The following is a 72089-nucleotide window of genomic DNA, read 5'->3' on the forward strand; positions in this document are numbered from 1 at the left end:
GTCATTTAATGTCATTTAATGAGTTTAATATTTTAATATACAAATACCTAATATGTATTTGACTTTGCACTCTTTTTTTAGTAAAGAATTAGCTCCTTTTTACTCTTTAGGAAAACGTAATCGAAATGTTTTCAAAAAGGCTTTGACTAATAGCTTAAATTAAAATATATCCAATCAAATATATATACTTCTAACCTTATTAAGTATAAGAAAGAGATTCATGTTTCAAATTTAATAATTTTATTTCTATGACTCTATTTTATTTTTTGGAAAGCATTCTCTTATGTTGCTGGAAAATAAAATCTCTTCTGCATAAAAATAATAATTATGTATTATGGGTAATATATAGTTATAATATTAAATCTATTTTTTTTCTCTCCTCAGATATTGTCAGCTGACATGGCATAAAGAGAAAAAATAATTTTACGATTATAATATTGTTTTTTTTGGCAAGAGATAATTCTCTTATGTAACATGAGAAAAATAAAATCCTTTAATTTTTATATGTAAATATATTTAATCATATACATGCACATTATAGTAGTAGCGTAAAAAATTAAAATTTGAAGATGTATCATTTTCTTTCGCGATTTGAATCTTTCTCTGAGGATATGTTTGGATGAGCTTTTGAAAAATGAATTTTTTATGAGTTATTTGTTTCAAAAGCCAAAGTTATTTTGCATTTAGATATAATATTTGAAAAGTGTTTTTAAGTAAAAATGTCATTTGAATATTATTTTTTTGGAAATATTCCATCGGTTCATCGCTTCGCGATTAGTCCGATTCGGGGCGGGTCCATGATTAAGGCTTTAAACCCCTCCCAAAGGTGGTACTGGGGAGAATGTCATTTGAATGTTAAAATAAAAGAAACATTTTTACATATAAAATTAGTGTTGTGTCATTTCCTCTTTGACACACTCATTCGAAGAATAAACAAATAGCAATGGCTTTCCTAACCCCTGGAATTCTGTTGAAAATGTTGCAAGCAATGAATTTCTTACTTGTTCAAAAGTTAAAAGTTTTAACTTTTCAAAAAAGCAAGATTTTGATTTTTTAGCTAGCTTATGCTTTTATTAAAAGCTCACATAAAAAAATAAAAACACTCTTCTTATTTCTTTTAAAAAAAGAAACTTTTAGTGGAAAAGAAGCTCATCCAAACAAGTACTGAAACTTATACAAAACAGATACATAAAATTTAGCACCAAACAAGCCTTAAGACTCCTTTTTTCCCACACTTGCTTTTGTTTGAATTTGTTTTTTCAACTTTTCTAACAACCTTAGAAATTTTCCATTTTGTATTATCAACTTTGTGATAAGTATAATGTTGGACAAGTGGCTTCAATACTCAAGAGGAAGAGTGAGTTGAGTTTTTACAAAATCTTTTCGCAAAGTGACTCCTTTGATATTTTAAAGATTATTTCTCCTATAAAGTGATTTAATAATGAAAAGTCTAAGTGTGAGAGCAAGTGTAGTGATCAATAAAGCAAGCAAGTAATTCCAAAAAATAAAGCAAGCAAACAAACAGATAAACACAATCTAAAATGCAATTTCTATATTAAAGTAAGGAGTTTAAGGTTAGAGAAAATGCAAACTAGATGTATCCTGATTCGGTCACCACCACTGTGACCTACGTCTAGACTGAAGCCGCTCGATCAAATCTTTTCACTAACTATCAAGCTTGAGGGTGCTTGACAAATCACTACAACCTTTCAAGACTTCGGGCTCTTGATGCCTTACAATTTTTCACTCCAAATTTTCTTAAGAATTTGGTGACCTTTCTAGTGTATAAGGTTCACTCCCCTAACTATTCAAGAAATCAAATGGAGGTGTTTAATAATGGCTAAGTACTCTCAAAGTACAAATAATACAAGTTGAAGAACTATGAGTGTTGACACTCTCACAAGAATAAAGCTCAAAGATGATTTTTGATCAAGATGATTGAAAGTAAGCAAATGATGTGACTTAAAGCAAGAATGATGACCAAGAAGAGTTGTCCAATCAATGGAATAGTGGTCACTATTTATACAGGGCCCCATGACCCTTTGCACACTCATTTTCGCAAAATTAGCTGTTTATAGCTGTTATTTTCATCCTCTAGTGCAATAGGAATCGATTTCCAATGAGTGGGAATCGATTCCCAACCTTTCAGATGAGTAGGAATCGATTCTTGCTCACAAGGAATCGATTCCCAACATTTTAGAAGAGTTGAAAATACGTTCAAAAATATTCTAAAACCTTTTCAAATATGTTTTTGTAAATGCGTAATGCTATAAGTCCTTTGTGTAATCAAATGATAATTTAATGCATGTATTTTAACAAAAATACGTTTGAGCTTATTCATGCAAGAAGTCAGTTACCCTCACAATCAATTCTAAGTCCTAAAGTATATTATTTGATAATTCTTGGACTTAGATTCTTCTCTTGAAGCTTGAATCTTGAAGGACTTCATGATCGTTAGTTGTTTGTTTCTTTTTTATTGTTGCAACTTGAAGCCTTCCTTCCATGCTTTGTTTGTTATCATCCAAATCCTAGACTTTATGTTCTGCATTGGTTCCACATATAAGACTTTAAATTTTATTCTAATATTTAAAATAAGGGTTCGCTTTTTGTGTAGTTACTGCAGATAAGTTATCTGCAGTACGCCTAATACGACGTTGTTTTGGGACAGAAATCATGGTATTTTTGTAATTTTAATTTATTTCAGGATTATTATAGTCTTTATAATTATAATTATTTAATTTTTCAATCCTAAAACGACGTTGTTTTGGGAATAAATGCAGATAACTTATCTGCAGTAACTGCAGAAATATTATTCTGTTAAAATAATTATCTAAATGTTGACACTTCAATTTACATAATGTAGAATCATTTAATACTTAAAAACTTTAAGGAAGATTTTTAGTAAGAGAGAAACTAGCAGATTTTAACATTATAATATAGTTTAAATAAATGCTTATTTCATTGCTAAATATTAACTTCCTGTTCCCACAAGTCAACATATTACTACTTCAATTCTGTAAATATTAATGGCACTATTCTATTAATACTTATATAAATATATTCTTTCTATTGATGAAAAAAACTTCTGCCAATCTAACACTTCTATAAATATTGATAGAATAAAGAATATATAGCCAAAATATTAATATTAATAGAATAATACCATTGACATTACACAAGTATTATTGTATTAATAGAAAAATCTTATCAATGCATAGATAGAATATATAATAGAAATAAAATAAAATAAAATAATTAATATTAATAAAATTATACTATTAAAATTTATAGAAGTATTAATAGATTAATGTTTTAATGCATTATTTCCATTGTATATTCTTTCTATAATAATTTTTTTGATTAATTTATTAACACTTCTAAATATTAATATTAATTGAATAATACTATTAATATTTAAAGAAGTATTAACAAATTAATATTTTAGTTGTACATTATTTCTAGTGTGTTCTTTTTATTAATAGAAAAAAGTTAAAGAAATTTTTTCGCCCCATGCTCCAATCAGCTTAAACCCATGCCTGTCTAATTGAATTCATGTTGACCTTTTAGTCTTTTTTTTGGCTGGCAAGGTTCAATGATACAGGTGAAAGGAGTTGACCTTTTGTGTTTCTCTTATATATATTATCTCATAGCAATAATTACCCCCTTTAATGATGTTAAACCTTCCGCGGTTACAATGTACAAACACAATTAATAACATAGTAAAGTCATTGTTGTGACGATGCAATATGAAAATAAATTCAGTGGTTTGGTGTTATTTTTATATTTTTTTTGGAAATATTCCTAAGGTCATTGCTTCGCAACTAATTCGATTCGGGGCAGGAATAGGATTAAGACTTTAAACCTCTCTCAAAAAGTGTTCTAACTGCGGTACATTTAATCAATAGAACCCCCACTCCTCTTCTCCAAGGAAAAACACCATATGAATGTCTTTTCAACCGCACACCCAGCTATGATCATATTCGCATATTCGGATGTCTTTGCCATGCTCATCCACGTCCCAAACCGTTGGACAAGTTTGCAACTCGATCAACTTGGTGTCTGTTCCTGGGATATCCTTTTGGCAAAAAGGGTTGGAGGCTTTATAACCTTGAAACACATACTGTTTTTGTATCCAAAGACGTGGTATTTGAAGAGAACACCTTTCCTTTTGCACCAACCACAGTCATTCCTACCACTGATATTCCTCACGACCCAAACCCCCATAACCCCATATCACCCGAACCAACCCTTGCTCCACAAAGCCCATCCTTTGATTCCCAAGTTGTTACCAACCCTGTCCCTTTAATTGAAGACACTCTCCCTGTTGAACAGGCTCAGCCCGAATCTGCCCCTACTATCTCCAATGAGCTTTCTATCCGACAAGAACAGCCCCCAGAAGTCACACATCCATCTGCACCTTTGGGACGTGGTCACCGTTCTCGCCGTCCTCCATCATATCTCCAAGATTTCGAATGCTCCAAAGTCATCGCACATAATCCACTAGCTTCTTCTACTTCTTCCAGTCCTTCCTCAGGTATGGCTTATCCTATTGCTAACTTTGTTTCTTGTTCTAGATTCTCTCCCAAACATCAACAATTCCTTGCTGCCATTTCTTCTGGTGTTGAACCAAAAACATTCAAGGATGCTGTAACTGATGAAAGGTGGCGTGTAGCAATGCGAAAAGAAATAGATGCCCTTGAACAAAATCACACGTGGGAACTCACTTCTTTGCCACCAGGAAAACGTGCCATTCCATGCAAGTGGGTATACCGCATTAAGTACAACTCAAATGGTACAGTGGAGAGATTCAAAGCACGGTTGGTCATTGCCGGTAACAATCAAATAGCTGGAGAAGAATACTTCGATACATATGCCCCTGTAGCCAAAATAGTGAGTGTCCGAACACTTCTTGCGGTAGCTGCTGCCAAATCATGGCACCTATACCAGTTGGATGTTACGAATGCCTTTCTACACGGAGACCTTACCGAAGAAGTTTACATGCGCGTTCCACAAGGTTTCAATCATCACAAACCACATCAAGTATGTCGCTTACGTAAATCTCTCTACGGTTTGCGGCAGTCCCCTCGCAATTGGTTTGCTAAGTTGCGGTCTTCCATTGAATCATATGGCTTCATCCAATCCAAGGCAGATTACACCCTATTCACCTTACACAAAGATGGCCACTTTGTTGCTCTTCTCATCTACGTTGATGACATTATTCTAACGGGCGACAATGATGCCTTATGCACCGATGTCAAGGTCTTTCTCCAGTCATGCTTTCACATCAAGGATTTGGGGATTCTTAAATATTTTCTTGGCATCGAAATAGCTCACGGTCCATCAGGTCTTTTTCTGAGCCAACGAAAGTACGCTCTCGACATATTGGAAGACGCTGGTCTCCTTGCGTGCAAACCATGTGTCTTCCCTCTCGAAACAAATCATAAGCTTGCAGTTACAGAAAGTCCTCCATTCTCGGATCCCGCACGTTACAGAAGACTCATAGGACGTTTGGTTTACTTGACAATTACTAGACCTGAGTTAAGTTACTCCGTCCATGTTCTTTCCCAGTTCATGCAAAATCCTACTATTGCTCAATATGATGCTGTCATCCGCATTTTAAGGTACATCAAAACTGATCCTGGCCAAGGTTTACTCCTTCGATCCGACAATGATCTCCTTCTTCGTGGATATTCTGATTCGGATTGGGCTAGCTGTCCACTCACCCGTCGATCAGTTACTGGTTATTTTATCATGTTGGGTACTTCTCCTATCTCTTGGAAAACAAAGAAGCAACCCACAGTGTCTCGCTCCTCCGCTGAAGCTGAGTATCGTTCAATGGCAGCAGCTACAGCTGAGTTGTTATGGATCAAATCGTTTCTGGACTCGCTTGATGTTCCACATTCACACCCTATGCAATTGCACTGTGATAACCAATCTGCCATGCAAATAGCTGCTAATCCAGTTTTCCACGAACGTACCAAACATATAGAGATTGATTGTCATTTTGTACGCGATCATGTTCTCAGCAATACAATCACTACTACCTACGTTCGTACAGATCAGCAACTCGCAGACATATTTACCAAACCGCTTGGCATGAAGCAATTCAGTTTTCTTCGCAGCAAGTTGGGCATTTCGTCACTTCATGCTCCAACTTGAGGGGGCGTGTTAGGAGAAGATCACCTTTGATTTTATCCTTTAGCAACTAAGTCCTAGTTTTTAGCAAGAATAGTTTGTTATTATTCCATGTATAGTTTGTTGAACAGTATACTTTATTCTAGTTGATCCTCCTTGATTCTGTATAACCGACTTGTGTATATATTGGCTATCAGCCATTTCATTAAATATAACAACATATTCAAATCCTCTTAGTTTTCTATAAAAAGGTTGTTTTTATATTAGATCATCACATCAATATGACTTTAGTTTATCAATGATTTAGTTAGCTGGCTTCCTCAAATTAAGTTTGTTGCGGTGTATAACAAAAATTTGAATAAAGAATCTATGATTTGAATATTAATATTTATAGAAGTATTAATGAATTAAAAGAAAAAAAAAACACTAACTAAGCGTTGGGTTTTTCTTTTTGTGAAATTTTTATTCCAATTAGTTCATAGCTTCGCGTGACTAGTCCGATTCGAGGTGAGTACGAGAGTTAAAGTTTAAAATCCCTTCCAAAAATAGCTAATCATTGGGTTCTTAATTATAATAGGATGTTGTTAGTTGTTACCCTATTTATTATAGCCAACGTTATTTTAAGATATCATGCCCGACGCTCGAGGGTAACAATTAACAAGTCATCCTCCTAGCTAGCATAAAATGCAATGCAAAGCTTAACACCAATCAAAATCAGTTATCAGCTGAGATCTTACAAAGTGGTAACATTTGAAGCATTAATTCATCAAAAGTTTGCATAAGCAGCAAATTGAATGGACATGGAGGGAGAGACGAAAACGTGGCAGGAGACAGCAGAAAAAAACTTGAAAGAGCGAAAGCCATCATGGACAAAGCTCCGGCGTGTAGACTCTCTCGATTTGGAAGCTGAAAAAGTTTCCAATAATGCAAACCACTCCTCCAAGGTCTATTATATTTTATCTTTTCCAATAATTGATTATATAAAATGATCATAAATTACACTATGCATGCATGTACTTTTTTTAAAATAAAAAATATGCAACCATTATACGTACGTACCTATCGATGTAATTATATAAGTTTGTAACATTTAATTTCTGAATGATGATAATTAACAGCTGGATTGGAAGATAACTCTGGCTTTAGCATTTCAAAGCATAGGGATTGTGTATGGTGATATTGGCACATCTCCACTTTATGTGTTCGCAAGCACTTTCACCCAAGGCATTAGCAACACAGATGACATTCTCGGGGTCTTGTCTCTTATAGTCTACACCATTATACTCCTCCCCATGCTTAAATATGTCTTCATCGTACTACAGGCTAATGACAATGGCAACGGTAAGATATATATATATATATATATCGAAGATGTTATTCTCCATCTGCAGGAATGTGAAAAGTAATTCCTGTAGAGAGAGATTGATATTTGAGTTTTTTAATTTTCTTTTTTTAATCATAAATGATGGGACCCACAGACGTCTGCTGGAAAATAGTCTTGTCAACTACAACATAAGAAAATCCATCCCCTGTATATATATATATATATATATATAGATCATATGCTTTGTTTTTGGTGTCGAATTTGTCCTTAACCTATTAATGAAAATAAAAGAATAACTTAAGATTGTTTTGTACCAAATGGTGATAGTTCAGTTGACGCTAGGGAACTAAGCAAGTGGTGTGAGAATATGTATTTGATTCTCCAGTATTATCTTTGGGAGCCGTTAAAAGCCTTAATCTTGGAGCCCGCCCCGAATCAGATTAATTACAAAACAATGAACCGATTATAATATCTTAAAAATAATAATAATAATAATAATAATAATAAGATTGTTTTGTTTTGCATATGAATTAGGTGGAGCGTTTGCACTCTATTCGTTGATATGTAGGCACGCGAAGGTGAGTTTGATTCCAAATCAACAACCAGAGGACAAGGAGCTCTCCCATTACAGACTTCAAAAACCATCTAGCAAGTTGGAAAGAACCCAAAAGATAAAGCATTGGCTTGAAAAAAGTCATTTTGCAAGGGTTATGCTTTTATTTGTAACCATCTTGGGAACCGCCATGGTTATTGGAGACGGCATTCTTACTCCAGCAATTTCGGGTTAATCATTACTCACCTTTTTCTTTTATTTTTTAATATGTTTGCATTATATTGATATAATATAAGGGAAATATTACTCTCCTTTTGCATAAGATTACTTCTCTCCTACTCTCTCACTTCGATTTCCGCACCTCACTTTTTTCTTTTTTTTCTTTTTTCTTGTAATGGTGGGACCCACCCATTTTATCTCTACAACATAAGATACCTATCTTATGTTGAAGGAGAATAATAAAACCCATAATATAAATGAAGAATGTTATATTTACAAATTTTTTATTTGCAAACTCTTACAAACTACACTAAGTATGACCGGTCATACTTCAATCAAGAATGTATGACCGGTCATACTTAGTATAAATTATTAAAAAAAAAATTGTAAACAGATCATTGCTCAATATAAATAGCTTGAACTCAACCGATGAAATGATTCTTTTAGATGATATCAAACCCAACTTTCTAGTACAATTATATAACTAAGAAAAACATGGGAACAGTGACCATTGTGTCACTGTTCACCAACTTTTTTACCTAAATACTACGCGAACAATATTATTTTCTAATCTGCCACGCGACAAGTTCGCTTCTGACACAAGCGACCTTGGTTTGCTGACGTGTTAGCTTTCTGGTGGTGTCAGAGTTCGCTTCTGACACAGGCGACCTCGGTTCTAACAATATTTTAATCAAGTTCGCCTACATGGTAGGCGAACTTCATTTTTTTTGAATTTTTTTTTTTAAATTTAATACTTGTTATCCACTAAAAATGTGACACGTCAGCAAACCGAGGTCGCTTGTGTCAGAAGCGAACTTGCCCCCGTGACAGATTAGGAAATAACACTGTTCGCGTGGCATTTAGGTAAAAAAGTTGGTGAACAGTGGCATTTTGGTCAGTATCCCAAAAACATGTGCAATATCAACACTTTAAAAGGATGTATTAGAGAAATATAATATAAAATCATTAAGGTCTTATCAGTTAACCGCTTGAGTGGTTGGGTTGAGATGGTTACTTTAATGTTTGCTAAATTGAATTAGGGGAATTGTATGCAACACATAAAAAAATGGATATGACCCATTTATTTTATTTTTTTCTCTTATCTTTAATGAATCCAATCCATTTTTTTGTGTTTTGTATGAAAAAAATTATTTGTCTCGTGTAACATAATAGAAACAATATTCCCATTGAATATAAAATAAAATGAAACCACACAACGACTGTCAGAACAACCTCTGAATCACCGTGCATAAGACTAGTCTTACAAATTGGATAATAATTAAAATAATACAAAGGAAAATAATTACTTTTTGCACAAAAGAATATGATAGGAAAATATTTATAATTACATTGACCATTTTGAACTTGGATGTGGAGTTGACATAAACAATTGTTCAAATGTATATGCAGTTCTTTCTGCGGTGAGCGGGGTCGGTGGCTCGTTAGGTCAAGGTACTTAATTTAACACGCCTTCACTATTTGTTTTTTAATTTTTTTTTTTTTTTATGTTTATCATAATTCATCATAATATTTGTTATAGTATGTTAATATATATAGTCTTTGCTTATTTTTCAGATGCTGTTGTGGGAATCTCTATTGTGATTTTACTCTTCCTTTTTGCCGTGCAACGGTATGGTACTGACAAAGTGGGATTTTTATTCGCTCCAATTGTCATGATGTGGTTTTTATTGAACGCTGGAATTGGTCTCTACAATTTATTCACACATGATATTGGAGTATTACGTGCTTTTAATCCAATACATATAATTGATTACTTCAAACGGAATGGTAAACAAGGATGGACATCACTCGGTGGAGTCTTTCTATGCATCACAGGTGAGTCGAATTTAGTCATTTATGCTTTTTAATCTTTTTAATTAAGCTGTATATATCATTTTTTTAATTCTAACTAACACATATTATATACATTATCATAGGATCTGAGGCCATGTTTGCTGACTTGGGTCACTTCAATGTGCGAGCCATTCAAGTAAGTAAATAAATATATACTAAAAGGTTAAAGATTGATGCACATAATTTCATTTTATTTCTTATACAAGGATTAGATTTTGTACATAACTCACAAGATTTGTGATAATCTCTTCTGTAAAAATTATAAGTAATCTAAAAGAAACATGCTCATGAAGAAAAAAAAAAGTTGGTGTTTATCTATCAAAATATATAAAGGGTAATAGAAGCATCATGTCACAGGATATAAATGTTGCATCATGTCACTGACACAATATTTGTGGGGCCCACTGATATTTTTTTTTTAAAAAAAAAAAACAACTTAATAAAAAAATATGTATGTGTCTGCAGGAATAAAAATGGGATTCTTGTAACATGACTGCCGCAAAGCCCATATATAAAACTATATATTTGGAAATATATATAATTAAACTGATATTGTAATGCTTGTTGCAGATTAGCTTCTCTTCTATTACATTTCCTGCACTATTGGCTGCATATAGTGGACAAGCAGCATATCTACGAAAGTTTCCTGGGAATGTGTCCAACACTTTCTATGCATGTATACCTGGTAAATTGATTAATTTTTAATGATCCGTTGATACACATTTGAAAGTTTTTATCATTTAATTAATCAAAGGTTTAATTGATGTTTAATTTTTTCTTTTTCTTTTTCCCTATAATTGTGAATAACATGTAGGAAAGTTATATTGGCCAACATTTGTTGTGGCTGTTGGTGCTGCCATCATAGCAAGCCAGGCAATGATTTCAGGAGCATTTTCCATTATATCACAGGCTCAAAGTATGGGTTGTTTCCCAAGGGTTAAGATTGTGCATACTTCCCCAAAGCATGCTGGTCAGGTGTATATTCCTGAGGTCAACTACATGTTCATGATTGCATGTATTGTGATCACTGCTGCCTTCAGAACCACAGAAAAAATTAGTTATGCATATGGTAATTATACTTTTAATTAAAACTCTCTCTCTCTCTCTCTCTCTCTCTCTCAAAAAAAAATCTATATGTAAGCTACAAAATTGTAAGCTTTAATATTGTACTTGAGAAGCATGACAAGTGACCAAGTATGGTATGTTTGATGCAGGGATTGCGGTAGTTTGTGATATGTTTATCACAACATGCCTGGTTTCCCTTATAATGTTGATTATATGGAAGAAAAGCATGTGGCTGGTTGCTTTGTTCTTTTTGCCATTCGGTTTTGTTGAGTTTGGTTATTTATCAGCACAACTAACCAAATTCACAGACGGAGGTTATCTTCCTGTATTGTCTGCTATCTTCTTGACCATGGTCATGGGAATCTGGCATCATGTTCAAAAGGAAAGATACATGTTTGAACTCAAGAACAAGGTTTCCACTGATTATTTAAGAACACTAGCCAACAACCCAAATGTTAATCGTGTACCGGGAATTGTACTTTTGTATTCTGAGCTTGTACAAGGCATTCCTCCTATATTCCCACACTTCATTGCCAACATACCATCCATCCATTCAGTTGTTGTGTTTGTTTCCATTAAGGCAATTCCTATTAGTAGAGTTATATTGGAAGAGAGGTTCCTGTTTCGGCAAGTGGAGCCAAGAGAATACAGAATATTTCGTTGTGTTGTGAGGTATGGTTACAAAGATAGAATTGAGGATCCTCTGGTGTTTGAGTCCCAGTTAGTGCATCACCTTAAGGAATTTATTGGACAAGAAAGTTTTATGGTTAAGGGGACAAAAACAACTGAAAATGTTCCTACCTGTGACAATGACAGTGAGAATATGGACGAAGTTGATATAGTTGTGTCTCGTGATTCATCAGAGGGTGTGTCCAAGTCATCCACTTTCTCTCACCCACCCATTGAGGGTGTTGAAAAGGAGATAGAATTTGTATACAATGCAATGGAGAAAGGTGTAGTGTATCTGCTAGGAGAAGCAGAGATAGTGGCAGACCCAAAATCATCCTTCTTCAATAAGATTATTGTCAACTATGCATATAGCTTCCTTAGAAACAACTTTAGGCAAGGGGATACATCAATGTCAGTACCAAGGAAAAGACTTCTTAGGGTCGGTATGACTTACGAAATTTGACAAGGATATGAGATGCAGATATTATACTAACTAGTTTGTTGCGGTTTATAACTAACTAGTTTTGATACGAGTACTTCAACCCAAAACTTTAAAGTTTGTATATCTCAAATGCATTCTTACATACAAGAGTCGTTTGGACTTGAAGCATGGATATGATACAAGTCCATTTTTAGTTTGTCTGATGCTTTTTTTAATTTCATCTGAAAGTAGGGGATCGAACTCGTGAACTCTTGTCAATTAAACTCTTAGTCACCCTAATAAATGTCAATTCAACCCAAAATCTTAAAAGTTGGTGAGATTTAATTAATTATTTTGTATATTTTATATTTCTATGACAAATCTGTAGTTATATTCAAATGTTATGTAGTATAGCAATATTCTCCCGAGTCCAAATGAATGCCTATCTAATCCTCTGTGGGAACCAATGTAAGCGCACGAGTGAGTTGCAAATGCGCAATCACCAATGACAATGAGGTTATATACCGATCGAGGATTCCTATTGATTGGGAAATTATCCCCACTCCATCCTTCAATTTCTGGAGAAAAAGATTATAAGCAAACTATTTTCTTCTTAAAAAAAATTATTTTTTATAAAAAATTAAAAAAATGAAAACATGTGTGCTTTCTGTAAAACTATTTGTGTCTCATGTGTAACGTGTGTCAATCGGTTTAATTAAATAATAAAAGAGGCTTTATGGTAATTGACGTTTCGCATTAATGGTAATTGACGTTTTGACGTTTTGCATTATGGTAACGTTTTACATTAATGGTAATTGACGTTTTGACGTTTCGCATTAATGGGAAGTTACAGGGAGTTATTTGAAACTCCGTAACTGGTGACATGGTTCAGTTATATAAAGAGAAAAATGGTGAGTCTCTGATTATGATAATCTCTCAGAATTCTCTCCTTCATGGTCTGCCCATAAAAGTTGTATCAGATCCCTGTCATAGACGATACAAGGAAAGCAGAGGGTAAAGACTCTGAGAAACAATCTTCCATCATCAAAGTTCTTCATCAGAGTTCTTCCGCACTAATGGAGAAAGGTACGCTCTTATGTGAAAATCATGAATTCTAAAGATCCTGTATCATGTTCTTGACTATTACTGTTGAACATGAATCATGAATTACTGATTAAATCGTTTACATGTGGTATCAGAGCATGTGTTTAAGAATTTGAGTTTTTCCATAAATAATTATGAATGAATTTCTGATTCATGAAAAGTTAGGGTTTTTGAAAATAAAATTCACGATCATCATTGAAAATTTCCGATCATCATGCTTAAAGGTAATTCTCGATAGCCATTCGGTTTTCAATTTGGTTTCATGAATCACTGACATTTGTGTCCACATTTGATTTTGAAAAGAATCGTGAGTTTTGAAGGAAAAATTCAAATTGACTTTGTATTCACAAAAGGACAAAGTTGGAAAGATTTCCATTCGGTTTGTATTTGAAAATAATGCATATTGTATGCAAAGAGATTGAATCGGCTTGTATTATCAACTTGTCAGATTGAATCGGCTTGTATTATCAACTTGTCAATAATCGATATATATGCATACAGTATTGTTGCTCATTAATTTTAAAAGTCAATCGGTGGGTTTCATTAAAGTATAATAAGAAGACCTATAATAGTTTTAGCTACTGATTGAATCGGCTTTTAGGTACTGTATGAATATTTTATTTTTATTTTTTCCTTCTAAACCGTGAATGTGAATGATTATATGATGTGGTTGGATTAAAATTGAATATGAAAATTTAATCCTATTATTGTTTATGAAATATTAAAGTTTTGGAAATTAAATTATGATAGATTTGTTAGTCACCAAAGTGGCCAAATCTTGAAGAGTTATTTTAATTTCAAATATTATGAATTTTATTTCAATTACCATGACTGTGATGCTATGAATAGTATGATATAATTATTATAGTTATGGTATATTGAAGTTCATTATTGTAGAACAGTTGGGGATCAACCCAAAGGTTGATTATTTGTTTTATAAAATGAACATGGATGTTGGTATTGTTGGCATATTTCCTCACATTTGGACATCCAAAGATGACAAATAATTATGATAGGGGTATGCATCATTGCCAAATTATGTGAAATTTATATAGCATCATTATAGTTAATGTTGTATGTTAATGGATCCCCAAAGGCGAACATTAATATGCATTGAAGTTAGTATAGTTGAATCTATACATTGAAGTTAGTATAGTTGAATCTGTGAAGTATGTCAGTATGTGACATGTATGACTCAAAGCATTAAGTCAGCTCTTCCACAAACTGAAAGTATCATCGAAATGATGAACTTGTGGAAGAGCGCTCCCAAACCGCTGATAAGTCTCTTGTTGGGACACTTATGAGTACACTGACCACCATGAAGTTTGATGGTTCGCGTACTATGCATGAGCATGTTATTGAAATGACAAGCATTGCGGCAAAATTAAAATCATTGAGCATGTTATTAAAATTATTCTGTCAATTATGTAAAGCATCAAGAAGCCGAAAAGTATAAAGGTAAGATGCATGAGAAGAAAGGAGGAGGAGGAGGACCCCTTAAAGTGAATGACGCCTCTTCTTCTAAAATCCACAAGGCCAAATGAAAAGTTTGTCTTTATGGGCAATAGAGTGAAAGTTCCGGTGGAAGCTGTTGGGACTTACCGTTTAATTCTCGATAGTGGATTTCATTTGGATTTACGTGAAACTCTTTATGTACCTAGTATATCTAGGAATTTAGTTTCAATTTCCAAACTTGATGTTGCTGGATACTCTTTTAAATTTGGTAGTGGTAGTTTCAGTTTGTACAAGCACAATCATTTGATTGGTAATGGTACTTTATGTGATGGATTATATAAATTATGTCTTGATAATCTTTATGCTGAAACACTTATGACTCTGCATCATAATGTTGGTACTAAACGTACCTTAATTAATGAGTGTTCCGCTTACTTGTGGCACAAACGTTTGGGACATATTTCCAAAGAAAGGATGAAAAGATTGGTAAATAATGAAATCCTTCCAGATTTAGACTTTACTGATTTGAATGTCCGTGTGGATTGTATTAAAGGAAAACAAACAAAACACACAAAGAAAGGAGCCACAAGGAGCACTCAGCTTCTTGAAATTATACACACTGATGTATGTGGTCCATTTGATGTTAATGCCTTCAATAAAGAAAAATATTTTATCACTTTCATTGATGATTATTCACGTTATGGTTATGTCTATTTGTTGCATGATAAGTCTCAAGCTGCAAATGCTTTGGAGATTTATATTAATGAAGTTGAAAGGCAATTAGACAGAAAGGTGAAGATTGTCAGGTCTGATAGGGGTGGTGAATATTATGGAAGGTATGATGAAAGTGGACAACATCCGGGCCCATTTGCTAAATTTCTGGAAAAGCGTGGTATTTGTGCTCAATACACAATGCCCGGTTCACCGCAACAGAATGGTGTATCAGAAAGGCGTAATAGGACCTTACTGGATATGGTTAGGAGTATGTTAAGTAATTCTTCTTTACCTGTTTCATTGTGGACTTATGCTCTAAAAACTGCCATGTACCTATTGAATAGGGTTCCTAGTAAGTCAGTTCCAAAGACTCCTTTTGAACTTTGGACTGGAAGGAAACCTAGTATAAGACACCTGCATGTTTGGGGTTGTCAGGCAGAGATTAGATATTATAATCCGCAAGAAAAGAAACTAGATGCAAGGACAATCAGTGGTTATTTCATTGGTTATCCAGAAAAATCGAAAGGGTATAGATTTTACTGTCCTTATCATACTACAAGGATTATTGAATCTGGAAATGCAAGGTTCATTGAGAATGGTGAAGTTAGTGGGAGTAACACCACGTAAAGTGGATATTCATGAAGTGAGAGTACAAGTTACATTACCTTGTAGCTCTAGTAAAGTTATTGTTCCTTATGCTATTGAACCAATCAATAATAATGAAGGACAAGTTAATGATCCCACTACTTATGAAGAGATCATTGTTGATGAACCGAATGAACCCATAGTAGAAGAACCACAACAAATAACATTAAGAAGATCTCAAAGAGAAAGGAGACCTGCTATTTCTAATGATTATGTGGTATATCTACAAGAGTCTGAATTTGACATGGGTATTCAGGATGATCCAGTAACGTTTTCACAAGCCATGAATGGAGAAAATGGTGATAAATGGTTAGATGCCATGAAAGATGAGTTGAAATCTATGGAACAGAATAAGGTCTGGGATCTTGTTGAGTTACCAGAAGGGTGCAAGAGAGTTGGTTGTAAATGGGTCTTTAAGACCAAACGTGACCCTCATGGTAACTTGGAACGTTACAAGGCCAGACTAGTTGCAAAGGGATTCACTCAGAAAGATGGCATTGACTATAAAGAAACTTTTTCACCAGTTTCAAAGAATGATTCGTTAAGAATTATTATGGCATTGGTGGCTCATTATGATCTAGAGTTACACCAAATGGATGTGAAAACCGCCTTTCTAAATGGAGATTTAGATGAAGATGTGTACATGGACCAACCAATGGGGTTCATAGAAAAGGGTAAAGAGCACATGGTGTGCAAACTTAAGAAGTCAATATACGGACTTAAACAAGCTTCACGACAATGGTACCTTAAGTTCAATGATACCGTTGTTTCCTTTGGATTTAAAGAAAACATCGTTGATCGATGTATATATCTGAAGATCAGTGGGAGCAAGTTCATCTTATTGGTTCTGTATGTTGATGATATTTTGCTTGCAACTAACGATCTTGGTCTTTTAACTGAGACTAAGAAGTTTCTCTCTAGTAACTTTGAAATGAAAGATATGGGTGAGGCAGCTTATGTGATAGGAATAGAAATATTCCGTGATAGATCACAAGGACTGTTAGGTTTGTCTCAGAAAGCATATATTAATAAAGTTCTAGAGAGATTCAGAATGGAAAACTGCTCATCTTCTCCAGTTCCAATTCAGAAAGGAGATAAGTTTAGTCTCTTACAATGTCCTAAAAGTGAATTGGAACGAAAAGAAATGGAAGCAATTCCGTATGCATCATTAGTTGGGAGCTTAATGTATGCTCAGACTTGTACGAGACCAGATATTAGCTTTGCAGTTGGGATGTTGGGTAGATACCAAAGTAATCCCGGTATGGATCACTGGAAAGCAGCAAAGAAAATTCTGAGATATTTGCAAGGAACTAAAGGTCACATGCTTACTTATAGAAGGTCTAGCAACCTTGAAGTTATTGGATACACAGATTCGGATTTTGCAGGATGCGTAGACACAAGAAAATCTACATGTGGTTACCTGTATTTTTTAGCTGAAGGAGCTATATCATGGAAAAGTGCAAAGCAGACTGTAATAGCTGCGTCCACTATGGAAGCTGAATTTGTGGCATGCTTTGAAGCCACGATTCAGGCTAAATGGCTACGGAACTTTATTTCAGGGCTTGGATTGGTCGACAATATTGCAAAGCCGCTGAAAATTTATTGTGATAATTCCGCAGCTGTCTTCTTTTCTAAAAACGACAAATATTCCAAAGGTGCTAAACATATGGAATTAAAGTACCTTGCCGTTAAAGAAGAGGTTCAGAAACAAAGAGTGTCTATAGAGCATATTAGCACCGATCTTATGATAGCTGATCCCTTGACGAAGGGATTACCGCCCAAGACATTTACTGGTCATGTATGTAGAATGGGCATTATGTCAGCTAATGAATGATAAAAAATTATAGTTATATATTAAAGTATTGACACTCTGAGCTCATTGATGAATATATGTTTCTGATATTGTCTTGTTTTTTCAATTTATGTATGCATGCAAGTATATGTGATGATATTGAAAATATTTGTGGTCCGTTATGAAGACATTATTGTTGGACATAATGTGTACTTCCTATTAAAGTATCATGTTAGGAAGAAGAGTCAATATAGTAGTACATGGAAGGGACTATGCCGACTTGATAGCATACAACCGCCATGACTCATGTTGATTTTATTTCTAATAATGAATTATGATGACGTCAATGTATGGAACCTTTAGCCTAGTAAATGCGCATTATAGTGAATTTTAATTAAATCATGAAGGGACACCTTATGACATGAGCCAAGTGGGAGAATGTAAAACTATTTGTGTCTCATGTGTAACGTGTGTCAATCGGTTTAATTAAATAATAAAAGAGGCTTTATGGTAATTGACGTTTCGCATTAATGGTAATTGACGTTTTGACGTTTTGCATTATGGTAACGTTTTACATTAATGGTAATTGACGTTTTGACGTTTCGCATTAATGGGAAGTTACAGGGAGTTATTTGAAACTCCGTAACTGGTGACATGGTTCAGTTATATAAAGAGAAAAATGGTGAGTCTCTGATTATGATAATCTCTCAGAATTCTCTCCTTCATGGTCTGCCCATAAAAGTTGTATCAGATCCCTGTCATAGACGATACAAGGAAAGCAGAGGGTAAAGACTCTGAGAAACAATCTTCCATCATCAAAGTTCTTCATCAGAGTTCTTCCGCACTAATGGAGAAAGGTACGCTCTTATGTGAAAATCATGAATTCTAAAGATCCTGTATCATGTTCTTGACTATTACTGTTGAACATGAATCATGAATTACTGATTAAATCGCTTACACTTTCTTCTTGCAGCTCATTGTACATTTTGGCATTTTTTTTTTCAGTCAATATTTATTGGTTTGCATTGACTTTTTTTTTTTTTTATAAATCGAGTGTTGCTATCTCTCTTGAGCAACACTCACAAGATAGTCTTCCGTGCACCATGAGCAGGTGCCCCTTTCATTTCATTGGGAGTGGAAATTTGGACAAAAAAATTTATTTTCTCTTTCCTCTATATATAATTCTTGTTTTTGTTTTGAAATATTTACTGTTCCAAAAATTAAATTTTGTTTTATTTTATTTGTTAGATTAAAAAATTTGAACTTATTAGGAGAATGAGAAGAGTTGGAGTAAAGAATGAAAGAATTTGGAAGTGAAAATGAGAGAGTTTGGATGTTCAAGGAGAAAAGGATAGATAAAGTCAAAAAGCATATATTATAAGCAAACTATTTTCTTCTTAAAAAAAATATTATTATTTTCTTTTTTAAAAGATGGAAACATGTGTACTCTCTTCTTCCAACTAGATTCATTAGAATTGCGTTTTGGCAGTGATCACAAAAGAGGTATTGTGGTTTGGTAACGTTATGCAATAAAATATTATTGGCATCAAATGAATCATAAATTTCGCAGTGTTGTTCAGTTTGAGATACTGGGCTAACGCAGGTGGTCTCTGATTGATGCTTGCTCTGGAACTTTTTTATAAGTGTTGATAGCAACAGTTGAACAAAAAGAAAGAGTGTATCTATGCTCAACTCTGCAAGAGCTTTAAAGGATGATCTAATTATGATGAGATGCTATAGTTTGAGAGATAAGAGTATTTGTTTGAGAAGTATAAAACCCCACGTCGCCCTCATTTTCTAGTGGAATTAAGTATATAAAGAACCAATTCAACTCAATCCTTTGGATGAGGCAACATGGACATTGGATAGACCCACCTACCTGTACTAAGAAAGTACACAATACTAAATTAATTATCAATTAAATAGGGGACAGTGAAGATCGAACTCATGACCACTTGATCACGAAGGCTCTAATATGATGTAAAGAACTATTTCAACCTAAAACCTTAAGGTACTGAGTGAGGCAACATTAATAATTTTATATCTCTCTAACACATCCCCTCATGCAAAAGTCTTTCGATTTAAACCATGAATATTACACATAGGGGTGTAAGTGGGTCGGGCCGGCCTACAGGAGCCTACGACCTATATTATATCAGGCCAGACTCGATTTATTACAAATAGTCAAATAGAACAAGTCCTAGCTTTTAAAAAGGCTCTAATATGATGTAAAGAACTATTTCAACCTAAAACCTTAAGGTATTGAGTGCGGCAACATTAATAATTTTATATCTCTCTAACACATCCCCTCATGCAAAAGTCTTTCGATTTAAACCATGAATATTACATATAGGGGTGTAAGTGGGTCGGGTCGGCCTACAAGAGCCTACGACCTATATTATATCAGGTCAGACTCGATTTATTACATATAGTCAAATAGAACAAGTCCTAACTTTTAAAAAAATCTATTTAGAAAGTAAGTCATATGCTTTCTTTTACATGTCGGGCCTATAAACTTACAGGTTGACCTATATCATATTATTTATTTTAAATAAAATAAAATAATATTATTCATAGTAGTACCAAATGGTGATAATTTAGTTAGTGCATGTGAACTTAGTAGGTGGTGGAAGGACTTAGATTCGATCCCCCACCAATACTATCTTTGGGAGTGACATAAGATTTGTACCAATCTCCACAGTAGCATCAAAATCAATATTTAGTGCCGGAGGAAGAGTTATTGATGCTTATCATTTTAACTTGGCTGAATATATGATCCAAGCTTTAGCATATGGTAGAGATTGGCTACGTAATAAGTATCGCTTGAAGAAAAAACAAAAGGTATAAAAAAGGTTTGTTTTTAATCCTTTTTTTTTCTTTCTATTCTTTAATATTTTTTTCTACATCTACAAATTGTTTGCCAACTTATGTAATATTGGAATTGTATTTGCAGAGAAGACAAGATGATGAAATTTTTTTGGCTACTACAAGCATCATGGTGCATTTGTTGGATTCATGTAGTTATTTTAATTTACATAGTATGGATTGATTTGTTAGATCTGATGAAATATATGTTATTTAGTTTGGACATTTTGCTTCTGAAAGTAACTTAAATGCAGATTGTGATAAGTTGTTGTTGTTGTTGTTATTCATGGTTTTATTTGAACGTTGAAATTGTGGTTTTTGTTTTAACAATAAAATTTGAGTATTTTGTGAAGTTGATTCATGTTCTGCTTGGAAGTTAAAAATTAATAGGCTAACGGGTCATGTCAGGCTATTTATTTTTTATAAATGGGTCAGGTCAAGCTAATTGTTAGACTCATACTATGTTATTGGACCAGGTCAAATTGAAATTTTTTGGTGTAGGTTTGGGCTTTTCAGGACAAAACTCGACCAAGTCCAACCCACTTTCACCCCTAAATTACTTAGACCCAATTTTTGATTTACCTTGTGCTTACTTAATTCCACCACAAAGTGGAGGTGGTGAGGATCGAACTCGTGACCTCATGTATACTGAAACTCTGATACCATGTAAACAATCAATTCAACTCAAAACTTAAGTTGTTGGATGAAGGTTATTTTAATGATTTATATTATTCTAACAAAAAAGGCACGACAACTGTTGTTTAAACAAAAAACTTAGGGCGCCAGGGGAGGATTCTATGAGTTGCGTGTGGAGAGTGTGTGCAACAAATATGGTGGTGCCATATGGCAATCGTGCATCCCCTATGTGCAACAAATTATGCATCCATCATGATTGCATTATTTGGCTTTTCGACCCATGTAATGCAAAATCAAAAACATATTACTTGTTTAATTCTTTAGGCAAACTATTTATCAATCTAATGCAAGTGAAATATTTATGGAAAGTGTGCATATTCAAGTTGCACATATCATCCCATGCACGACTTGTATAAAAGACAAAACACATCTGCCATGTGTTGTGTGCTCTGTAAGACGTGCATGAGGGATGTGTGCAACTTGAACACACATTGTCAGGATGCGCATATTGTATTATGCTAACTTTTGCACAAGTCGTGCAAGACTTAAACGCGAACACTCCTGATGCACATTTTACTCGCATGAAATTGATAAATAGTCTGCTAAAAGAATTAAACTAGTATTAAAGGGGGACAGTTCAAGTAATACATATTTGATTACGCTTAAATAAGATCTTGGGTTCAAGTAATTGTGAATGCAAAAAGTTCGGGAAAAAAATTAATTTAATGCTTTTTAATAAATTAATATACATTTATGGCAGTTTTGAAATAATTACACATTTATTGCACAATATCACGCCCAATTGGGGCGTCACCAATCACGCCTAAATTGGACGTCAATCAAGAGGCAATCACCCCTAATTTAGGCGTCACACCAATCACGCCTAAATTGGGCGTCACTCAAGAGGCAATCACGCCTAATTTAGACGTCACTCATCAGGTGTTGACATGTGTCACATTCTTTTTCCAAAAGAAAAAAAATTAACAATTTAATCGTAAAACTTCTGAAGGCCATAACTTTTGACTCGGGTATCCAAATCAGGTAATTCTTTTTTTGATTCCACATAACTTTTCGAGATCTACACAATGACATCTCATTTGAAATATTTTATTTCTCACAAAAACAATTTAAATTTGCAAGAATGATATTATAAGAGCGGTTAAACCAAAAAGTATCTGAGTTTGGTTTGTGATTTAAATTAAGAATAACAATTATTATTAATTAGGAAAACAAAATAAAGATTTGATTTGGATCTAAACTCAAAAATCAATTTGAAAAACTGTATTAATAAAAGAAATTATTAAATAAATATTCTAAATCTCTAAGGAAAAAAGATTTTATTTTTGAAAAACATTCCTAAGCCATTATTAATTTCAGACCACGAATCAAATCACAAATGAAATTTTTATTTATTTTTTAATTTAAATCATAAATCAAATCTTTATTTATTTTTTATATTAAATCACAAACCCAGAACTTAGAGGCTTCTGAAATTAACCGGTCTTATAATATCATTCTTGCAAATTTAAAATATGTTTGTGAGAAATAAAATATATCAAATGAGATGTCATTGCGTAGATCTCCAAAAGTTATGTGGAATCAAAAAAAGAATTACCTGATGTAGATACCCGAGTCAAAAGTTATTGCCTTCAAAAGTTTTACGATTAAATTGTTATTTTATTTTTTTTGGAAAAAGAATGTGACACGTGTCAACACCTGATGAGTGACGCCTAAATTAGGCATGATTGCCTCTTGAGTGACACCCAATTTAGGCGTGATTGGTGTGACGCCTAAATTAGGCGTGATTGCCTCTTGATTGACGCTCAATTTAGGCGTGATTGGTGACGCCCAAATTGGGCGTGATATTGTGCAATAAATATGTAATTATTTCCAAAACTGCCATGAATGCGTAATTAATTTATTAAAAAATATTAAATTAATTTTTTTGTCCAAAAAGTTCCCTTAAGAAAGAGCTAGCCCCACCACGATATGGATGTTTCCGACTCAAACATGATTATTTCTTGTAAAGGATAATTGTGGTTTATTTAAAAAAAAAATTAAACTGGCAATATGTTAAACAAAAATTTAAATTATTTCCTCAAGAATTAAAAAATTATTATTAAATTATTGCATAATTTTAGAAAATAATCTTAAACCTACATTAATTGGGTAATTTATCTTAAATTTACATTAAATATGTCATTACAAAATTATTGACCTGCATACCTTAAATGAAAAAAAAAAACTTTTTTTTTCTTTTTCTTTTTCTTTTTCTGAAATAAGAGTCTCTCTACAGTACACTCTACTCACTATCTATTTTGCTTTTCCATAAAAACGACGTGGCGTTTGCCAATATTTTCACTCATCATTTTCATTACAACTTTACAAGCGAAGGGGAACATAACATACATAACTTCTGTCCCCGACTCTTCTCTGGTCCATTTCATCGATCGGCTCGGCTCGGCTGGACCCTCGAAGCCGCCAATCGCTGCGGCAGCTCCGGCCACCGTCTCATCTCCATCCTTCTTCTTCAGGTTTCTTTCTTTATCTCTTTCATCATTCATTTCCCCTTTTTCCCTTCATTTTACTCCAACCAAAAATCTTCGTTAGTTTTTATTTTTTCATTTTTTTTTTAAAGAAAAAAACCTAATGTCTCTGTTGTTTACCTAGGGCCAAATTCGATGATTTGAGCGCGGTAGATCTGAATGATGTAAATTAGGTTTCCTCGCCATTTTTGTTTTTGATCATGATTTGTCAGATCTAGCTAGTAAATCATGAAATAAATGACGAGACATTAGCTAGATTGGCGATGTGAGCTGCTGTATCGTATATGCATGAGTTCTCCTATGAATTTCGTTTAGTTTGAGCAGTAATCATCTCTTTGTTGTACGATGCGCGTTTTTTCAAGTTTTCAAAGACGGCTTGTTTATATTATTTCTTCTGTAATGTTCTGCGATTTGAAGAATGGCATTTGAACTGTGGAATTCTATCCTAAAAAAAAAATAAAAAATAAAAAATAAAATGTTTAAAGCTGGAAATGTTTTTTTTTGCTGATGGTGACAGATCTAACTAGGCTAAAAACTGGTTATCATGATTTGGTATTCCTTAATTATTAGTTATGTTTTTAGTACCTCAGTTAATTATTGATTGAAGGAGAGGAAAAGAATGTTTGTGTTTTGTGTTTTTAATTTTTTTTATCTGGGTCCAGACTCTTACTGACGTTGAGTTGTCACTGTCTTTTGGTTGCTATTGCAGTGTGTTTTGGTTTAGTTGCAAAGTTTTAGACTCTGAGAGGGAGATTGTGAACTTAGAAAGATGGTGAAGTTGACTATGATTGCTCGTGTTACTGATGGTCTTCCACTAGCTGAAGGACTGGATGATGGTCGTGATCTCAAAGATGCCGAATTTTACAAACAGCAAGTCAAGGCTTTGTTTAAGAATCTCTCAAGAGGGCATAATGAGGCATCAAGGATGTCGGTTGAGACTGGCCCTTATGTTTTCCAGTATCCTTTTCGTAAATATTCCATAATATGTCTGTGGTAGTCACGTAAGAATTGCTTGATTATCCTACTTGTTCTGCTATTATATTGTAAGGTACATCTAGTATTGAGTGTGGTGATAATCTTGAGCAATACTAATTGTATGAAAGATATAATGATGTCAGACAAATTAATGAGTGATTGCTAATTTATTAGAACTGTGGAGATGTCTATAGTTTGATGTTATTTTATGTGTTGTTGTCTTCCTGTTAGTGCTGGGCATCACATCCTCAGATTTGAGATGCTTGCCCGGGCATTCCTTTGTTCGTTAACATGTTTTTTTGTATCATTATATCTACAAATCTTTGGGTATTGGGCACTAGATGAAGCTATGGTCTGTTTTCTTTGTTTTGATAGATATCTCATTTGTGTATTGAATCAAAATTCAGATGGTGGAGCTTTTATATATGGTATGCATGTGAAAAATGGGATCCTATCCTGTTGCTACATAACCTTGCTTCTGAAGCAAGTTGATTAGTTACTTGTCTTCATCTGTCTTTGAATTTTGAGATCTATTATATGTTTGCATTAACTTTATTCGGAAGAGTCTCATAGCCTAAAATGACCTTGACAGAACCTTAGTTATATTATAGAAGGACGAGTCTGTTATTTGACAATGTGTGATCGTGCATACCCTAAGAAACTAGCCTTTCAATATCTTGAAGAGCTCAGGAATGAGTTTGAGCGTGTTAATGGGTCTCAAATTGAAACTGCTGCCAGACCTTATGCCTTCATTAAGTTTGGTATATATCAATTCTGATACAGCCATATATCATTTATCATTTCTAGTATTTTTCTCCTTTTCCACTGGTGTTTAATCTACCTTTTTTTTCCTTTTAAATGTTTAAAAGACACATTTATACAGAAGACAAAGAAACTTTACCAGGATACCCATACTCAGCGCAATATTGCTAAGTTGAATGATGAACTCTATGAAGTCCACCAGATAATGACTCGAAATGTGCAGGATGTTCTTGGTGTTGGTGAACAGTTGGACCGTAAGATATTCCTTGTATTTTCTGAATAATTTTAGTTTTAGCATTTTCTCTGCTGATTGCTTGGGATGCAGTATTAGTTACAACCTCCTTAATTTGAATATAATATGAAATTTGAGGCCTCTACTTTGTATACATCCACTGTAGTTGGGTTTGCTGATTGCCATCTTTCTTTAATAAATTCATTTATTTATTAAAAAAAAAAAAATGAATCATGGGTTTGGTGCTGTAATATGGCTCCCTCCCCGGTCCCCCTGCTAACATTTATTTTGTATTTCAGATTGATTGGCATACATTTGTCTGCTTACTTGGTTGGTCTTAGTAGTAAACTAAGCTTAGTTCAGGTTAATATCAATTGACTTGTCAGACTTTTGGCGTGAAAAGAGATAAAGATGCCATAGTTAACAATGTCCAACATCCTGTCCTTTCTAAACTTGTCTATGACATAAGTTTTTCTGATAGAAATCTTTATTAGTGCCTGTTTGGATCCTCTTATTTTTAAGCTAGAAGCTACTTATAAGCATAAGCTAGGCCAAACAGGTTTTGAAAAAAGCTCTTATAACGAAAAGCTCTTTTTTTTATAATGAAGAAAAAAGCTGAAAATTAAAAGCTCCTAGGAGGAGCTTTTTTTTAAGCTCTTATCTGTTTTTCTTGAATTGTGTGCTTTTTTTTAAAATGAAGAGTGATAAAGATAGAGAGAGAAATAATTTTCTTGAAATATGTGCTTTTAACTAATTTTTAAGCTAAATTTTTTATGTAATTTCCAAACAGCTTTTAACTTTTTTTTTTAAGCTCTTTTTTTTAGCTTTAGCTTATAAGTAGCTTCTAGCTTAAAAATAAGAGGATCCAAACAGGCTCTTAGTATCTCACAAATTGCAGATATGATCTCCAGTTAAGGGATAATTACCATTATAGGCTAAAGATTTCTTTGCCTTTTGATAATTTGGGAAAGGCTGCTGTTGTGAAAAGGCAATCATAGTGTGTCCTGGTTAATGTTAAATAGAAGGAAAATAAGATGATTCTCAAATAGGATGTTGGTTTTATCTAGATAAATTAACTTCAAATGTTTTGATCTCCTGTTCCTAGTTTCTTAACCTGGACAAGAGGTTATGTTTAAAGATTTCTCTGAGAAACTTCTGCTAAATTTTTATAGTTCCACACTTTCACCTCCACTACCTGATAGATGATCTCCTCTTATTTCCACTTCTCATGCAGCTTCAATTTCTTTTTGTATGTTTTGGTATGTTTGCTGTTACTTTCTTATGGAGTATGGAATTTATGTTCTATATTTGATTTCAAATTATAACATGCAGAGGTCAGCCAAATGTCCAGTCGTTTATCATCAGAATCTCGCATATATGCTGATAAGGCTAGAGATTTAAATCGACAGGTTAGTCATTTTCAGTTTTACTGCATCATGCATCTAATGATTTTGGTAATATAGCATTTTTTCCATTCTGGACTTTGATGCATGTTAATTTGGTTCTGACCTCTGGAACTGTCCTGCTGCAGTTGAAAATTGCTTTTAGCTAGGAATTGATTTTATAGTTTGGATAGAAGCATGCAATGTGCGGATTTTGTCTTTGAGCTATTATAATCTATGCATTTTCTATTGACTTTTACCTAGATATCACTACACGGATTTGAAACATGTCACTTTCTTTGCTTTTTGGATATACCTCTTTCCATTAGCTGGGAATATAAAGAAGAGAAATTGTTCTATTCATAAATCTGGTGCTGTGTTTCTGTTAGTTTAAAATGTTCCACCCTTATATAACCTTTTTTTATGTGCTAGTTTCAGTTTGTGTATCATGTGGTTAATTTGTAGCATTTGGTTGTCAGATAGAATTTATAACGATGGGCTATCATCAAATGACATACATTTGATCAGTTTATGGTCTTTTTATTTTTAAAAATTCATGAACATGGCATGGACTGCCTATGCCGACAGATAATGTATAGGTTAATATATTTAGTTTCTCCGAGGTTTCTATGTGCAGGTTAGCAATATTTCTTATCACAATTACTTGGGTAATCTGTTGTGCCAACCCTATAGCCTGTTTACCATTTTTCTTAAATTACAATGGTATTTTCCAGTGTGTTTGTATACTTTAATACAGAGAATGTTCTATTATTGTTGGATGTCAATGATAAGTTGATGGAGCTGATATAACCCTGCCTAGTGTTAAAAAGTGATGAGTTCCTTTGAAGCATCTGCCTTACATTTCGGTTCTAGTTATATTCAGCATTGCGGATATATAATTTAAAATCAAATATTTCCTGTAGGCTCTGATTCGGAAGTGGGCCCCTGTTGCTATTGTTTTCGGAGTTGTCTTCGTACTTTACTGGCTCAAAAATAAACTTTGGTGATCGAGCTCTATATGACATTTTAAACCTGGATTGTGCTGCTGAGGCTTCTTGCTTTTCTCCCATGACTATCCAGATTTGCATGGACTGGTGGCGAACCCTATAAGCATGAGATGATGTCTACCTTTTGTGGACAACTGGTTTAGAAAAAAACACTATCCTCTGTTACCTCTGAGCATGGCTGGATCAGGCTTTCTGGAATAGTAACCTTTTTACCTTTATATTAAGGAGCCACAAGATATGAGAAAACTTGATGTCCTTGGGGATGCATATAGACTTTTCTTCTTACTAATTACCAATTATTTTCAGGATTATTGCGTTAATGAGTTAAATATACTACCCCTTCGATTTTATTGTTTCCATTTGAGCAGCTGAATTAGAATTGCGTTTTACATTGTTGTTAGTAATAGTATAATGAGTGCTGTTGAATGCCTGTCCTTAGAAAGTTAGACTGGTGAACCTTCCTTATTTTTTTTCATTTTTACATTTTACTTGATCCTTACAAATGCTATGACGAAAATCTGCTGGATCCTACATCTAGCTTTTTAAAGGTGGTACTGTTACTGTTGCATTCGAAAGAGCAAGGTAATTTATAGTTTCTCTGTACTATGTTGATACAGAACTGTTATTTTAGGCTTTGTTTGGGAGTTTGGTGTGGAGGGGAAGGAAGGGGATACAAGGGAGGGGAAGGAAAGGAAAGAAATTGAAGGGTATTCTCTTTCTTTGTTTGGGAGTTAAAAAAATGATAAAGGAGAAAAATTGATGGTTAAAGCGATATTATTACTATTTTACCTTTTTTTAAATTAATATAATTATTATATTTTACAAATTAAATAAAATTTAAAATCTCTAACAAAATTATGTATGTACTTTTCACAGCACCAAAAAAGATCATATTTTTGATGAAATTTTTACGTTGCAAACGATGAAATTTCATCACAATTATTTTTTTCGTCGAAAAACGACGGAATTTTTCAATCGAGGAAAATTTTGACAAAAATAAATTTTCTATCGAAATTTTCAACAAAATTTAGTTTTCATCAAATGTTTTAAACGAAAAAAGAATTCTATAAAATTTTTTGACAACATTTTTCGTCCAAAATTTTGATGGAAATGTGTTCTGACGAAAATTTTGACAGAAATTGTTTTGTTAGAAATTTTGAGAGAAATGTTTTATTCGAAACTTTCGACGAAATTTAGATTTTGTAAAAAAGTTTGACATAATATTTTTCGTCAAAATTTTTTACGGAAATATTCTCTGTCAAAATTTTTGACAGAAATGCGTTCCGTTGAAAATTTTGATTGAAATATTTTTTATCAAAAATTTTGACGGAAATATTTTTCGTTGAAAATTTTCGATGGAAATGTATTTCGTTAAAAATTTCAACTGAAATTTTTTTTGCCAAAATGTTTAACGAAAATATTTCCGTTGAAATTTTTTGGCGGAATTTAAATTCTGTTAAGAATTTTGATGAAATTTTTTTTCGTCAACAATTTTCGATAGAAATGTGTTTCGTTGAAAATTTTGATGGAAATATTTTGCGTCAAATATTTCAATGAATATGTTTTTTGTGAAATATTTTGGCACAATTTAGATTCCGTAAAGAATTTTGACAAAAAAAAATTTCGTCAAATTTTTTTACAGATATATTTTTAGTCACAAATTTTGATGGAAATATTTTCCGTAAAATTTTTTGACGTAATTGTTTTACGTCAAAACTTTTCGATGAAAATGTGTTTCATCAAAATTTTGGACGGAAATATTTTCGTTAAAAGTTTCGACGGAATTTAGATTCTATCAATAATTTTGACTGAATATTTTTTTTCCGTACAAAATTTAGTAATTTACGTTCGTGAGTATGGCAAAATCTGGTCCGTCTCTAATTTTTTCTTTAGTTTTGACGGAAATATTTTTCGTCAATAAATTCTGTCGGTATTTGAGACTTTTCTAATAATATCGCATTTAAAAATGATTCACAATTATGTAGTTTTAACATTGGGTTTTATATTTCTCATTCAAAGAATTGAATTCTATGTTGTAGAGACAAAAAAACATGTGGGACCCGTATGTAAGAAAAAATTATGTGTAGGACTCACGTTGGCACGGAAATCGAAGGGTGTGTAGGAAAATTCAAATTCTCATGTTAAATGAGAATTATAAAACCTTTAACATTTTAATGCTAAGGGTAAATAAGTAATTTTAAATATTTTTCCCTTCAAATCCTCCAAATTGGGAGAACTTTAATTGTAAGAAGAATGAGGGTTTTGGAGGGTTTAGTAAAAATTCTCAAACTCTTCCCCTCCTTTTTTTAAAACTCACAAACAAGGGAAGGGCTTACTAAAACCCTCTATTTCCTTTCTCTCCTAAAACCAACTCCCAAACAAAGCCTTAAGGAATTATTGTTCGTGTATAGTTAATCAACCATTTGTTATCATTAAAGATGCACATAGTATTTTTTTTTAATTAAAAAATGTTTAATTTTTGTTATGATAATTAGATAAGATTTTCAAATTGAAGTGGTTTTATTTCTTAGAAGATAAAAAAGGTGAACTTTTGAAAAAAAAAGTATTTTGATATTTTTTCAAGAGTGAGTATATTATAACTATAAAAAAATTTCACAACTAACTTACTACCCATCACATCACCATTGGATCAAAGAGAGAGAATATTAAAAAGTGTTTGAAGAGAGAGAAAATGTTAATCTAACGGTGATTAGATAGGTAGTAAGTTGGTAGTGAAAAATTTTAGTAATGAGAATATTCTCCTCTTTATTTCAAAGCTTATGTAAATACACTTGTTTAAAATAAAGTGTAAAAGAAAAAAAAAATCCATCTTTATGGATGAATGTTTTGCGCTGATCTTGCGAATGAGAAATAATAGGAGCTTTGCGTACATTGTGTCGAACAGTATTGTCCGCCGAAGGACACATGGATTGTCATGGCTACAATTGGTCACAACTTTAATCTCAACATTAAACTTTTCTATAAGCTTTTTAGCTATAGTCAAAAATCATCTTTCGAATCTATGCACGCGTTGTAACAGTGGTAACGCTAGGAGTGTTAATGGGTTGAGCTGAATCAAGTTTTGATCTTAAAATGTTAAGTTTGTATTTAAATGTGTCAGTCTGAACAAGTCTGTTATCCGTTATGAATATAATTATCGGCATGTGGCCTGACTTATTTACAAAAAATAAAAGTCTGGTTTAACTTGTTTAAAAAAAAAGACAACAAAAATTTATCCAAACAGAATATACAATCAACAACACTAGTAATTCCATAGATATTCATAAATTTAATGTACATCTAAACAACATAACATAGAACAAAATTATTCAAAAAATCTGTTTAACCAATAAAATGGGATGAAATAGATTGAGGAGAGACAGAGGACTACTAAAAGTAGTATAAGAAATATAAAATAAAAATTAATATACTAGGCAAGTCTGGGCAGCTCTAAGGCCGAGCTTTTGAATTGGAGTCTAATGCCTTTTTATTAAACGAGCTTTTATACAAGTCCAAGCCTAATTCTAACAATTAATTTTAGACATGTAAATTCAAGCCTTCACGAGCCGAACAAAGACCCTAAACGACCTTGGTTCGTTTACTAGGTAACATATTGGAGTAGATATGTACGAGTCTTGAACAAATTTGAACATAATCTTTTATGTTAAAATGCATATAAAATGTTAGGACATCTGATATGCGACTAAGATTATTGTTTTTAAAACTAGAAAAATTTAAAGGTTTAGAATTTTAGTCAAAAATTTTCGTTTGAGATTTTTTTTAAACAAAAAATTATTAATACTTTTAGTTCGATTATCTATTATTATATTATCCAATTTAAATACAATATAAGCATTAATTTAATCAATCAATTAAATCAAATCAAATATAATACAAAAGTTTTCCTATTTAATTCCTAGTTGGTTTTTAAATTATTTGAATTATTCTTGGACATATTCTGATTTCTCATATCACATGAGTTTATTTAAACAAAGATGTTATGCAAAAAAAAATTAACCATTCACTTATAGATTAACAGTTATTATTGCTAAATTTTTTATACAATGATAGTGCTGAGTTTTGAACTAATGAACTCATGCAGGTTACTCAAATTCATCATCACTGCACCAATTCTAGTGGCTTGCGGTTATTAATTAAAATGATCATTTTTTCCCTCTGTTTTATAAATGAATTAATCATTAATAATTTTTAACGACAAATTAATTAAGAATAATTAATTACCTTCTTCTTTTATCTATTTTACGTGCTCGTAATAATTATGAGTTCTTTAAAAAAATTGGACATCGAAGACAAAGAATGAAGAAGAGGAAAGAGTAATTTTTTACTTTCCCTTTGATTTTTCGTTAAAATTATGGAATCAGTAAATACTCTTTTAGGTCCCTAATAAAAAATATGGTTGCCATTTTAGTTCTTTACCAAAAAAAATTAGTTAGTTGGTCCCGATGAAATTCAAAGTGGACCCATTTTAGTCTATTTGAGGGATTAATATGGGTTTTTTTTGAATTTGTGAGGGACCACGATTTCAACTAAATGGGTCCATTTTGAATTTGTTAGGGACTTCGAGACTATTTTTTTTCGTAAGGAACTAAAATGGGAACCTGTTTTTTGTTAGGGACCAAAAATGATATTTACTCTTACGGAATATGGATGGACCAAGGACCTGTTTGGATGAGCTTTTTTTTCTCCTGAAGTTGCTTTTTTTTTTGTTGAAAAAAAGCACTTTTCTTTTTTAGTTCGTTTGGATGTCTGCTTTTAAAAAAAGCAGAAGTCACAAAAAAAATTAAAAACCTACTTTTTTCTGAAACTAAAAATTTTAACTTCTAAAAAAAACAGAAATCAAAAGTCAAATATTTTTTTTCAAAATCTAAATATTTTTATAAAAATATAAATAGCTTTAACTTTTGTAAAAAAGACTTCTAAAATAAAGAAGAGATAAAAGTAAGTGCAAACAAACAGGCTCCAAGTCATCTGGGCCTACCCAAAATGAAAGTACATTATAATTTCATAAAAAACAAAGGGTACATTAGCAAATTTCATATTCTCTTCGGACATTCGCCATTTAAGTAAGAAAAGTGTGTGAGAAATTTGAACCTGATTTTGCAACGGTCATAAACTCATGAAGTTACCATCTTTTTTGACACACACATATATATATGAAACTCTCAACTGAATCATTCAGGAACCATAGCTTGCCCATCAATGGAGATCTTAGATTCAAGGTTGGAACTGCACGAAATTAACACCAGCGAATCTGAAGGATCCGACCCGGGTTCGGACTGGGTCGATTCGGAAGAAGACTCCGATTACGACATGCTTGATGAAACCCATAGCAAGTTCTCAAACCTCACACTCAGGAAAAAGGCAAAAGCGTGGTAATCTTATGATCCCATTTGACCCCATTATTCAAAATGGAATTTTTAAGCCTTATTTCGTGGTAATTTGGTGTTTGCAGCAATGTTGAAGGTAAGGGTCTGGAAACGACTGCAGATTCTTTCGAGGAGAAGTTTGAAAAAGTTCAGAAAACAATCGATGGTTAGTCCCTTTTTCCAGATTCTTGTTCTTTTTGAGTTTCAGAGTGAAGAGGAAAATGAAAGGTGGAAGCTTTTGCTGCTTTTTGAGGAGTTAATAGGGATATGGAGCTGCTTAACTAACAAAACATGATGTGGGTTTATGTTGGTTTTAAAAAGTTTCATATCTGACTCTCATTGTTTTGGTTGGCAGAGGGAACACTAGAGAAATTGAGAGTGGATGAATGCAAGTTGTATTTGAGGAAGAATTGTCTGAGGCTAACTGGAAACAAGGACACACTCATCCAGCGCATAAAGGAGCATCTAGAGTAATTATTTATTTATTTTATGAACAAGAAGTAGTTATATAGGAAAACTGTATGGTTTATCTGATTTTGTGTGATTTTCAGGATTATAAATGGTGGAGGGGAGAAAAAGTACCCGCCTTCTAGCTTTGTATTGAATTGCAAAGGTGAGTACTGAGTACTTATCAATTTTTAAATATGTTGATCTAAATGTAGCATTTCTGAAAATTTAAATATGTTGATCTAAATGTAGCATTTCTGAAAATTATAACCACCAAGTATCTGGATCAACTTGTAAGAGGTTGTTAGCTTAAACAGTAGTCTCGAGTTCTAGTCCCTAAGAAGGCAGCTGTGTTAAAACTTGATAGTTGATAGGGACAGATTTCCCACCCATATGGTCTTATCCACCCAGCTTGAGTCGGATTAGTCCAGTATTCATGAACAGATGGATAATATCAAATATCTATATATACATACTTGTTATAGGTCAATGATATTTGTTTAAAAGAAATAGTCCAAATGCTACTAACAAAGATAATATTCAGAGTCCAGTGTCCCACTTCCATAACACTTTTTTCAAAATATCTGTTTAGCCATTCACCGATATCTCCAAAAAAAAAAAAAAAAAAAACCACTCCCCGTTAAACCCGACTAGAGAGTGTGGGGTGGAGAAAATCCTTTTACGCAGTCTTATCCTTGCATAATTGCAAAGAGGCTGTTTCCTGGATTCGAACTCATAACCTTTCAGTCATGAAAAAGCAGTTTTACCACTGCTCCAGTCTGCCCTCTTTCCCCGATATCTCCAATATTAAGGAAATTAAATATATTTTCTTTTGACTTGTTTATATCATTTACAGTTCTGATTTCCATAATCCGTTTTAACAATTTTTATAATATATTGTATCCTCTAGAAGTGTAATCACAATCGCTTATGTTTGTTGGTAACTTGGTTGTGTCTCTCAAATTCTGTAGGCCTTGAATTTTTTTTATAATCTCAGGCTTCAGAATCTGAAAATTTACTTTATGCAGGTGATGCATGCACTGGTGATGTTGTTTTGTTTGAGCAAAATGTTTATGAAATGTAAGCTTTTCTTTTGGTTTATTTCTTTTCTCTGTTTCAATGCATTTATAGATGGCAGAGATCTCACCATTCTACATTTTTTATGCACTAAAATTTTTGAAGAAGGCATGCATTTATACATACTTCAGGAAGCTTGACATATGGTTAGGAGATAGTTTCTAAACAGAAGCTGTGAACATAATTCAAATATTATCTCATCCTTATCCCCAGACCCCAGTGTTGTTATCATAGGCGAAGCCAGGGGCTGTTAGGGTGGGCGCCCGCCCCCCTGAAATTTAGAGAAAGAAAAAAAAAATTAGAGTAAATAACATGTAAGCATGCTGATTGGTCGAGGAAGCTTCGTACTTATCCAAACCGAATGAAAGCATGGACGCGTGGTGATTTTTGCCGCATGGTGACTGTATTAACAAATGTGCCTATTATCATGGAAGCTTTGTAATGGTGTAAATATCAATTTTCGCCCCCCCAAGGATTTTATCCTGGCTCCGCCACTAGTTGTTATGCTTACTAGTACATGCCGTTAGATATTGTCCATTGGATAACTGACATCTAAAGGAAATTAAGATCATTGCTACAATTACTGCCATCTTCTTCCAGATTCCTTATAAGAATTGGTTTTCTCAGGTTCAACATAGTATCCAGGAGTGCCAGTGGTCCACCTTGTGGCAAAAGAATTGTTGCAGGCCGTATAGTGAAAGAAAGTTATGGTTCTGCCAAACAGCAACATACATTTACGGTGAGAAGAAGTTTTAGATAGTTCGTACTGACCCTATATGGTTGTTGTATAAGGCATCAATGACTTAAGCAGAGGCTATTTGCAAAGTAAAATTGTGCTATTATACAAGAAGAGTATCTGTCGCTTGTGTACCAAGCTTCACAAATCTTTAGACCTACAGCCTCCATTTTCTCGAAAGAATCTTTTGTTATATCCCAATAAAGATGCACATTATCTGTCTTTGGTAGCAGTATAATTTATTAAGCAACTAGCAAATAGGCTTTCTTTGAACCATTCTTTGGTTCTTCCATTATAACAATATGCATTTACTTGTTCTGGTACAGATTGAAGTTCTCTGGAGCAAGGGAGAACAGCCTCTCCCTCCCCTTTACCCCCTACTGATTAAGGGTCGAAACCTTTATAGGTTGAAGACTTTGAGACAGGTTCCTCATTGGGCAGCATTCCTTCTTCTGATATCATTTACTTGTTCCAAGTTCATTTAATGTTTCCTATGTACATGTCTTTAATTCAGAAATGGAAGGATGAAGAGAAAAGGCTGAAAATCTTGATGGAAAAACACTCTAGGGGATCTCTTGCTAGGGCAGATAGAGAAGGAAGGATACAAGAAAAGGAGAAGAGAAAAACAATTATGAAAAATAGGTACTTAAAGTATCTTGTCTTCTTACATTGTCAATACTAACTCTATTTATGTTTACAAAATAATTTCATATACTTCTGCACTGTACATGTTCAGGGTCTCCAAAAAGGATTCAGTAAGAAACCAATGTCAATCACATTCACACATTACATTGTCACAATATCAACCTCAAGAAACAAACGTATCCATTAATCCAGAAAAGTCAGAATTTCCATCTCGAAATTCAGGTTCATCTGCCAATACAAGAAAAGAAACATCTGCTATTGTAAATAAACCAGAAGCTGTAACTGAACAGTGTGGTAAGTCTGTTATGGGGTTTGACAAACTGGGAAGATCCATTGATTCAGGAAGAACATCATTTGTTGTTCACTATTTACATAATCAGCAAGCTTTGAATCACTCAGCTTTCAATATTGATCATATGCGGGAAGCTGAACTTAGTGCAAATCACAATTGCATTGACTTACTTTCCAGAGGAAAACGAACTATTATTGAGAAACACCACACTTTCAGTGCTGAGACAAACGGATTTACAGAGAGGAATCATCATAGGAAGCCTTTGGCAAGTGCAAATCAGTTTCATCCATTGATGCTCAACAGAGAAAGTTATAAGCCAAAACAACTGTGTAGACATTATTCCCGTGGGAGGTGCTATTTTGGGGACAACTGCAAATTTTTACATGATTTGAGCAACAAAGGGAATGCATGAATCAAAACTTTTTTTGTAGTGATATCATTTTACTGATACTGCGGAATTAAAATGATGTTTTTTATTGAAAAATAGATCTACTGGATTGTGTTACAAATGACATAATATCACACATTGTTCCATTTTTTTCTTTTCTTCTTTTTTTTTTTCAAATAAGAGGGCAAGCTTGGAGTGGTGATAAAGTTGTTCATTTGTGACTGAAAGGTCACAAGTTCAAATTTGAAAAATAGTCTCTTTGTAAATATGCAAGAGTAAGGCTGTTTATAAAGATTGTCTTCACCCTTATCTCGTTATTTGATGTTTAATGGAGAGCGGTTGGTTTCTTTTTTCAAATCGACCATTATTCTTACATCAAAATTACGTCTTTCGTGCAAATGAGACTGGCTTTAAGAAGGTACAATAACATATTAGGATCACAAACCACATATGTAGAAATATTAAGGATATAATTTTGAGGGTTACACTAAAGAAAATAAAGAATATAATTAATCTCAATGAGGGTTGACTCAATTAGTACAATAAAATCAAATTATGTCAACTCAAAAAGGTTTCGAGTACAACTGCTGCTGGTAAAGATGGGTTAGGCGCGTACATCCACGCGCGCGAAAGAAATTCTCTCTGATAGGGTTTCAGATACTTTTTTTGCTGCGAATTCGATGGACGAAGTGATGGATGCGAGTGTTGAGGCTATGCTAATGGCGAGGAAGAGTACGAAGAGGACCAAGAGCGGGGAGGAGATACCGATGGAGATGAAGATGAGGGAAGCTGTAATGGGATTCCAATCTGGTTCAGGTTTGAATGTGAAGCAACATTCCTTTGCTGACGTTACTGGTGAGGAGAATGGAGTAGCTGCGGAGACTATGCCTTGGTTAGCTGAGGATGAAGACCCCGATCTGGAGCCTCTGGACCCAAGCTTGGGCGAGATTTCTGAGTGGGGTTTTCAAACGATTTACAGGGAAGATGGTTTGGTAGAGATCAGGAGCAATAGAGAAGCTAGGGCCAGGATGAGGCAACGATGGAGAAACGCTCTTATTGTCAAGCTGTTGGGGAAGAGGATTGGGGTGGGTTATATGAAGAAAAAATTGGAATCTCTTTGGGCCAAAGCAGGAAGTATAACGGTGGCTGATCTAGGCAACGAGTTCTTCTCGGTGAGATTCAGTTCGTTGGAGGACCTTAATCTGGAAATTACGGGTGGCCCCTGGATCATCCTAGGCCACTATCTCGCAGCTAGGAAATGGGAACCTTGTTTCAAACCGGACAGTGCCAACATCCACAAGGTGGCAGCATGGGTTCGGCTACCTGGGATCCCCCAAGAATACTGTGAGTTTCTTCTTCTTAACCAGCTGGGTACCATAATTGGTAAAGTGTTGAAAGTAGATAGAACCACATCGACAGGTCATAGGGCTCGATTTGCTAGAGTGTGCATTGAGTTAAACTTATCTCAGCCACTGAGAGGGGAGTACATTCTTGATGGAGATAGGAAGAAGGTGGAATATGAAGGCTTATTTCTAATATGCCTTAAGTGTGGAAGATATGGGCACAACTCAGATGCTAGTCCAGACTTTGTCAGGCATGTTCCTGCTGAAAAAGAGACTCCCATCCCTGATCAACCAGTGAGGGATCAGTGTACATAAAGAGTAAGCCCGTGGATGGTAGTTCAGCGTAGGAAGAGAGTCCAACAACAATATCAAAGAAAGGAGACTACAGGTGGTAGGAAATTTGGGGAAGATATCTCCAACATGAAAAACCCGAAGGAGGCAGATGCTGTTGTTAGGATTGCTAAGAATGACAGTGTTATGACTAAGGTACCTAAGGAGAATGAGGGAAAGAAGAGGTCAGTTATTTCCACTTCAAGTGGAATGAATTTCACTGTTGTAGCAGTTAGCCAGCATAGGAAAAATACAGGGTATAAATCACCTGTGCCTGTAGTGAGGAAACAAGCTGCTAAGAAATCCAAGTCTAAAGGTAAGGGAGTGGATCAACCCTTTTCTTCAGGTGCTGCCTCATCTGGTAGCTTGGTGGAACAGAAGAGTAATAGTGTGGAGGGCCACATGAGTGATGGGAATTACAAGGGTGAAAGATGGGGAGACTTGATGATGGCTCTAGAGACCTCCATGGAGGAGGGTAATCCTGAACAGACAGGGGAACACACATCAGAGGGGTTGCTGTCCATGGGGAATGATGTGGATGATCCAGTCCCACCTGATATAAGCTTGCTACATGACTCTAAGAAGAGTAATGACCAGGCAGGTATGGAGGTTGGTCTTACTTTAGATGCTTTTTTAATCAATCCCATGAGTGTTGAATGTAATACTGTATGTAACACAGAGGATGCTGTTGATAGGGAATATGTTTCTGTAAGTCAGGATTTAAGTAGCAAGTGCTTTATTAACTTGCATTTACATCAAAATTCAGTATGAATATTCTTTCTTGGAATTGTAGAGGGGCTGCTAAAAAGCAATTTAAGAGTACCTTTTCTAGATTTTGTAGAAAGTATAATGTAGGAGTAGCTGTCATTCTTGAACCAAGAGTGAGTGGTTCTAAAGCTAGTAGAATAATTCGTAGTTTGGGTTTTTCTAATCATTTGACTGTTGATGCTCATGGTTTTTCTGGAGGAATCTGGGTTGTTTGGAATATCAAGGATGTGGTGGTTACTCTTATCTCTCAACATGAGCAGTTTGTGCATTGTTGGGTGGAATTTCCTGGTTTGAAGGGTTTCTTCTGGACAGCCATTTATGCTAGCCCTCATGTAACTAGTAGACAAGTGCTTTGGGAGGAATTGAAACATATTGGCAGAAGTATGGATGAGTCCTGGTTGCTAACTGGTGACTTCAATGAGATAGCCTTAGCTTCTGAGAAGAGGGGAAGGGGACCTGTAGATATCAACAAGTGTAACCTTTTTGCTAATGTTCTCAATTCTTGTGGAGTGATGGACTTGGGGGGTGGAGGAAATAGGTTCACCTGGAAGGGTCCTAAGTTTCTTAACTTGGATAGGGTGTATAAAAGACTTGATAGAGCAGTTGGAAATGAGGGGTGGAGAGCTATTTTTGAGGAGGATGATGTCCTTGTTTTGCCTAGGCTTTTCTCTGACCATAATCCAATTCTGGTTAGATTGGGGAAAGAATATTCTTGCTGGAGGGAGAGGCCTTTTAGATATTTGGCAGCTTGGCAGTATGATGACAGATTCATTCCATTTCTAAAAGCTAGTTGGAAGCCTGATGTTGGGTTGGTGGACAACTTAGTTTCTCTTGTGCCCATGCTAAAGGATTGGAACAAGAATGTCTTTGGTTTCATACAATTTAGAAAAAACAGAATCATAGCTAGAATGGAGGGCATCCAAAGGCAGCTTAGTTCTTGTAACAGCAATAAACTGGAGAAGCTTGAGGCTGAACTGAAAAAGGAACTCAATTTCATTCTTGATCAGGAGGAGCAATTATGGCACCAGAAGTCCAGGGGGGGTTTGGATCAAGGATGGAGACAGAAACACTAGCTTATATCATGCTAGTACTGTCATTCGAAGGAAAAAGAATAAAATCTTGAAACTCCAGGATGATAGAGGTCATTGGGTGGCTGAAGAGGAGGAGCTTATAAAATTAGCAAGGGATTTCTTTTTGAATCTGTTCAAAGATAACTCTGTAGAACCACTTTGGTTTAATACTAAGAACTCTTGGCCGAATATAAGGGATGATCAGGTTGTTAATCTGGGGCTGGACCTTTCTTTTGAGGAAGTGAAGAGGGCCTTTTTTCAAATGTCTCCTTTGAAGGCTCCTGGGGCAGATGGTTTTCTTGCAATGTTTTATCAAAAAAATTGGGAGATGCTTAAAGCTCAAATTTTTAATTGCATGCAGCACTACCTGAAGAATCCTAGTCAGATAGGTGAGATTAATCATACCCTGATTGTACTAATTCCCAAGATAGATAGGCCTTGCTTGATGAAACAATTTTGGCCTATTGCCTTGTGCAACACTATCTATAAAGGTTTCAGTAAGATTCTAGCCAATAGAGTGAAGCCTATTCTAGAGGAGCTGATATCCCCTAATCAAGCCAGCTTTGTGCCTAGGAGAAACATCCAAGACAATATAATCATTGTGCATGAATTAATTCACTTTATGCATAGAATGAAAGGAAAAAAAAAAGGTTTTTTTCAGTCAAGATTGACCTTGAAAAGGCCTATGACAAGCTGAGCTGGAAGTTTATAAGATCTGTCTTGGAGGAATTGCAATTGCCTGGAACCTTGGTGGAAGCTATTATGGGATGTGTGTCTAGCCCCAGCCTAGAGGTGCTTTGGAATGGTGCTAGAACTGACAAATTCCAATCACAAAGGGGAATAAGACAAGGGAACCCTTTGTCCCCTTATATTTTTGTTCTCTGCATGGAGAAATTATCCCATTTGATTTTGGATGAAGTGGAAAGAAAATATTGGGTCCCCTTGAGAGAAGGTAGGTCTGGTCCCCCTATTTCCCATATCATGTTTGCTGATGATATCATCTTGTTTGGAGAAGCAACTTTGAGCCAGCTCAACTGCATCACTACTTGCTTAGACAGATTTTCCAAGATGTCTGGTCAGTGTGTCAGCTTTGAAAAGTCATGCATTTATTTCTCTAAAAATGTCAAACAGAAAACTATGCAGAATATTTCTGATGTCAGTGGCTTCAAGATGGTCAAGAATTTTGGTAGATATTTAGGGTCTATGATGAGGCATGGCAGGGTAAGGAAGGACCATTATGCTGAAGTTATCTCTAGAGTTCAGTCTAGACTCCAAGGTTGGAAATCCAAGTGTCTCTCTTTGGTCGGAAGAATCACACTTGCAAAAAGTGTAATTTCTGCCATACCTTGCTTCCATATGCAGAACAATGTGCTGCCAGTTCATGTATGCAATGACATAGAAAAGATGCAAAGAAACTTTATATGGAGAGATGAGGAATCTAAGAGGAAGGCCCATTATGTTGCCTGGGAACAGATGTGTCAACCAAAGGAATGTGGAGGGCTTGGCATTATCAATTTAAGGTTGCAAAATGAAGCTTTCATGCATAAACTAGCTTGGCTGATTGTAAATGATCATAACAGCTTGTGGGTTCAAGTCTTGCTTGGGAAGTATGGTAGAAAAGTTGATCCCAACCGAAGCTTAATAGCTAAAAAGAGTGATTCTATTCTCTGGAAGAATATTTGTCTAGCTCGAAGCAAGATTTCACAGCAGCTGGAGTGGGTTATCAGGAATGGCAAGTCTGTTTTCTTTTGGACTGACAAGTGGGGAGGTTGGCATAAGACTATGTTAGAGCTGGCTTCAATTAAGCCTCCTATGACTGACCTGTATTATAAGGTTAGTGATGTAGTTGACCCTATTTCAGGAGAGTGGAACTGGAGCTACCTGGATGAGCATCTGAGTTCTTCTATTTGCAGAGAGCTAAGAAAGATCCCTCCTCCTAATCCTAGCAATTCTGAGGAAAGGCTCTTCTGGAAGAGAATTAAATCAGGTAAATTTGTGGTGAGGAATGCTTACTGCTGTCTCTTAAATTCCAATCAGGAGAGGGATAAAATTTGGACGTCTGTGTGGAAATGGAGGGGTCCTTATCGAATAGCTGTGTTCTTATGGCTAGCTTGCCTTGATAAGCTACCAGTCAGGAGCATCACTTGTCACTGGAGTGGTGGGGAAGTGGTTTGTCCTATCTGCTTAAGGGGTAATGAAAGTTTGATGCATGCCCTTAGAGATTGTATAAATGCTAGGAGCATTTGGGAGGCTTGGTTTGAAGGTAAGACTCCTGCGACTTTTCTCAGGTTTGAAGGATTGGAGTGGTTTAAAGTTAATTTGCGGAGGCCTTTCACTTCTCGTTTCTGGAAATCTTGGGAAGAAATATTTTTTTGTAACTTGTTGGTTCCTGTGGAAGTGGAGGAATGCCACCATCCATGAAGAGCTGTTCTCTAGACCCCAGGATCCGCTGCATAGGATTCTGTGCTTTTTGCAGGACATGAAGAGAAGCAGCAGCTGTGAGCCTTCTACTGTGGTTAATAATCTAGCTGTTATCCTTGGTGATTCAGTGCAGGTTAATGTCCATGAAGGGGTTAAAATATTTGTAGATGGAGCTGTTAACATGTCTACTAGTATTGGTGCTTGTGGAGGGGTTGTTTGCTCATATAAAGGGGATTGAATTAGTGGGTTTTCATGCAATTTAGGATTCTGTTCCTCATTGGAAGCAGAACTGGTTGGCATTCTCCATGGACTCAAGACTGCAGTGCAGTTAAACCTTGCTGACATATGGATGGGTTGTGACAGCATTGAAGCTATTTCCTGCTTGGAGGCTGATTCTGAAGCCTACATATTTTCTGAGTTAATTGATAGTATCAGGAAACTTGTTTTCTCCTTTGATCATTTTCACTTAGAATATGTTCCTAGGGAGGATAATTCTGTTGCTGACTTTTTAGCTAAGATGGGTTTGGAATATAAGGGGGAAGAGTTGAGGTTGTTTCCCTCTCCCCTTGGTAGAGTAGAATTTACTTGAGGTTCTTTTATGCAGAAATTGTTGTTGGAGCATGTAAGCTGTAACATGCATCAGCTGACTTTGTAGTTTTTCTGGGCTAGGCCCTCCTTTTATATCAAAAAAAAAAAAAAGGTTTTGAGTTCAAAAGTAAAAGACAACTTAACAGTTCAAAGTTATATAATACATCATATCATTCGCCGTTATTATGAACTTTTGTCTAAAGCCTATCCTCACCCTCAAAGATACAAATCCATTATAATGCATTACTGGTTTACTAGTTTTTCTTAGTTCTGGTGCATATAACTGAAATTGGAAATTTTGGTGCATTCTTATATGAATTTATTTTATACTGAAAAAGCTCTTTAGTCCAAAATTCTCCCGAACATTTTGATTGTAAACTTTCCTGGAACCAAAATAAAACTAATCAAAACTCAAACTGTCAGTTAATAATTTAGGATTATAATGATTTTGGATAAAGGTGTTGTTTGGACCTTTTTTAGTCCTTTAACTCTTGATCTCCTACATCTTCTTCCTTTCCCCATCATTTTCTTTATCTCTTTTCCCTTTCCCTATCTTCTTCTTCTTTATTTATTTATTTATGCCCCTTTTATTTTTATTTTTATATATAGGGGAGGTTATAATTACTATCTCTTGTTCTTACTACTAAATCTTAAACGTTGATTTTCATCAATCTAACAGTTGTAATTTATTGAGTCATACTTATTAATTAATTATTAATTTTCAATTACTTATAACTGTTAGATTAGCGAAAATCAACGGTTAAGATTTAATAGTAAAAGGTAGTATGAAAAAGAAGTAGTAAGTATAACATCTCCCTTTTATATATATATATATATATATATATATATATATATATATATATATATATATATATATTACTATTGTATTTTTTATTTTTATCATTCCGTTCATACCTTTTATTTGAATTCATCTATCACCAATCACCAATGCTAATTTTATTTTATTTTTGGTAAACAATCACCAATGCTAATTAATTTGGACTAAAAGTGTCATTGTTGTTATTTGGTTTTGGAATGCACGCAAGCCTCCATTGTAATTGTTATATGTCCTTCAAAGTTCACAATAACGTCCCGACTTAACGCTTGGTTACCTAATAATAATCATTCAATAAAAAACAAAATTTATAACAGGTGGGCACAGCTATGAATAAACTTGTGCATTAAAAATGTGTTCAGATGGTCTTTTTTTAATCAATAAGTAACTATTTTTCAAAATAATTTTTTCTATTTAATACCTGCATTTTGGATGTAACTCAAACAAAAATTAAAATGATATATATATATATATATATATATATGTCATGTCACCTCAGAACTACGTCGTTTTGTAAATCAAAAAAATTAATGAAGGGTATTTTGATATGACATAAATAAACTCATATATATATATATATGGGGTTTATATTTCTGCAACTGTTGTACTTGCAACAGTTAAATACTTGCCATATATATACGTGAAAACATTAAATATAGAAAATCATAACCATACAAAAGATAAAAGCATTAAATGTGAGGAATCATATTATACATATGTCATTATTGTACGTAAATCGGCTGTAGAAATAATTTTACCTATATATATATATATATACCTATATATATATATATATATATAAGATATGATATTGTTACTACTAATTAATGTTACTATCAATGTCACTACCAGTTTGTTTCATCGTTAGATTGATTATGTTGATCCCACGATTCTTATTTAACTTTCTAAAAATCTTCTTTCTTCTCCCTATATTTAATACTTTATATTTATTTCCACCTTTGTATGGTTATGATTTCTCATATTTAATGCTTTCACATTTAATATGGGGAATCATAATCATACAAAGGTGAAAATAAATATAACCGTTGGATTAACATAATCGATCTAAAGGTGAAACAAACTAATAGTGACATTGATAGTAACATTAATTGATAGTAACAATATCCTCTCTATATATATATATATATATATATATAAATATATATAGGCAAAATTATTTCTACAGTCGCTTTACGTATAGCAATGACAGGTGTATGATTATGATTCTCTACATTTAATGCTTTCATCTTTTGTATGGTTATGATTCCTCACATTTAAGGCTTTCACATATATATATATATATATGACAAGTATTTGACTACGGCACATACACCAGCTACAGAAATGTAAACAGCATATATATATATATATATATATATATATATATATATATATGAGATGGGATCCACTGACACTGGTGTCAAGTTTTAAAATTTGACACCAAATCTTGACCGTTGATTTTCGCCAATAAACGGTTATCATTTATTGGCAATTAATGATTAATTAATAAGTGTAATTCCCAATAAATGATAACCATTGATTGGCGAAAATCAACGGTTAGGATTTGGTGTCAAATTTTAAAGTTTGACACCGGTGTCAAAGGATCCTGCCCCTATATATGAGGTAGGATCCTTTGACACCAGTGTCAAATTTCAAATTTGACACCTCATCTAAGAGTCGTTAGATCAAAAAAGATCAACAACTCTGATTTGTAAGCATGTGACACCATTGATCTTTTTTTATTTAACGGCTATCAGATGAGGTGTCAAGTGTCAAAGGATCCTACCACACCTCATCTGAGAGCCGTTAGATCAAAAAAGATCAACGACTCTGATTTATAAGCATGTGACACCATTGATCTAACAGCTATTAGATGAGGTGCCAAATTTGAAATTTGACACTAGTGTCAAAGGATCCTACCTTTTATATATATATATATATATATATATATATATATATATATATATATATATATCATATGGATTTACATTTCTGCAGCTGTTGTACGTGCAGCAATTAAATATTTGCCATATATATACGTGAAAGCATTAAATGAGGGGAATCATAACCATACAAAAGATGAAAGTGTTAAATTAGGGGAATCATAACCATACATCTGTCGTTGCTGTACGTAAAGCGGCTGTAGAAATAATTTTACCATATACGTATGTCTTTACTTTTCTCCAATGACTTGACGTCCATCAAATAAATTCAGGAAATTATAACTATACAAAGGTAGGTGAAAGCATTAAATACAGAGAATTATAACCAATCAATGATGTAAGATTTATTGCTGGATGTCCAACAGTCGGAGAAAGAATATGGTAATTGTACCATATATATATATATGCAGAATCCTTTGCCACCAAGTTTGACATCAAATCTTAATAATTAGTTTCTATCAATTTGACGACTATAATTTATTACGTCATATTTATTAATTAATTATTAATTTTTAATAAAGTATTAAGTGTTAGATTAATAAAAAACAACGATTAAGATTTAATGTCAAATAAACGGTGTCAAATAATCTCTCTCTCTCTCTCTCTCTATATATATATATATATATATATATATAAAAGTTACAATTTCATGTTTCTAGAAAAAACAGAAGGGAAAAATTATAATTACATATCCTTTAAAATAATTTTATATAAAAATTTATCAGAAAAATATTTCTGCAATTAATGTAGATAAGTTATCTGCATTTATTTTCAAAACGACATCGTTTTGAAATTTAAAGATTAAAAAATTATAATTATAAAGACTATAACAACTTGAAATATATTAAAATTACAAAAACACCATGATTTCCGTCCCAAAACTATATCGTATTAGGCTTACTGCAGATAACTTATCTGCGATAACTGCAAAAAAATGAACCCTAAAAATATTTATTAATTTTAACATTCAAATACTTTTTACAAGAGTCATAAAAAGATCCTTTTACAAAAGCCAACCAAGCAAACTCTAATTAAAACTAAAACTATCTAAAGATGCACAGGCGCCTAAGAATACCCAAGAGACACTTCCTATTTTTTGACCCACAAATTTAAAAAAAAAAAAAAAAAAAAAAAAGCTTCAGCAGCTACTGAGCTCCAAAAAAGTAGCTATAGATAAGTGCTTACATTGGCCAAAATGCCCCAAAAATTTCTCTGACGTGTTTGTCCCATTATCAAAAGGCTAATTCATCAATTTCAATGAGTGCAAAATAAAACAAGAAACTATTTACAATTGACACAATACATGTCATTCCTTCCAGAGTGAAAAAGCAGCATAATGGTTCCCCTACAAGTACACCATAAGCTTTATGTTTATTTAAAAGTAAATAATTTTCTCACTTCATCCCTTACGACTCAATCATTTTATAGCTGAATTTGGTGCTATCATTTGCTTACTTAGGAGGCAGGAGGGGCATTGATTTGTACTTATAAGGCTTTGTAACTTCACTGTGCATTACTGACAGAATTGTTCTTGTTAACACCTTGCATGTCCATAGGGGAGTTACCAACAGACCCTAGGGTCTGAGAGTTTAACTGTGGACTAGCTGGACAAGCTTCAGGATTACCAGCACTCATGGCATGCATTGCACCTGAGCTCATCTGTTGGGGGCTCATTGGAGTTCTTTGACTCATTTGCTGAGGGCTTGTTTGCTGCTGTGTTTGTTGGTTCAATGGTGGAACTCCCATTGTAGATGGTGATCCCACCTGTGGAGGTGAAACAACTGCTTGCAACTGTGAAGGTGTTTCCTGCTGCTGCTGCTGCTGCAGCTGTTGCTGTTGTAATTGCAACTGCTGCTGGTGCTGGTGCTGTTGCTGTTGCTGTTGTGGTTGTTGAAGTTGCTGCTGATGCTGATTCATATAAAGATTCATACCTGCCATCAGCTTTGGTGGACCCATAGGTCCAATTGCTCGCTGCAGTGTACTGATATTATTATTCCTATTCAGAGGCTGACCCAACATTGAAAGACTAGCAGAGCCAGGGTGCATTTGCCTGGAACCTGAGATGCCAGCTATACTAGACTGGGTTGACCCTAACATGATTCCACGATTCTGTGCCATTCTAAGCTTTGATAAAATGTCAGTCTGTTGAGTTATTGATCCAGGCCTAAATTGTTGGCTCATAGAATTAGTAATATTTGAAGCCTGGCTTGGATTCATTGGGTTCTGACCTATATTTCCCATGCCAGCAATAGATGTCATTGGTGCTGAGATTCCAGTTCCTCCTATTCCCCTCGCAGCTCCCATTCCCATAGTATTGCCCATGTTTCCAAGCCCAACCATGCTATTTCTCAAGTTACCCATTCCCACAGGTGTTCCAAGTCCCATCATCATTTTCCTTTGCATTTGTGGCTGTTGTTGCTGGTGTTGTTGCTGTTGCTGTTGCTGTTGCTGTTGCTGTAACATCTGAATCTGGAGAGCAGAAGCTTTGTTGAGCATGTGATTACCCAATGGCAAGTTGGAGTTCTGTCCAACAGCATTCAAGTGTGAAAGCTGATTTGTCCCAAGCATCATAGATCTCTGGAACTGGGGATTCTGCTGTTGAATGATATGGTGTTGATTTTGTTGCAGCTGCTGTTGCTGTTGCTGTTGCTGTTGCTGTTGCTGTTGCTGTTGTTGCTGCTGCTGCTGCAATGCTTGTTGTGAATCCAGTTGTTGCGGCCTTGGAGGCATTGAAACACCAGAGAGAAGTCCTTGGGACATCTGTAAGGCCTGAGGGTTTCCAGCTGGCGACATCCTTGGGTGAGATAAATTTAAAGATGCATTATTGCCACTAGCTGGTTTTGCAACTTCATTGGATGACTGGCCCAGAATTGGTTCTCCATATTGCTGTTCAACTAGCGCATTATTAGGAGGTGCACTAGATTGACTGCCCAATGGAGGGTTTACCCGGTTTGGTTTGAGTTGGATTCGGTCCTCTTCCTTCACATATCCTTCCCGTAATATCTACAGTAGGCACATTAAACTATTAAAAAAATTTGACAAATATTTGTCCTTCATATGGTTTTCAGTTCGGATAGAGAAACATACCAGTGAACTGTACTGTTTTGCAAGCAAATCCGCAAAATGCTGATCCACAAAAATGTCACATAAATTAGAGCAATAAACTTGCAGAAACTCCATTATATTATATTGAATGGCAAGAAATTCAAATGTTTGGGCTACAACAACTTTGATAGTTCATTAAATTTCAATAGCAGTTGCATGGTCAACAATGACCAATACACCATAAAGTTAATGATGAGAAATTAAGGAAATATCCACAAACTATCTTTCCAAAATAACAATGGGGAATACATGGTGCCTTAGGACAAAATGGAGGTTGTAGGAGATAAACAAGACAAGTGTGCTGAGGAAGTGAAAGTCAATGTTGATATATGACAGAAACATTATGGCCAAATTATACATGAAAGAAATGAAAGGAATAGTAGCAATGGGATAAAATGGCAAAGGGTCTCAAAGCCACAAGGTTCAAAATGGTGATAAGAAAGAAGAGAAGCCATGACAAATATAGATGGGCATGAATATCTGAATGGCTTAAGAGAGGATAATATGACAAAAGGTGAAAAATAGTTCAAATAATTGAAGCAGAATGCATTCAACTAACTTCGGATGAAAATTATTATGTCTACCATGAAACTTACGGTATTAGGCAATGTGGCGAGATGATCCTCTGCAGCTAGGAAATCAACATCATCAATGTCCCCATAATGCATGACCACAGTGCCATCAGATGGCTTCTCAGCCATTATCATCCTAGTACGCAACCTGGGAACTACGGAAACAACATTTCCTGTAGAAGAAAATAGTATGTCAGACAAGAGAAAGAACTATATATGGCCAAGAACAAGACACCGAGCAAAAATTACAACAAACCTTGAACCACACGCTCAGGCACACAGAAACTTAAGACTCTCATTTTGCACCCATTCATACTCCCACCAACGAGTGACTTTGACAAAGAATTTGTCTCATCTATCAATCCTTCATTATTAGTTGCATTGGCCAGACATGCTCCAAAACACTCTAGTGAATATGTATTCTGCTTTCCTATGGGATAATCATCAGCCTTGTTCTTCTTAAACTTAAGTTGATGCCTGATAGAAATCCATAGGTTATATGTAAGAACAGGAAAATAGACTTCAAAAAAATTAAAAACATAAGAACCTGACCCTTCCACATTGTATCAAAAGCAGGAGTAAAGGATAGCAGGTAAAAAAAAATCAGATTATTATTAAAAAATAAGATAACAGAAAACTTAAGATGATAACTTGCACACACTAAATCTCTTCTGATCTCCAAGGGAGTGAAAAAATAATGCCTGATTAAAATGCTAATAAGAGCCTTCCATCACCACCACAGAATACTTGTATTAAAAACTTAAAATAAAAAATAAAAAATGGAGTTCCAACTGCAGTTTTAAAATTGCGATGCAGTTTTAAAATTTGAACAGTATACCTCATTGTCACCATGTCAATTTTCGAGAAACGTTCAAGCATAGATTGAAGACCTTGATCAACCAAAGCCGAGGTCCCAACTGAGGGACTACTTGCATTCAACGGGACACCATTACTAACACTAGCAGGAGAACCAACTCCACTCATTGCTGGGGCCTTGGGAAGGGAATTAGATCTCCGTTTTGCAGCTAGTTGTGCCTGTTGTTGCCTTTGTGAAGAATCAATAGCACTAGAAGTCAAAGATGGAGTTCCAACTGCAGCAGGAACTGAGGCCATTGCTGTCTTCTCCTTTTGTGATGCTCCAGGTGCAGCAGCCATTGAAGATGGTCCAAAACTTGGTCCAACTGAACCATTAGAAAATTCACCAGATTTCGAAGATAATGGGGAGTGAGCTAATGCCCCAGTAGATAAGCGAGGACTCTGTACTAATTTCCTTTTCTGAAGCTGGTCCTCTTTTCTCGCTTCTTTCTCCATATGCTGACCAAGATTATTCCAGGTTGTCTGAGGGAAACTAGGTCTGATGAATGCATTTTGTGGCAATCTTTGCTGCAGCCGTAATTGTTGAGGATCTAAATTGCTTGTCTCCATTTCCATCTCACTTTTATTGCGGTTTACCTCTAAACCATCTATTTTTTCCATTTCAAACTGTTCTTCCTTAGCAACGAACCTCATGACCGGCTGATTGGAAGCAAACTGAATAGCCCCTGCATCTTGATTCATCCCACCTTCAAAAACCTGCGGGGAAAACTTCTGAATACCACCACTTGAGTACTGAATACCTCTGGGCATTGCTTGTTGTTGTAATAATGTATTCTGCCAATTCATATCCGATCCTTGAAGAGCTTCAACATGTGAGCCTATTTGTGGCTGCTGCATTGCATCAACACCTGTGGAAGCAGGCCTCATTCTTTTTGCAATATTGGATAAAGGAGATGCTTGTCCGTCCTGATTTTCCCTTTTTCCATGAAGAGAGGCACTTGAGTTTGCGTTATCAGCATATGAAATCACAATATCTTGCGCAGCAGGAGAAGCCCCTGATGGATTAATAGCAGAAACTGATCCATGCTCCTGCAAGCTTCTTGGAGTTCCAGCAGCCATTTGATATCTTGGTTGTTGGGACATCATTAAAAAGCCTGGGATGGAAGAATCTGGTATAAAATTCTTAGATCTCAAGGCCATAGCCACGTTTGGATTAATATTTTGAACCGTTGGATTTTCAAGGGTTTGCTGCACAATAGCATTAGATGCAGTAACTCCTGAATCACCCAACCTGTTAATTGAACTTTCTTGTACTTTATCTATGCATACTTTCTTCCCATGGATTTTATTACTTGAAGTAACAGTATACTCTGGCATATGCCTTAATCGTTTTCTCTTCAAATTGAGCTGCAACATGAAGCTCAACATCATTAAGATGTATACACCCATACAATAAGTTCATCAAGGGAGAATCTAGCCTGTTTATACCTTTGTTGGAAGTGGACTTTCACACAGCCGCTCCAACTTAGGAGTAGGATCTAGAAGAAGTTTTGGTTGTAATGCTTTCACTATCTTTGATTCGACTTCCTATTATCAATTTGAACATATATAAGTGACATAAATATCCAAGAAAAGATAAAATTATACTAACTGGTCACTCATGAATGGCGGCAGATCATACTCACCATTAGATCACCATATGTCCAAGACTTATCAGTAATGGATGGGATGTCCTTCACAATATTCTCCAATGACATCTTGAGGCATACTTTACTAACAGCAGGAGAACTATCAGTAGTCACGGCACCAGCCCCCTTTTCAGAAGAGCATCTTCGATAATCACGCACCTGGAAAGTTGCAGAATCAATACAAAGCTCAACCTTATAAACAGTATGCACCATTAAAAGAAAATATTAAATGGTGATAAAATTTGGAACTTGCTAAGGAGAAGCAAGTTGCAAAGAGAAAAGAATGGAAATAATGCAAAACAGCGAACAAGAAGCTCTCTGCAACCAAAGAAAAGAAAACCAAAAGTCGAGAGGAACACTAGTATTCCTCTATGAACAGTAAACACTAACCAAATTAAAGTCGAGAGGAAATTTTGTGACCCTTAAATAATTTTTCATAAGAAAATAAATGGAAATTTAAATATTACCTATAAAAGAAAAGCATACCAAAAATGAATAAGGCTCACCTCACATATAAGTGCTCCATCAACATACTTGGCAGGTATATCATCCAGAATATCCCCAGGCAAGTGACCTGACTCAATGGCCTCCAAATACATCATTACAAAGAAACATGAAAGTAAGTACATAAGGTGGAAACAAGTAGATCAAATCCAGAAGCACTCAACTCAAATTATGAAGCTCATTCATGCCAGTTTATAAGAATTAATTGAATCAAGCCAAGAGTCTTGAAAGATTAGTACGAAACTTTTCACACATGCATACAAAATGCTTATTATACTTGTAGAAAGTGTTGAATGTCCCACTTGATGAAGGTAATCCTTCAGAACATAAAAGTTAAAACTTAAAGAATGAGAAAATTATAGAATTCCAAGAGAATTACCAAGAAAAGGCTTTCAGATGATCTATCATAGGGATGTAACAACTTTGGAAAATCTTGATATTTTGACTGATTTGCAGTCTCATTCTGAAAATTCATAAATAAAATAAGTTAGAAAGAAACATACAAGGTCGACTAGAAAAATTTTCTTTATTTTAGGTAATTCCTTGAACTTAAGCAAAATATTAACTGTTGTTTTAAACAAACCTCGAAGGGTTTCCCAATTGAATAACCATCTGGGAACAGGTTCAACGTGAAAGAAGCTTCCCTCTCTGTCAAAACAAGTAAGCACCACAAAAATCAGGATTTGTACACAAGTTAAGCGGTCAATATAATTTAATAACTAACCTGCTAATGAAGGAGTCTCAGATGAAATAGATGAATTGGGCATCCGAGCAATGATTTCACCAGCCTCAACAAGATCACTCTGTATAAAAAGGATAAACTTAAAGCAATCAAGAAAGTAACTTAAATACCAATATATTGAATAATTTCCCCTATTTGCTTTGATACTTCTACTAGTATTGAACTTTAGTCAAATTGCAGATAATATGCTGGCCAATTGCAATATAACTATAAGGCACAGCCTAAGGAGGACACCAACTACTATGTGTTTGGATTAGCTTATTTTGTGTTCAAGATTGCTTGCAATCAAAAGCTTCCTGAGAGAGCTTTCAAAAAAAAAATGACTTTTTACCCTAAAATAATCAAATCCAAACATACTCCTAATGTGTTAATTTAACGCAGAAAACCCAAGACTTTCAATTCCTAAATATTCTTAACCTATATTCTTAACCTCTTCCCCTCCTTAGAGATCCAATCTTCAAAATTGGTAGTCACAAATATCAGCGATATGTAGTAGTTGCATACTTGTATTTGCCCATCCAACCAACGGATGCAATTTTTTCCCACCTTTTAAACTATGATATCCAACAGGGAGAAAACAAAAATATCATAATGATTTAAACACCTCGCCTCCTATTCAATCTTCATAAGTACCCTATATAGTAAGTAGCATCCATTCAGTACTTTGGCGTGTCATAATCTCAATTACACAGAATATAACATTGATTGAAGCTTCAGCAAGCTTCACTACTAAACACAGACAGTTTAAAATCAAAATACACCACCATATTTATATTTCACTAGAAGGTTAGAACAAATTTCTCCTACCAAAAAAAAAAAAAAAACCCTAAAACAGGAAAATCATGCAAATAAAAGCAAAAGCACAAACTTTTGAAATCAAAGAGCAAGACCCAGAATCCTATTTTGCGGTTTCCTCTCGAATTTCAAGTGAATCAGTCGAATTATTCATCTTACCTGGGACTTGGAATTCTCGGATGCGCCATCGTGGGAAGCTTCGGGTGGAAGGGGAAGGGACTTAGGGCGATACCTAGTGCCAGTATTTGACACCTTGAAGGAGACCCCCATTGGGGAACTCAGAATTTTGATTAGATTGGGAAAATCAAAACCCTAAAAATTTACAGAAAACAATAAACGAGAGAGATGAGAATGGAGGTGTCTGTTCTGTATCGTGTTGAGTTGGGTTTCAAGTTTTCAACTGATTACGTACTCATTCATTCCTCGGATATCCGCTCTCTTTGTTTGGCTTCGATTTCCTCCTGCTCCTCTTGGGTTGTCCAGGGAACAAGTACCCTTCTTTAAAATAAAAATAAATAAATAAATAAATATTGTTTTTGTTCCTAAATTTCACGATGCCCGCTTTAGTCCCTAGCAAATAAAAATGCTTATCGTGGTTCCTAAGAAATTCAAAATGGACCCATTTTAGTCCTTTTAGGGACTAATATGGGTATTTTTTGAATTTGTGAGAGCCACGATTTCAACTAAATAAGTCCATTTTGAATTTCTTAGGGACCACGATGAGCCTTTTTATTTGCTAGGGACTAAAATGGGCATCATGAAATTTGCTAAGGACCAAAAAAAATATTTACTCAAAAAAAATTCAAGTATTAAAATATTATCAGTAAAAATATTAAAATCGGATAATTTAATTTTAATAGTTATTTTTCATAATTAGGGTGTAAATGAGATAGGCTCTTGGCTTGAGTTAACTTGCCCCAAATAGTATAGTCTTGAGCTCATTATAAAGCTTGTTTAGAAATCAGGCCATTGATTTCGCCTCCAAACCCAGTTCGTATTTTTTAATAAATAATATTTTATTTTATTTTATTATTAATATAATAATATTTTATTTTAATAACTTTATATATTAATATTTTCTAATAAAATAATATATTATTATTTTTAATAAAATAATATCTTATGATTTTTTTATTTTTCGTAATCTTTTCTATTTTCACTTGGAAAATTCATGTTTTCTTAATCCTAAATTACGTCGTTAGTGTTCTTTATCATTTTCTCATTCACCAAATTTCGCTACTCTTCTGTTCCTTTTTCAAATTTTCATCACTTCCAAAACATCTATTTAGGAGTGGCAATATGGCTTGAGTCCGGCGGGTCAACTCGCCAACCCGCCAAAACGGCGCGGGTTGGGTTGAGGTATTCAACCCACCAACCCACCTCAACCCGCTCCGCGAAGTGGGTCAAAACGGATTCAACCCGCCGTGGGGCGGGTTTACTCGCCGGGTTATAATATTTTTATTTTTATTTTACAATTAGGTAGTATTTCATTAATTCTTAAATTTTTGTGATATCCAAAATAAAATTTATCTTAGTACTTCTTAGAAAAAATAAAGAATAACAATTTTATTTATGACAAATGATATCTATATATAAATTCTTAAAGAATGTTTGACAAATATTAGTATACATTTAAGATTGAGACTACAAAAATATAGAGAAGTGTGAAATAAAATAAAATAATATCAAAAAAAATTCATAAAAGATAATTTATTTTTGAATTTTAATTAATTTTTTTTAATTGGCGGGTTGGTGGGTTAACCCGCCAACCCACCATAAAACGGGATGGGTTCATTTTTTCAACCCATATTTTGGCGGGTCGGGTCGGGTCAACCCAAATTGCCACCCCGATCTATTGCTCACCATCAACTCTGAAGACTTTCGCAACTGATAGTAAGTCATCATTATTTGTACATTTTGCTCCTTTTATCTCATTGACAAAATTGTTTCTTTCCAAAATTTATATTAAAAGAAACAAAATAATCATAACCATATTTTACGAAATGCAATATGTCATTTTTGGAGACTTAGGTATCTTTGACAAATCAGGTCAAGCCTTAGTATTTTTAAAAACCAAGCCAAGTCAAGTTTATAATTTGGTTTGTATAAGACTAACAAGTTAAGTCAAGCTTCAAATAATTTACACAAACCTAACTCACTTAGGCTAAAATTTGGTTTAACTTGGCTCATTTATATCCCTAGTTATAACTTATTGAATTATACATATTAATAAATTATTAATATTTAATAAATTATAATTCTTAAATATATGAAAATTATAGGTTAAAATTTAATGTACGATTTATTATTTTTCCCTGGTATAAAAAAATTGCGCCCTATTAAAAAAAATGGAAAAAAAATATTTATTGTATTTTAAATTCGCTAACGATTCGTTTTGAGTTAGAAAACAAGGGTTTTGTTATGGATATATATCATATCCTAACTACCTACCAAAGAATCCATCAAAGAATAAATGCTTAATTATTCTCACAATATCAAATAACAAAGCTACTCAATATAAAGCCCTTATCTTAACAGAAAAGAAGTTGAATCTTACTACAACTGGGAGATCTACACAAACCCTAGAGGTAATCCTTATAAATAAGAGGCTAAAGACCCAGGTACACACTTTTTGACCTATTTACAATTATCGCCAACATTGTGCACACACCATGTCTTGGCTATAAACCTATTGCTTATGCGCAATGATTGAAGAATTGGCTATAAGCCAATCTAAATACCTATCTGTAAGGTATATCTGAGCGCATAATACAGTCTTCTAGGATCTAACAGATTTAATGTTTCTCAATAAGGTAATTTTATTTTCTACACATACGTAAAAACATAAGAAGTAATAACCTCCGAAAAAAATATTTCTTTTGAGTTTGGAAAAAAAAAATATCTTGTCGCTTTATTCGTATTGACTTTTCCATTTTAATTAATATCTATGTAAAAGAAGTCAACTTCGCAACAACAGCGATTATATCAAATCATTTATAATTTTTAACAATTCAAAACAGAATATAAAATATGATGAAAGTTATACTTACAACCTTTTTTTTTTACAACCTCTTACAATCATATCTTAACACCGTTGATTTCCGCAATCAACGGTTATCATTTATTGTGAATTAATAATTAATTAATGAGTTTAATTTGAAAAAATCATAACCGTTGATTGACGAAAATCAACGGTGTTAATATATGGTTGTAAGAGGTTGTAAAAAAATGATTGTAAGTATAACCTTCCTCATAAAGTATTGCAATAAGCCAATAATGATAAGGAAGAAACATAGGACCCGGCCTAGGCTACCATGAGAATAAACTTTGGATATCAGATTTTTTTTTTTTGGTAACACGAGGGAAACTGCAAAGTCAAAATGAATTGACCACCCAAAAAAACACAAAACAAAACAAAACAAAACAAAAATTAGGGATAGTGACCATTTTGTCACATTTGACAAAAAAAATTACCAGACTGTCACGCCAATAGTAAGTTTTCCCAAAATGTTACGTGGCATATTTCGCTACACTATGTAGCGAAATATGTTTGCATATAATTCGCTACACAGTGTAGCGAAATATGTCATGTCAGGCTACACAATCAGCAAAAATGACACGTGTCAAGCAGGCAGAAGTTCACTACACTGTGTAGCGAATTCCATGTTATTTCAAGTGGATATTGACTCAAGAAAATCAACCTCGAGCTATGAGTTTTTCACTAAACTCAGATAGCATTAGAGGTGGATCTTGCAGACCCAGTTACTAAGAGTTTGCCTGAACTTGTGTTCGAGAGGCATGTTACTTCTTTGGGTCTTAAGAGGATCCCAGACTTGCATTAAGCAAGTGGGAGTTATTGGTTTCATTGTGCTCTTGGAGTAAGACCATGAAACAATAAAATAATTTTCTGAATTTCATAAATAAGGTTTTATTTATTTATTTTGCGCACTATTTACAAACATAAAAGTCCGGATCAAATTGTGGAGTATATGATCATATGGATACGTTCATGGAGGACATGATCATAGGTTCTCACAATTGATGAATGGATTCACAGCTGTTAAATAAAGTTGGGCACTTTATTTAGGCTGCAATATTTTATGAAATGGTTTTGTCCGAATCATTGGAAAATATTAGTGTGAATTAACATTCACATTGAAAGGATCAAGGAGAGATTTGATTAAGGTTGTTTTTCTGTCATAAGGTATCAAATCTCCAGTTAACTATAGTTATGTGATTGCTCTTAATCCTGAGTTTATTATAAATAGGTAATCAAATAGTTTTCATTCTTTGATTTACCAACGGGTGAGGTTCGATCTATTGACGGCCAATAACTCGGTATTTTGGGAGTGAGATTATTTGATTATCGGTATTTATGAGATAAACAACATGGAATTTGTAGGATATGTCCCCTTGATATGTTTCGGTACTTGGATATTAAAGACACTGGCCAGTGCATGTAATCCATTAAAGAAACTATCATAGTCAAGGGAATAAATAATTGATTGAGTTACAGAAAACTTGTCAATCAATTATAGACATTCTACAAAGGGGCGATGCATATTCATGTTATAAGTGTTGTTAATCTTGGAGTTCAAGTTCGGGCTTTTAGTGGAGTAGCACCGAATTAGATAATCATTCGTTGATTATCAGGAGCCTTGATTAATAACAGATGGTAGATCCCCAAGCTAGCTTGAGACAAGGGATGGGGTATTTTTCGGATAGATGATGACTTATGGGTTACATGATCTTGGGTTTTACGACTCAAGTTTGTATCCAAAAGAGCAAGTGGGAGATTGTTGGGTTTGCTCTTTTACTAAAGCCCAAATGGGTTATTAGTATGAGAAGAGCCCAAGGAACCTAGAGCCCAATGAGCTAGGGTTTCTTGGAACCCATATAAATAGTACCTCTTAAGTCATCAGCCTCCTAGGTCTTTTTTGTGAGAAAGAGGCAAGCTCAGAATCTAATCAGTGCCCACACACTTCCCCTTCCTCCTCGAGAGATAGTTTGGAAGATCTGCCACAGTCCAGCTTCAAGGAGGTTGTTCGTGCTGCGGCGCTGAGGTGAGCTGTTCGTGAAGAGGAATCCTACAAGGGAAGATTCTACACGAGACCTGCGCACCGAGAGGTAATTGTGAAACAATGATGATTCGGTAAGCATACCAATGTACTAGGTCCTAAATCGCTTCCGCATAAATCTAAGATTTCCTTCAAATAATTGAATTAATTAATTTTGGATAATTAACATCAAGACAAATAATCGTTATGGAAATTATTTTGATTTCAAATTATCCTCATAAATGATAATTATTATGATTGTTGCAATCTAGATTAATAATTAAGTCAGCTATTTGGATGATTTAAATCTAGAAAAATAATTAGAGAAAATTTCCTAAGAGAGTTCTTTTATTTTGCGAGTAATTTGTGGGTTTTCTGAAATGGTCACGGAATAACACACGTTGCATACAACCTTCATGTATCATGATTGTTTGGAGCACACGCTGACGTAAAGTGACCGGATTTCAGGACCTTAATGCTTTCAAAATTATGTTAAGCTTAGTGCACGTTTATCGGTGCTCTTACTTATATAGTTTTTGAAATCGAACAAAGGATACTCTCAATTAAATAATTCTTGGAAATTAGAAAATGTTGCTTATGTTGAATGGAAGGAGATTTAAATTAAGAGATTAATTTAACCTTCAAGCGCATTATAGGACCATTAATAAAATAATCATGTGAAATCCCATCGAATAAGCATGATTGGATTTTATTAGATTGGACTTAAATATCTATGGGAGGAGATTTAAATTAAGAAACTAATTTAACCTCCAGGCGCATTGTGGGTCTATCAATAAAATAATCATGTGAGGCCCCAACGGATAAGCATGATTGGATTTTATTGGGCCTTAATAATTTCAAAATTTTAATAAAGTATTGTACGGCCCATCGTCGATAATACTAAGTTATTAAAGATAATTTTGAAATTAAACAATGAATTCGACTGGGCTTATGAAAATTCTCAAACAAAAATGTTGAATGGGTGAAGGTTTTAAAAATTAATTAATTTTAAAACCTGCGGGCTCCATTTGTGGGTTTATTAGTGAAATGGTTATCGCTGAAGCCCCATCGGATAAGGATAATCAGATTTCACTAGATTAAATCTTAATAATTTCAAAATTTTAGTAAAGTATTATACGGCCCATCGTCGGCAATGCTTAGACACTAAGGATAATTTTGAAATTAAACAATGGTTAATTACATTCAACTTTGGTAAAATTGTTAACCCTCCCATCGAGGCTCTGGCAATGGCACTGAAGGCCCAAATAACAATTTTGGTTTTTATAAGTGACTTGCCCATCGTAAGCCTTGTAAAGATAAACTGAAGGATTGTTAATAATGAACAATAGTGGTTATGCGAATCTACTCGCACTTCGTTTGTTTATTGCATTATTTGTTTGTAATTGTGTGCTTTATATGTTTTTCAGAAAATATCTTAGAAATGATTGAATCGAAAACCTCTAGATGGTACCAACTATGAATAAGTGAAAGTAAATTTTTGATATTGTTCTAAAACATGGAAACTAAAATTTGTCCTGACAATGCGAGGGCCATAGCAACCTGCAGAGGATGTGTCTAAGGAAACTAAGATGCATTTCTCAGATTGGGAAAGGGCAGATATGGTAGTTCGCTGCTATATTATTGTCAGTCTTTCCAAATACTTGCAGAAGCAAGTTTACATGATTAAGAGTGGAGTAAAAATGCTTCAGACTCTTAATGACATGTTTGTTGCGTCTAGCAGCTCTGCTAGACAGAATGCAGTCGGTGCAGGTTTTGCTAAGAGTCTTGTTAAATCCAAAGGGAAACCCAAGGGTGGTAACAAGAACAAAATGACTTGGTTATCAGTTGTCAAACCAGTTGTTATGAAGAAGCCGCAAGACAAGTTCTTCAAGTGCAGACTGAAGGGATACTGAAAGAAAAATTGCACAGAGGTGATGAAAAGAACCTGACATGGGCATATCAAGGCCTGATCAGTGAATGAATTATTGATTCAGGAATCACTGATTATGTTTGTTACTCTTTGTAGTAGTTCAAACATGGCATACCTGTCAGCAATGGACATAGATATTTTAAGCTTGAAAATGGAAACTTGTGTCTGCATTTGCAGTAGGACAAGTTATTTATACGACTATGGTTTTGAGTGACTGTTTATTTGTTCCGGATTTCAAGAGGAATTCAATTTTTGTTAGTTGTTTTGGTTAAAACATGGTTTGACAATGCAATTGATTCCTCAGTTACATTTCGAAGTTCATCTTCGTCTTGTTTTGTTCTGGTACATTGTTTAAATAGTGTTTATTACCTATGTCCTATACCCTTTTTAAATTTGTTATGCTGAATGGAAAGGATGATGAACAAGAACTTTCACCAAAGAAATAAAAGTTTCAAATAAAACATAACTTTGGCTTTTGTGATTGAGTCACATTATCTCAAGTAGAAAATATGTTTTAGTTAAAAGAGAGACTGAAAGTTCAAGAATCTTTTAACTAACAGCTACATATTAGTCATATTTGGAAGGTAAAGTGGCCAAGCAATCCTACAAGGGCCAAAAAGGTTTGCGCAACTATTCAACTAGAACTGGTACATACTAATGTATGTGGACCAATTAGCATTAAGACCAGAAGAGGTGATGAGTACTTCATTATATGAATGTTTACTCTGGATTTGGACAGATGAACCAAGTGCGCCATAAGTCTAAAGCTTTTGGAAATTCCAAGAGGTTTAGTCTGAGGCAGAAAAGCATGTAGGTGTTCAAATCAAAAACCACTTTGGTCTACTAAAGTGTTTGGCTACCTGTCTGGTAATTTCAGGTCTTACCTGATTTAAGAGGGGATAGTTTTCGTAACTGTCAACTCTAAGAACGCGTTAGTTGAATGAAGTTGCAGTATGCAAAAATCAAACATTTCTAGACTTGGTGAAGATCATGTTCAGTTATTCATCTTTGCCAATGTTGTTCAAGGGAGATGCCTAAGAGAAGGAAATGTACCTTCTTCACTTGGTTCCGTCAAAGTCTGTTGTAAAGACACCTAAAGAATACTGGAAAGGGTGCAAGCCCAGATCAAACCATATTCGGATTTAGGGTGCTACGGCACACGTCCTACAACAACAGTCAAATAAGATGGAATCTTGTATGGAAGAGTGCATATCTTTTGGCTACCCTAAGAGAACTAGGGATGATTTCTTCTTTAGTCTTAAGGACAAGATAATCTAAGTGAGCACTCACATGATTTTCTTAAAGGAGGACTAGATAAGAAATTATAAGCTCTTAAGTTAGGTTATTCTTGAGGAGATTTATCTCAGATCAAGAATTTTCAGAATCTGTAGAAGCTTCATCCACTGTTTCCTTGATTGTTCAAGAGGGGATAGATATATCTCTAAGTGAACAAACAAGAGAACCATGATTGAAAATTCAACATGATAATATATAAGTGAAACTAGTAGAAATATTAGTATCACATGTAAAGGAACAATATCACGGATAAGCGGATCCTCAAGAAATTGAAGATCCATCATTTGACTCACTCTTTGTTTTACCTATAAATACACAAGGTCTAGTGCAGTACATTCGTAGTGGGAGAGAACCTTGTTAACTCTCAAGTTGTCTCTTGTTGAGTGATATTGATCCTACTAGTTACGATAATGCACTAGAAGATGTTGTTGATCAAGTGTTGCTCAGGCTATGAACAATGAGATGAAATACTTGTATTTCAACTCCGTTCGGTCCTAGTAAAGACACCAAGAGGGGTAAAATCCACAAGGTGCATATGGACATAAAAGGCAAAGAGAGGATGGACAGAAAGGTGAAAACCTTCAAAGCTAGCTTGGAGGCATTTTTTGCCAGACGCCATGCTTGAGTCTATCCAGATTCTTTTAGTTGCTATAAGTCTCAATTATGAGATTTCATTTTGGGAGTTGGATGTCAGGATATCTACATACAACAACCAAAAGGGTTTATAGCAAATGAGTAGGAACACACGGTATGCAAGTTGTGAAAGTCTATTTCATAGACTTAAGCAAGCATCAAGGTCTTGAAACATCAGTTTTGATCAGGTTATCAAAATTTTGATTTTGAGAGAACCTTGATGAATGATGTGTATTTGTATGTAAAGGATACAACGGAAGACAATAGCTTTTCTGGTACTTTATGTAGATGATATGCTCCTTATTAGAAACATTGTGGAGGTAATGTCAAGCATAAAGAGTTGGCTAAGTTAGTGTTTTGGTATGGAAGTACCGGGGAAGCCAATTATATTCTTGGTATAAAACTCTTATGAGGCCGAAAGAATAAGTTGTTGGCATCACCTCAGGCTACTTACATTGACAAAACCCAAAATTCAACATGAGAATTCTAAGAGAAGAATTATAATTCTCAGATGTGGAATTCATCTTCCTAAGGAGTGACCAAAGACTTCTAAGAAGGAAGAATGCATGAGCAAGATATCTTATGCTTTGGCAAAGGTAGACTCACGCATATCATGTTGGGCGTTAAACCAGACATCTGTCACGTAGTGGGAGTAGTGAGATAGTACCATTTTGAACCTAGAGGAATACTAGATTATTGGTAAGCATGTACTCAAGTATCTTTGGAGAACGAGAGATTATATGCTGGTATATTCTAGTGGGAGTCTTGAAAAGCTGAGTTTTCAAAAATTCAGTTATTTCAAGTGGATATTGACTCAAGAAAATCAACCTCGAGCTATGAGTTTTTCACTAAACTCAGATAACATTAGAGGTGGATCTTGCAGACCCAGTTACTAAGAGTTTGCCTGAACTTGTGTTCGAGAGGCATGTTACTTCTTTGGGTCTTAGGAGGATCCCAGACTTGCATTAAGCAAGTGGGAGTTATTGGTTTCATTGTGCTCTTGGAGTAAGACGATGAAACAATAAAATAATTTTCTGAATTTCATAAATAAGGTTTTATTTATTTATTTTGCGCACTATTTACAAACATAAAGGTCCGGATCAAATTGTGGAGTATATGATCATATGGATACGTTCATGGAGGACATGATCGTAGGATCTCACAATTGATGAATGGAGTCACAGCCGTTAAATAAAGTTGGGCACTTTATTCAGGCTGCAATATTTTATGAAATGATTTTGTCCGAATCATTGTAAAATATTGGTGTGAATTAACATTCACATTGAAAGGATCAAAGAGAGATTTGATTAAGATTGTTTTTCTGTCATAAGGTATCAAATCTCTAGTTAACTATAGTTATGTAATTGCTCTTAATCCTGAGTTTATTATAAATAGGTAATCAAATAGTTTTCATTCTTTGATTTACCAACGGGTGAGGTTCGATCTATTGACGGCCAATAACTCGGTATTTTGGGAGTGAGATTATTTGATTATCGGTATTTATGAGATAAACAACATGGAATTTGTAGGATATGTCCCCTTGATATGTTTCGGTACTTGGATATTAAAGACACTGGCCAGTGCATGTAATCCATTAGAGAAACTATCATAGTCAATGGAATAAATAATTGATTGAGTTACAGAAAACTTGTCAATCAATTATAGACATTCTACAAAGGGGCGATGCATATTCATGTTATAAGTGTTGTTAATCTTGGAGTTCAAGTTCGGGCTTTTAGTGGAGTAGCACCGAATTAGATAATCATTCGTTGATTATCAGGAGCCTTGATTAATAACAGATGGTAGATCCCCAAGCTAGCTTGAGACAAGGGATGGGGTATTTTTCGGATAGATGATGACTTATGGGTTACATGATCTTGGGTTTTACGACTCAAGTTTGTATCCAAAAGAGCAAGTGGGAGATTGTTGGGTTTGCTCTTTTACTAAAGCCCAAATGGGTTATTAGTATGAGAAGAGCCCAAGGAACCTAGAGCCCAATGAGCTAGGGTTTCTTGGAACCCATATAAATAGTACCTCTTAAGTCATCAGCCTCCGAGGTCTTTTTTATGAGAAAGAGGCAAGCTCTGAATCTAATCAGTGCCCACACACTTCCCCTTCCTCCTCGAGAGATAGTTTGGAAGATCTGCCACAGTCCAGCTTCAAGAAGGTTGTTCGTGCTGCGGCGCTGAGGTGAGCTGTTCGTGAAGAGGAATCCTACAAAGGAAGATTCTACACGAGACCTGCGCACCGAGAGGTAATTGTGAAACAATGATGATTCGGTAAGCATACCAATGTACTAGGTCCTAAACCGCTTCCGCATAAATCTAAGATTTCCTTCAAGCACAAGCATCCGAAAGTTCTTAAGTGATTGTTAGATGCAGCATACCCGTGAAGAACCTCAAAAGGCGTCTTTCCTCCCAGTATCTTGGATGGGGTACGATTTATTAAGTAGGTTGCTGCAAGGACACACTCATCCCAATATTCAATTGGCATCGCAGATTGGAAACGCAAAGCTCTTGCAACGTTCAGAATATGTCTATGCTTGCGCTCAGCACGTCCGTTTTGCTGCGGAGTGTCTACACAAGAGGTTTGGTGAATTATCCCAAGTTCATCATACAAACGCATCAAACTATGAGATTTAAACTCTGTTCCATTATTCGTTCTTATAATTTTCACATGTCGACCATATTGTTTTTGAGTCATTGCAAAGAAACTCTTTAAACAGTTGTAAGTCTCACCTTTTTCTGCTAATAAATAAGTCCAAACTGATCTACTGAAATCATCTACGATGGTCAAAAAATAGTGAGCGCCATTGGATGAAGTTGTGCGATAAGGGCCCCACAAATCACAGTGAATCAGATCAAACATGTTTTTGCTGAGATGTACACTTAAAGGAAAGAAAGCTCTAGATTGTTTTGCTCGGTGGCATATATCACATACTCTATCATTCATTTTTCTGCCCTTAATACACTCTAATTCTGGAATTAAAAGAAGAGCTTGATCAGATGCGTGTCCGAATTGTCTATGCCATAAATCAAGCTTGTCACGTATGTGAACTGCAAATACTGTGTTTTGAACGGGTCGATGCATGTAAACACCTCCACATTCTTCACCCAGGCCAATCTCTTTCTTTGAGACTAGGTCCTAAAATACACACATCTTATTAGTAAATTTAATGCTTCTGGTACCATTCTGAAGTAATTGTGCAACCGAAATGAGGTTGCATTTTAAATTTGGCACAAAGAGCACATTGCTTAGTATGAGATTTGGTTCAAAATACGCTGTCCCTCGTTTGGTTGCATTTTTTAATCTTTTTTCTCTGTTATGGAACTTATTGATTGTTTTTGTTATGAACATGGATGGCTACATTTTATTTAGGAGATCTATGAGATTCTGAATTGGATATTGGAACATGTGATTTTCTTAAATTTATATTAATAATGCTGTTTGATTATTCATATATGTGCTTTAATAATTTGATTGTTTGACCATGTTGAGATATATAAATTCATTAATGTAGCATCATCCAACAGCTTAAGTTTTTGGGTTGAATTGGTTCTTTACATGGTATCAAAGCCTCGGTGTACCGGGTTCGATCCTCACCGTTTTCTTTCCAGTGGACTCTTGTGTGAGAGGACGTGTTGAGATATATAAATCCATTAATGTAGCCTCATCCAACAGCTTAAGCTTTTGGTTTAAATTGGTTCTTTACGTATCAGAATAACATTTATTTAGGAAATTATTTTTTTAAACTATAGACATAGAAATTTGGATTTTAGACCTTTGATATTAATACTGCGTGTTGAATTAATTGACCTACATATAGGTGATTAATTCATTTAGAATTGTAGTTAAAAGTTATTTCGAGCATGCCAGTATGTTATGTCTTCTTTTTAATTTCTCTTCTTTTTAAACGTATAAATTTAACCAAATATAATTTTGTAAAAGCTCTTATTATAAAAAAAAAACATTTTTTTATAATGAAGCAAAAAAGTTAAAAGCTTTAAAGAGGATTTTTTTTTTTTTTTAAATGCCAGTGTTTTAGAGTCCTCGTATTTATTTTACATTTTTACCTTATTCTAAACTTGTGTTTATAAATTTTATCATTTACTTTGATAATTCATTCTAATACCAAATTATTTCATCTTTCTTCCTTCAAAATCATAGCTTTACGCAATCACCAAATAAACTTTTAATTTATTTTTTAAGCTATTTTTTTTAAAAGAAAAATTCAAAACAGGCTCTAAGTAACTTAGTGATCAATAAAGTGCATCAATGCCTGGTCGGAGTAATATATGTGGTGTCGCATATTGTTACGTTCCCCATTTCACACCGGTCGTTGCTTTGATCATGTAGGAATATATTTTTTCTATATCAATTCTAATGATTTCTCTGAGACGAATAGACTCCTCTATATCTCTATAAATTTTGGCTCTGAGTCAGCTGATAATCACGAGTGCGGGGTAAGTTTGAAATTAAGATTTTATGTCATTTCCTAAGATGACATTGCTAGGGATAGAACGGAGATCTTCCTCACCCATTCAGTTTTCTTGCACCAATTCAGTTACCATTGTTGAGTTCATTTACGAATATATTAGTTTCAAAAGAATATACTTTAATTTAATATAGAACGTAAATTAACATCAAAATAAAAAATATTTAATATTATGCAAACAATGTATAAATAGGAAAGATGACAGATATTCATTCATCAAGTAAAAGTAAAACCACTCCCACACACACAGAAATTGAACTATCAATTCTTAGATATGTTAAAATAAAATATCATTGATTAATGTATTGATGAAAAATATAAAGATGCTACTCTAAAAACATAATGAGGCATTGAAGTTTTGTATCTTCGATAATTTTAAGCGTGTGTTAATGACTTTTAAAGAACAAATTAAATTACTTTAGTATTACCAAAAAAAGTATACGTAAAAATTATTTATAATTTTTTTTATTTAGATATGCTTACTAGGCCTAAAAAGTAGAGAATAATATAATGATTTTTAATTAAAAACAAAGGAACAGGAGAAAGATTAAATTCATGATATTGATTCACGTGGATTATTTCGACATTCATTTTTATGAGTATTGATATTCAGAATAAGGTATCAATTATATATATATTGATACATGAAAAGAAGAAGACAAGATAAAAAGAGACACTAAATAAATGAATCAAAGGCTACCCTGTCTCCTTCTGGGATGAAAAACACCTGCACATAAGACGTATCCGGTGTTGATGGATTAATGAGGGGAAGAGTAACAAGAAAGTCAGCACAAGAGTTGGCCTCGCAAAAAGCATGAACTATCACAATTTGTCAGTCTCGATCCAAGAGTGCTCGTATCCGAGTCAGTAAACATGACTCACGAGCTGCTCCACCATGTCTGGTGAGCAAAGCGACTACCGGAAGTGGTATTTATTATTTATAATTAATTAATTATATTTAATGGACTTTTTTGTGAGCATTTATTTATTTATTATAAATTTAACAATTGAAATTTTTTTAATAATATGTTATCATTATAATATTTAATAGAAAACGAATCTGAAATAGAGAAAAAGCTGCTCCTTAATAATAAAAATGTTACGTATTCGAATCAAAAATATAATCTCTTTAAAAAAATTGAAGGATAAAATTGCATAAAATAGTTTTCCTTACTCATATCCTTATTATTTGGGATTTTATGAGAATGATTTATTTTCTCATTATAATATTTTAAAAAATATCGTAGGAAGTCTTGAGCTTACCTAAATATACACCATGGCTATTGCCGTATGGAATTCATCTGCCCTTTTTTGTTGAAGTTTTAGCAAATGTCAATCTAACTAATAATGGGAATACTAAATAACGTACAATCTAAAACCTCATTTTAAAATGATCTAGAAGGCCATTAGTTGTTTGATGATGACGAAATTTGTGGAGCAAGTTGCAAAGAGAAATATTATACAATGTTAAATTTTATTTTTTTTTAATTAGGTTATGATTAAAAAAAAGAAAACAGCCAAATTACGTGAAATATATAAGTACAAAACCGAAAATTAAATAAGAAAGTGGGGCCATTAATAGGTAAAGTGGGTCCAGCCCAATGGTAAACAAAGGGGGGAGGGTCCCTTATAGATGGAAACCAAAGGACATTAAGAAGCAGAGGGACCACCCAATCACATGCAGTTCAGCTGAAGATGCTGCATATCGTGCGGTGCTTCAGGTTTTCATATAAAATAGAAGGTAATGCATTATTTGATTTGTGTGAATGAGTCTCATGTTGAATCCAAATCTATATTAATCTGCATTTGTCCTTGTCATCCCTAGCATCCACTTTAATCCTCTCATCTCAAGTTCTCTTCATCATTTCATTTATGACATCATTTCATTTATGGATAGAGTGTTCCCCCTACCAATAAAATTCAACTACCTAGAAAAGTCTCAGGTCCCAACCTCTTTTTTTTTATTTAATTTTTCAAAATAAAATACTCGATCTCTTCTGATATAACTTTTTAAGAGGATGAATTTATTTATTTCAGTGTAACATTAAGAAGTTTTACTCTTCCTCTCAACCGTTGATTTTTGTCTATATAATAATTTATGTAGGATCATTAATTAATTAATTGATACAATTCAATAAATTATAACTTTTAGACGAACGAAAATCAACAACTAAGATAAAGAGTAAAAAAATTTAGTCTTACATTGGAGTCGAAAAATTCTCCTCATTTTCAAAATCAAAGTTTTCCATCTCTAGTAATCTTTGAATATTTAATGGAACAATATTGTTATGGACCTGGGTAAGACTCATGCTCTTGAAAGGCTCAATGACTCAAATCCTAAGGTAAACTCTATAAATAAGAACTAAAGACCACATATATGAATAATTTCTCTTTAACTTATTTTATGCAATCATAGTTCATACACATCACCCCTCTCTGGCTAAGGTCTTAATATTGTGTGTCGTGATTTGCTACCCTCAAGATACCTAATTCATAAGAATTTAGATAGAACACCACATCCAACATAAACTTACTAGCCAACGGCTAGACATCTCTGCCACACTTGCGAAACAAATATATACACACCAAATTAGTATAAATAAGCAGATGTTTCAAATTATTATTATTATTATTTACTATACCAATTATAAATAATTCAATAATTACTTTTCAAGCATAACAAAATTATGTTTGGACATTGGCCCCATACATGTGCTGATTCAGCTGATGATGACGTTTAGAAACAAAACACTGCTTTCATTTCAAAGAATAATTTAAGAAAGTAATGTTTCATGTGACACATGGTGAACCTTTTCGGCTCGTTATAACAAGCCCACAGAAAGTTGCTTTATAAAATGAGTCGATTTACTGAGAAAACAGTGGCCGAGAATGAAACAAACACTGCTTTCATTTCAAAGAATTATTCAAAAAAGGTGATTTCATGTAATAAAAGGTGAACCTTTTTGGCTTCGTTATAAACAAGCCCACAGAAAGTTGATTAGCAAAATGAGTCGATTTGCTTAGAAACAATGGCTAAGAATGAAACAACTTGTAATCAGTAGTAGTCACCAAGGAAAGTTGTCATCGATATGCTAACTTATGATGATACGAATTGTGTTTTCCTTCTACCCAAATGTTAAAGGGATCTATTAATCTCATGTTGTATGAGATAATTATCTCATGCAACAGAGATAAAATTGTGAGGTCCACTATTTTTTTTTTTTTTAGATAAAACTGTGAAGTCCACTACTTTTTTTTTAAAAAAATAAAATAAATAGTGGACCCCACTATTTTATCTCATGCAACATCAGATAATTATTTCTCAATGTTAAATACACTTTCTTTATAACGAAATGTTAATCACTTTTGGAAGGCCAAGTACGCTCTAAGGCTCAAATTGAATTTGTAAATGCTTGTCAACTGAAGAAGACTGCGCCAGAACAAAGCAATATGTTGTAAAATCTGGATCAGCTCATCCAGTTTAATTAATTACATATATACATTTTTATTTTATTTTTGGGGGAGGGGCATGAATTCCAATAATTGGAGTAAATCTCAATCAATCCTGTTGAGATATATAGTCTCACATTGATTGTGTGGGCAACTAATGTGGCCTTTATAAGGCCTTGGGCACTCCTACCCTTTGAGCTAGCTTTTGAGGTGGTGTATCCCAAGGTTCTTCACATGATATCAGAGCTTGAGTGACAATAAGGTCACAAGTTCGATTCTCACGGCCCCCCACTTTCAAGTGGAATTAAAAATAAAAAGCACGAAAAGGTAAACCGAAAATTGGAACTGTGTAATATCCACACTTCAAGCCCAAAGGGCTCT

General features: G+C 34.3%; 5 protein-coding genes across 6 annotated transcripts; 4 read left to right on the top strand and 1 right to left on the bottom strand.

Moving 5' to 3' along the window:
- The first annotated feature begins 6929 nt into the window (after positions 1–6929).
- LOC133297648 (potassium transporter 5-like) lies at positions 6930–12282 on the top strand. The gene is made up of 9 exons (XM_061496817.1): positions 6930–7079; positions 7254–7476; positions 7994–8242; positions 9642–9683; positions 9807–10067; positions 10169–10221; positions 10656–10770; positions 10900–11154; positions 11300–12282. Exons 1-9 carry the CDS (start codon positions 6930–6932, stop codon positions 12280–12282), a joined length of 2331 nt encoding a protein of 776 aa, XP_061352801.1.
- An 11546-nt stretch (positions 12283–23828) lies between these two features.
- LOC133297636 (25.3 kDa vesicle transport protein SEC22-1-like) lies at positions 23829–28710 on the top strand. Its single transcript, XM_061496803.1, has 6 exons — positions 23829–23985; positions 24707–24954; positions 25573–25733; positions 25842–25988; positions 27299–27375; positions 28272–28710. Exons 2-6 carry the CDS (start codon positions 24767–24769, stop codon positions 28353–28355), a joined length of 657 nt encoding a protein of 218 aa, XP_061352787.1. The 5' UTR covers positions 23829–23985; positions 24707–24766; the 3' UTR covers positions 28356–28710.
- A 4865-nt stretch (positions 28711–33575) lies between these two features.
- On the top strand, positions 33576–37351 carry LOC133297638 (zinc finger CCCH domain-containing protein 62-like). Its single transcript, XM_061496805.1, has 9 exons — positions 33576–33748; positions 33829–33908; positions 34098–34212; positions 34294–34355; positions 35218–35269; positions 35894–36005; positions 36329–36427; positions 36517–36644; positions 36739–37351. The coding sequence occupies exons 1-9, from the start codon at positions 33576–33578 to the stop codon at positions 37349–37351; spliced, it is 1434 nt and encodes a 477-aa protein (XP_061352789.1).
- Positions 37352–39000: 1649 nt separating this feature from the next.
- Positions 39001–43848, top strand: LOC133297639 (uncharacterized). Its single transcript, XM_061496806.1, has 6 exons — positions 39001–39731; positions 39794–40789; positions 40872–41403; positions 41469–43126; positions 43242–43456; positions 43547–43848. Exons 1-6 carry the CDS (start codon positions 39001–39003, stop codon positions 43846–43848), a joined length of 4434 nt encoding a protein of 1477 aa, XP_061352790.1.
- A 3858-nt stretch (positions 43849–47706) lies between these two features.
- LOC133297645 (protein PHYTOCHROME-DEPENDENT LATE-FLOWERING) lies at positions 47707–55323 on the bottom strand. Of its 2 annotated transcripts, XM_061496813.1 has the most exons (13): positions 55260–55323; positions 55007–55159; positions 54035–54113; positions 53894–53958; positions 53690–53773; positions 53313–53393; positions 52804–52965; positions 52607–52705; positions 51141–52525; positions 50559–50779; positions 50327–50475; positions 49713–49751; positions 47707–49628 (listed from the first exon to the last, which is right to left on the bottom strand). In XM_061496813.1, exons 2-13 carry the CDS (start codon positions 55115–55117, stop codon positions 48129–48131), a joined length of 3975 nt encoding a protein of 1324 aa, XP_061352797.1. In that variant the 5' UTR covers positions 55118–55159; positions 55260–55323; the 3' UTR covers positions 47707–48128. The 2 variants fall into 2 exon arrangements, with proteins under 2 accessions (XP_061352797.1, XP_061352795.1); XM_061496811.1 differs by having other exon boundaries at positions 55007–55313.
- Between the last annotated feature and the right edge of the window lie 16766 nt (positions 55324–72089).

This window comes from Gastrolobium bilobum, unplaced genomic scaffold, assembly GCF_033153095.1.
Source record: "Gastrolobium bilobum isolate Gb01-03AN ecotype WA unplaced genomic scaffold, APGP_CSIRO_Gbil_v1 utg24877, whole genome shotgun sequence".
NCBI lineage: Eukaryota > Viridiplantae > Streptophyta > Magnoliopsida > Fabales > Fabaceae > Gastrolobium > Gastrolobium bilobum.

What these genes read in the sequence shown, in the direction of transcription:
- LOC133297648 (XM_061496817.1), top strand. Translation starts at nt 6,930, where the DNA reads ATGGACATGGAGGGAGAGACGAAAACGTGGCAGGAGACAGCAGAAAAA. An exon ending in ATGCAAACCACTCCTCCAAG is followed by an intron (nt 7,080 to 7,253) that starts GTCTATTATATT and finishes GATAATTAACAG; the next exon opens with CTGGATTGGAAGATAACTCT. An exon ending in AGTCTTTCTATGCATCACAG is followed by an intron (nt 10,068 to 10,168) that starts GTGAGTCGAATT and finishes ACATTATCATAG; the next exon opens with GATCTGAGGCCATGTTTGCT.
- LOC133297636 (XM_061496803.1), top strand. Translation starts at nt 24,767, where the DNA reads ATGGTGAAGTTGACTATGATTGCTCGTGTTACTGATGGTCTTCCACTA. An exon ending in ACTGGCCCTTATGTTTTCCA is followed by an intron (nt 24,955 to 25,572) that starts GTATCCTTTTCG and finishes ACAGAACCTTAG; the next exon opens with TTATATTATAGAAGGACGAG. An exon ending in TGTTGGTGAACAGTTGGACC is followed by an intron (nt 25,989 to 27,298) that starts GTAAGATATTCC and finishes TATAACATGCAG; the next exon opens with AGGTCAGCCAAATGTCCAGT.
- LOC133297638 (XM_061496805.1), top strand. Translation starts at nt 33,576, where the DNA reads ATGGAGATCTTAGATTCAAGGTTGGAACTGCACGAAATTAACACCAGC. An exon ending in AGGAAAAAGGCAAAAGCGTG is followed by an intron (nt 33,749 to 33,828) that starts GTAATCTTATGA and finishes TGGTGTTTGCAG; the next exon opens with CAATGTTGAAGGTAAGGGTC. An exon ending in GAGCAAAATGTTTATGAAAT is followed by an intron (nt 35,270 to 35,893) that starts GTAAGCTTTTCT and finishes TGGTTTTCTCAG; the next exon opens with GTTCAACATAGTATCCAGGA.
- LOC133297639 (XM_061496806.1), top strand. Translation starts at nt 39,001, where the DNA reads ATGGTAGTTCAGCGTAGGAAGAGAGTCCAACAACAATATCAAAGAAAG. An exon ending in AGTCAGGATTTAAGTAGCAA is followed by an intron (nt 39,732 to 39,793) that starts GTGCTTTATTAA and finishes TTGGAATTGTAG; the next exon opens with AGGGGCTGCTAAAAAGCAAT. An exon ending in ACTCCTGCGACTTTTCTCAG is followed by an intron (nt 43,127 to 43,241) that starts GTTTGAAGGATT and finishes GTGGAAGTGGAG; the next exon opens with GAATGCCACCATCCATGAAG.
- LOC133297645 (XM_061496813.1), bottom strand. Translation starts at nt 55,117, where the DNA reads ATGGGGGTCTCCTTCAAGGTGTCAAATACTGGCACTAGGTATCGCCCT. An exon ending in CATCTGAAAGCCTTTTCTTG is followed by an intron (nt 53,394 to 53,689) that starts GTAATTCTCTTG and finishes ATGTATTTGGAG; the next exon opens with GCCATTGAGTCAGGTCACTT. An exon ending in CAAAACAGTACAGTTCACTG is followed by an intron (nt 49,629 to 49,712) that starts GTATGTTTCTCT and finishes TGCCTACTGTAG; the next exon opens with ATATTACGGGAAGGATATGT.